This window comes from Thermobia domestica, chromosome 7 (genome assembly GCF_964235325.1).
Source record: "Thermobia domestica chromosome 7, izTheDome1.hap1.1, whole genome shotgun sequence".
Lineage (NCBI taxonomy): Eukaryota > Metazoa > Arthropoda > Insecta > Zygentoma > Lepismatidae > Thermobia > Thermobia domestica.
Window position 1 is genome coordinate 244,728,956 of NC_137460.1, and position 72,089 is coordinate 244,801,044.

Consider the following 72,089-nt stretch of genomic DNA (forward strand, 5'->3'; position numbering starts at 1 on the left):
GTTACACCCTGTTTGATGTCTGTTCGCAGACCGGTAGATCAAACGGTAAACCCTTACACCTTCCTTGTTTGATGTCAGTTCGCAGACCGGTAGATCAAACGGTAACCTTAATTCCTTCTGGTAACCAACTTTGTTTGATGTCTGCTTAGCAAGTGTACTATGTCACCTAAAGGTTATTAGTATTCTCATATTTAATTAAATTGTCCTATGTATACTAATAATCAAAATCAAAATAAATACTCATACATATAAATATTCATATATCTATATAACATTATAATTAATTGTAGTAATACATTAATTAATTTTAAAATAATGTAACTCAATGTACACCAGAGTGCAAACTCAGTAAAGGATGTCAGTATTGCTAACCACCTAACTTAAAATTTTTGGGTAAAATTTTTACAGTGTTCCCAACTTCAAACAGGAAACAGTAACAAATTGTTACAGGGTTGCCAAACTTTCCAAAAATTTTGGTTGCCTTAATATCTAGCAAAAAATCTTAGATTTGACAAATCAAACTATTTTTTTTCTTAAGGGGCGTCGACTGTAGCGTGGCGCCAGCCAATTAATTTTTTTTTAAATTTTGTCGCCACACTCCACGAATAATTAAATAGTTTGCTAAAATTATTCGAAATGAAAGTGTGAATTATTTTGTATTTTTTTTAAATTCTTAAAATGAGAAATCATTTCACGAGATGAGAATCATCTTTTGCTTTCCTCAAAAGCTTCTTCTCCCTCTTTCTCTCTCTTGTTGTATTTTTGTGCGTCTAGCTTCCCCAGTTAGTCATCACACAGCTGCGTGAAACCAACCCTCTATCTTAAGTAAATAAAGGTTGTGATCTTTCAGTTCCAGAGAAATATAATAAGTTCTTGTAGGAAAAAGAAAGTAAATCTATCTGTCAGTACTGAAAACATTTAGATAAACATAAAAACGCTAGAGTATCAATTAAATTGTATCCTCTGTCTAAAAACGTACGAGAGGTTATTTTCTTAGTTCTCAAACATCTTTGGTAATGACATTAATGTATTTTATTGTAGATTTCGTCTATAAAAGTGCTTTCATAATTTAGAAAATAGCTATGATTTTGGACATTTACAATGTTAGACTGTCAGTGAAGTAAAGAGATATTACTTCTCATGTTACAGCTGCTAATATGAACTTTTCAACTTTCTAAACTTTGGTCAATCTCAATGGTTCCTATGAGCATCTGTAGTAATCAAAATGGTCTTAGTAAATTTATTTTTATGTATTTCTGTGCTCATATTGTTAGTGCAAGGTCGAAGGTTATCTAAAATTTAAATGAAATGATGCAATGTTAAAAGAAAGTCTTTAAGGGCGTATCCGAACACCTCATTACGCAGCGCGAAAAGTAAACTTTGGATTTTTTCAATAAGCCGGATCCAATCCGAAAAGATTCTCTTTTCTTCTTGGACTGTCCCCCATTTCCACACGTAACTATCAGTGCAGTGTAAACAAGATAAGCGTAGAACAAATGTCCTCTGCAGGTTCGCCCCGAGAGTGATTCTGGAGTTATTTCAGGATAGTTATTCGGGTTACTCTACGAGAAGATGTGGGCCTTCGCCCATCGCCCTTCGGGGTAAACAGTCTCTTCTACCGTCGGTGTTGGACTTGTAATTTTTTTTTCAAGACCGTTCCTCGCACGGGAGAACTTAACTTTTCTCTTACGGCTGAGACCCCCGGACTCTGTTAACCACAGGTCTCTTGTCATCATCCGAGGCTTACAGTCCAACCACAATACCGGCCTTTACATCTTGTCGGTAGTCACTTCATAAACATGACACTACCGTAGAATATTAACCATCACCACGTGCAGACGACTAAGCTAGTTTGTTCTTAATAGTTTTTCATCGTGACGACTCCTCGTCACTCACACAACTCTCTACAGCATAATTTTACAACAGCATTGTGTGTTTGTTAAATCTGCAATCGCAAGATTTACATTAAAAGAGTTACACTCCGTATAAGTAAGTATAACGCCAACTTCATTATCATTATTACTAACTAAACTTACTTTCCCTTCGTTGGATTTTCGTCATCCATAGTTAAGTAACTCTTAACGGCTTTCTTGCCTACACAACTCTGTATTTCAATATCAATCTGCAAAGTGATACAAACCTTGCACCTGTAAACTGTGTTGTACTAAGTCTCCGAACTACATGAGTCACTAATAAAATCTCCACTTACCCAAACCTGAGTTACGTCATTTAAAACTACTCACATCAACCTCACCAATTATTTGTTTCAATTCGCCTACTTTGTTCTTACGAACTTGAACTACGTTCTAACTACTAATCGTTGTATAATTTCACTTCTCCAACCCATTTCTAAAGTTTAATCAGCCTCCATCCTTGGTGAAGCATCTTGTGGTCTACAGGAAGCCCAGAATCCCATTGGAACGTCCTTCTTCGAAGCCCGCGCTCAATTAGATCTGAGTTACCTTTCGGCACTGCCAACGATTCTCAACAACCTTCCCAACAGTGGCCCGGCGTGTGCGATGTCTCCACATCCAAAAAAGCCTAATCTAGTACGCAGCCCATAAAAACCTCTTTTCGTACGGCCAACTGGGAGCATTTTCCATCTCCTCCTCTTAGCGTCTCTGCCGCTCGAGACACTAGTAAGTATTTACATCTTAAGTGTTGTCCCTTGTAAATAGTAATTTTGCTACCAGGCGTGTTTTACAAAATGTCCACAGGAACACCAAGCTAACCCCTTCCCATTGGATTATCGTCATCTCTAATCCAAAACTTCTAAATGTAAAAACCAAATCTCAGGTGGGTTATTATTGTCATTTTATTTTAGTTTATTCAATAATCACTAGCATTCCCAACATAAACTTTCTGCTTAACTGTAAAAGGGAAATCACCTCCCAAGGAACTTTGACCTTTTACTTATTATGTTATTATTTAGTAATTACCTGTCTTATAAAGGAAAGACCTCTGAAGCTAATTTAATTTTAATGTTCAATTTATCTTATTCTTGTTTAATAAACCAATTATTGTTTATTAGCGCATAGTAATGGTATTCCAATCACTCCGCCTATGTTAATATTTTTAAAATCATTAATTAAAGCATCTTACGTGATTTGTAATATTAGTTAAGTATAGTGTATCGGCCCGTAGTGGTAGTATTCTAATCACTTGCCGTGCTTTACTGTTTATTGTGTTAAAAATATAAAACTTACCCTTTTGCCTAAAACTTAATCTATAAAACAACTCTTCCTCTGTGTACCAACCAGCTCGTCTCATTCTCATTCGACCGCCTAATTTAGTTCTTTAATTGTGTCGGGACCTCCACTGTTCCCCATAACAAGTGTATTACCCAATAGTCTATTGTAAAGATAAACTCAGCGCCTCTGCGCCCCAAAGTCGCTTAATTATAATTTAATTGTTGTTTCGCTAATAGAGCTTCGCAGCTTGCCCTGGTGTTAAACTCAAATCAGTCCCTATAATAAAACAGCCCTTTTGAGGGCTACCCAATGCGTTAGTTGTGTCTTATTATCTATATAAACCACCATCACAAAGTGGTTATTATTAGCAACAAACTAATACATACAATCCTTCAAATAACTAACACCTGCGGTGAAAATCTAATCCAATCCTACCCTTTTCTCTTGCCACTACCACAATCTGGTGGCTTGTTTAAAATACAATCCCAAATTGGTAACAAACTGGTAATCTATAGTAAATTATACTCGTTATTGTCATTCATTAGTGACCATTAAAATAAGCTAGTAACTAAAATTGTTTTCCCCACCATCTCTCCGAGTGGTGGCTTTATACAAAAGCATTATATTATATAATTTGGTAATAATCACCCTACGGTCATATAATTATTAATTAATTGGCTATCGTTCTTTTTCAGTATAACATCACCTTGTTAGTACCATCATAAATCAATTAAACTGTTCATTTCTTTACATACTTATACATTTCAATTTATTCTCGTAGTCTAATTAATCTACTTGGGAGCGTAAAAGTTATTGGCTACCATCCAAAACCTAAATGCCAGTGGTCTAATCTATATTTTGGTACTTTTAAACCATTCTAAATTCCTACGAGGAGTCGCCCCAGCCACTCTTTCCTCCCCGAAAAGTTTAGCTGGCTCCGCGACACCACAACGTCAACACGGCACACGAGCTAAACTAAACTAAGGTCTAATTTAAAATTCTTCCACCAGGTGTCATACAAATACAGTTCCTATTATAGTTGATTTTGTATTAAAGTAATGAAAAAAATTATAATTTCTTAGGAAAACAAAATGTTTGAAGACAATTATATAAGGATTAGTACGGGGTTACTCGATGAAAGAAAGAAAAAAATAAGTATAGAAGAAATGTAATAGTACTGTTTTAATATGGTTATTGAAAACACACACAATCTTATTTCTGTTTATTGTTGAAAGAATATTTATATGTTTAAATGATATAGAAATGCATAAGAAAACCGATATACATTTCGCTTGTTCATTTATGACCGATTCAAGGCTTGAACTAAAGACATTACTCATATGAAGCGAACGCATTTTTACTTTTAATAAATCACTTTTTTTGAGTTTGTCCGGGTGGAAATTTGAACTAAAGACACTACTCATATGAAGCGAACGCATTTTTACTTTTAATAATTCACTTTGTTTGTTTGAGTTTGTCCGCGTGGAAATTTGATTTATATACAGTGAAAAAAAATAATTTGTTTAGCCCGTCAGATTTTGAGGGTTAAGTATACTTTTTGGGAAATGGAATGAAAGATATATTCAAGTAGTACAGAATACATTTGAACGTTGGGAAAATCTTTACTTGAATATCGTATAGCTAATTTGGACTGGACTGACATTGAATAAAACCCGAGATTAAATATGATGCTTATCATTGAAAATTAATTTCCGAGCCTTTGCAGCGTTGCTGGTGTAGGGCATTTAAGGTGGGTTTGCTTATACGTGTAAGGGCACCCGGGATTTGAACCCGCACGCCAGTGTTAGGTCCACGCGGGAATTAAATCCGCGTTTCGGTGTTAAGGTGAGTTTGTTTACACGCGTATGCCCGCCCGGGATTTGAACCTGCACGCCTTAGCACGAAAGGCAACAACATTTAAAAAATTATGACATTCGACATTTGTAGTTGAGATCGCAAATATGTTTGCAGTAAAGATGATAGTTTTAGTGAATACGTTAGGTGGTAACATGGTTTTGTTTGCACCAAAGGCAGAAGCATTAGAGGTTAGAACATGTCGGACCATTGGAAATTAAATTGTGATTCACTTTAACAAAATGCGTCAGCCTTAACGTGGAACTTTTAAGATACAACCGGAAATTGAATTCGTGTTCGTTAGCACCAATTATTAAAATATACGGACATATTGTAAGATTTATTAATAGTAGCTTAATTTCAGTTAACCAAAGCGTTCAGCAGCATTGCTATATGAGACATAAACCTATTAACTAACAATTATTGGAAAATGAACTTGAAAGCTTTGGGACGTAGGTTATCGCTTAAGTTGAATTGATTTTAAGTTTGTTGTTCCGTCCAGTAGTGTGGGTATATGAGACGTATACCTACATAAAGTTTAACTTAGACATATGAAGAAATATTTTTTTTCTCATTTGATACAAGTACAAACAAATCAAACAAAATAAAGTAGCACCCCCTTAGATTTGGTATTGCAAGCTAGGAATATATTCTGTATATTAAAAAACAAATATAATTTGTACTAATTAGTTTTTATTTTATTTTATTTTAGAAAGATGGCACAACAATCATTTGAAGAGCAACTTGCGAACATTTTCAAAAAACCAAAATTAAAATGTGATATATTCGAGGAATATGACTTTATTCATTATTATGATGATCAGAAGTACGGCAGTGGGGAGCCCACATCATTTGATTATTTTTCACATGAGTGCCCTAAAAACCCAACGCTGGAAAGATGGCACGTATGCAGTCAATGTGTGAACTTAGACTTGACAAGTTTGATGGAATGACGGTGGAGAGAAGAGAGAGCAATGGTGAAGGAAATACTAGGGACACCGTGGGACTTAGAGGGACGGGTGAGGGATATTAGGGAAAAAGAAAGGAAGACGCAGAGAAGGACGTGATGGAGAAGGAAGAAGATATGGTAGAGGAAGAGGGATGGGAGGGAGGGGAGATAATTTTGGGCTTGTAAATTTTGTAAATAGTTGTAATATATATATATATATATATATATATATATATATATATATATATATATATAATAAAATATGTTTTCTGGGTGAAGGGTAAATTTGAGTTTCCTTTCCTCTGAATTTTTAAATCTGCCTAACAAATGTCATAAAATGTTTAACTTTTTTTTTCTTTTCGGGTCATTTTGAACTTATATTGCTGAATATTGTATAATGAAACATATAGATACATTTTATTAACAGTAACGTTTGAAGTATGAAAAATATATTTTCAGAATAAGATTTGTTGTTAGATTTTTTTTAAAGCAGGAAAAAATCTTTATGCTTTTCAGTACGCTGCACTATTTAGTTAAGTGTTACTACTGAAGATTTTTTTCAATTTTGCTGTAGTGTCTATCATAACTAATATGATTTCCCTCCAGTTTCAAATTTCACTTGAGTTTTCAGGATAATTAGTTTGTTTTCCTTTTATTTTTTTAACCAATATACATAGTTGTAGGGTGAAACAAACTTAATGAGATATTTGCTGGTGTCCATATTTCATAAATAAGAATTAAAACAACATTTTCGTTTACTAATTAGTTGTTGCTATTAATTGATAGTATACTGAAAGAAAAGTCTGAATTTTACTTTTTGATTAAATCCGTTTAAGATGACTGAATAAATAAAATACAGGTAGTGAAAACTGGGTGGAAACGGGTGAATTTCGAGAAATTTTATGCAGGCAAGTTAAAAGAATTTGAAAACTTTCTTCTGTGAACACTAAAATGTACTTGGTAGCAGGAACATACATTGAAATCAGTCTTTTTATTCCTTGAATAATTAACTAGGTATTTCTTTTGGGTTTGAAGATGTGGATTTGCGACCCACAGCATTTTATATGAAATTTAGTGCAAAAACACGATAATGTCCAGCTATCTAAGGTAAAATATGGATGAAGGGATTCAGTGTAGAATGACAAACTATAACCTGTATATTAATTCAGACATCATTTATCCACTTGGATTAAAGAAAAATGAAATGGAGTCCCCCTACACTTAGGCTATGGTGATTTGTTGTATAAAAGCTCTTAGAAACTTTATAAAAAGCGACCCTAAGAAACATAGGCACATAGTGTTTACTCACCATAAAATTCAAAACTTGATACATGTCATGAAAATGTTCAAATAATTGGAGTAAGCTAGGAGCGAATCAGTAACCCCAAAAGACCAAAGGTGAGCGCTTTACCACTGACCCATCGCAATCCCCAAAGAAGAAGAACTTCAGTTCAGTTTAGATACTTAATGATGCCATCAGAATATTTTCTTTGTGTAGCAAGGAATCGAACTCTCAATATTTGTGAAGATTAAATAGCAAATTGTCTCTTAGAAATAAAAAAATTACTTACTTACTTACTTACTATGGTATCTGTGTACGCTTAACTATGAAATTATCTTGAATAATAAATGAAATGAAATCTTTGAGTCCCACGATTATGTCGGTTGGTGTAAAGAGACGGTAAGTATAAGTAATGAATCTTTTATATTGATTTGCTTTACAAAGCTGTTGAAAAATATATAGAAAGTGGGACGAGAATCCCGAAAGAAACTAACGAGCACGGTGTTTGTTCACCACAATTTATAAAAAACAAATCCAAACTTAATGTTTGTCATGAAAATGTCGAAATAACTGATGCAAGCGGGGATCGAATCAGGAACCCCAAGCAGTGAAAATGAATGCTTTACCACTGAGCCATTATGATCCCACAATGACAAATGAATATCTAATGAAAAAAGTCTAACTGTAGGAAGCCTATTCTAACGACATAAAAACCTATTTGAATAAGTAAATGATCTTTGAATATATGTCATATAGACATGAAAAAGAATACAGATAAATAGGAAATAAATCATGGATTACTTGTACAAATAAATTCTAGTTTCATGAAACTTCAGACATAAGAAGGAGTTTGTGAAACAGTTTACTAAAAAACTGTTACGAATTGGATATTTTCTTTCCTAAGCTTTTAGCATATAGCCTACCTAATGAAAATTTACAGGAATTCCTAGCACTGATCAAATACATGATGCAGGTTTCAGTTCTAACATATATTCACAACTTACTACATGGATTGTCTACAATAATAATATGATCCTTAACACTTAGCGAGTTTTCGATAGCATTTGTTCCTCCCTATTGTACGTGGTACTTTATCTGTGCACATATTTTAGCGAAAGTTCAATAGCTATTGTGTCATGATAACAACTGTAATAAATTTTTCAAGTGAGGAGTATTCTGTAGTTAGGATAGTTCCACTCGTTAATAGACATTGTTAAAATCTCTCCTTTAACTTTTTTAAAGCATTATTTATTTATCGATCAAGTCAAATTGCCACGATGCGTTGGAATCCAACAGTTTAATTAAGACAAGCAAATGCAAAGGATCTATTGGGGTTAAGGTATCGTGATTTCTAATTATTGCTTTCAATGTCAGTATATAGAAATTCAAGCAAGCGCAGTAAACGGCATGGGTGACTTTGTCTGTTGTAAAAACTATTGCAAAGATGAAATATTCAAGTTAATTTGAATATAAGAATCACTTCATAATCATAAAAGAATAGCATCTAAAACTAATAGTGGGGTGGAAACTATGAGTTTCAGGTCTACCTTAAACTTGTTCAAACCTGTTTTCATTGGTTAATTCAAACATGACAATACATCCCACGGTAAAAAGTATAAATACCACAATTGAAAAAGATACATAAGAATAATCTTGTGCTGGTTGTAGTCGATGAAAAGATTTCTTCTTCGTATGGTGGCCAATGAAAATATTTGTGCTTAGTGTTTTAAAAAAATACATAGCAAAACAATATTTTCAAAACTCTTTGAATAGTCTTCGTTTACTTTGTAACTATTGAAGATTCGAACTGAAAAAACTGTCTAATGCTGAAAACGTATGGGTCTTTTTCTGCGATAATATTCACATAACCATTCAGTGCTTAATAAATGCGTTTCAAATGTGGGAATCTAAAAGAAGAAGTATGCTTCTTTGCAGTGGATGTGCACGTGGATTAAAAGACGCAATAAACCATGACTGTATTCTGTTACATAAAAATATATTGAAAACAAAAATACTAAGTGTTATTGCGGACATGGATATACAGGATGAAATCTCGTATGCGTTTCAAAAAATGCACAACAATACTTTTAATAAATTAGAACAGTTTTTTCATATATATGATGATGCCATTCATAATGATACATTTGTTAATCAACTGATAGAAATATTCTTGCAGAAAGATTTTAAGAATACGTAAGCTGGGGGTCATCCACTGTGTCCCTGAAGGACCAGGGAAGGGTCATGGGGACTAGAGGTCATTCAACTACCACCAGGAAAAAAAGTAACTCAATTTCATCAGCCTCTTGTCAGCTTCCTGGTTGTGAAACATACCACGTATCAACCTTATCCACAGTAGATATATTATCATAAGTAAACAACTGTCGGTCCCTCTTACGACCTGACTTAATCAATACTACTTAAGGGTGGGGGGAAATGATTGTTTTTTTAAATGATGGAAAAGACGATGTGGTTGCAAAAGCGTATGAGAAATTGGACACACTCGAAAAAATCAAAATTTTGAGAGAAAAATTAATAAACAACATTCGAAAATATTTGTAAATATGTTTTGCATATAATGTAAAATAAATGTGTTTTGGTGACGGGTCCGGGGAAATAACTGTTTTTTTTTTAATTTTATACCTCTTTTTAAATCCCAAGATTATACAAATATTCAGGTTTTATTATTAACTACTTAACAGTAATAAGGTATTTTGATAATAGTGTAATGAATTATACAGACGTCTTTCATTGACTGTAAAGTGTACTTTTACTTGAAAATTATGGTATTTTGAGCTTATTCAGCAACGAGGGTCTATGAGAAATGCCCACGTAGGCTAATGTTAAATCAGAACCACATGATTCCCACTTGGGAACCGAACCCTTAACGACTGTGAACAATAGAAAATGGTATTGGAAAACTAGTGTTTCATACAAATAGAAATTACATACCAAAGGCTGGTGCACTATTTAGTTAGCAATGAAAGAGTTTTAATTGGTGCTTACACGTTTTCACAGTAGAAATCATATTATGATTTTTTAAGAAATCGAGGTTATATGAGACATGGTCAGATATTTAATCACGGATCCAAACCACATAAGCTTTTAGTTGAATTTCTATAGCAATGGGGTTAGATTCATAATGGAACATTATTAGAAATGTCCCATCTTTCACGGTTCGCTTCCTATGGAAGCGATTAAGATCAGCTACGATGTGTTAGTTTAACCTCCCACATATTCCAGTTTTAGACTATTTCATCACTTTTGAGATTAATAATTAATGAAAAACTGATTGACCACATATTTTTTGAATAAGAATTCAAACATTTCGATTACTAATTATTTTCTCTTGTACTACCACTATTATTAGTAGTAGTAGTAAAAATATTTAGTGTTTAGCTATTAATAACAATTTAACTTTTTTTGTAGAATGTTTACTATACAGAGTATTTGGTATATCTGAAAAAAATGATTTCTAATTCAGTATACTTAAAAGAAAAGTGAAATGAAATCTTTGAATTTTACGTCCTGGTTAGGCTAAAGGAGACAGTGATTATGAGAAATAAATGAGTTATTTTATGTTGTTTCGTTTTATAAAAAGAAAGCTCTGAATTATTTACAGGTTCACAGCGTAGCTGTTCTATGGCGGAATGAGAAAGTGGGAGGAAAACTCACGGACACGATGATCACTACAATTTATAAAAGAATCCAAACTTAATGTTTGTCATGAAAATGTACAAATAATTAGCGGGACCACACGCGCCAGAGCGCTCTACCCCTGAGCCACCGCACCCCCATTGCGTTAAATATTCATAATACGGAGAAGCTGTTCTTTATGTACGCGGAAAAAGTACGGCACGTCGCTGGTGGAACGATCATATGACATGATTGAGGTTATCGTCCATTTTCAGAACAAAGGCTATACGAAACTTGGCCGTATAGTTTACGTTCAAATCTCAATGCTCACTTAGTGGAAGTCAAACCCGGGACCATCATATAATCTGAAATAGACTGATCAATCTGTATTTACGCCCTCAGTGGGGCTATATAAGGCAAGAGCTAGTTTTTTTAAGTAGAAACTGAGGCGGGTTCAATATAGTGATTTTTTGAATATATGAAATGAAATCTGAGTTTAACGTCCCACAATTATGTCCTTTAAGCTATTTTGTATCACATCACTTTAAAAAGTTCGCTTTTAACGTGAGAGAAATGGCGGAATGAGAAAGTGGGAGGAAAACGCATGGGCACGATGTTCACTGCAATTTATAAAAGAATTCAAATCTGATGTTTGTCATGAAAATGTTCAAATAATTGGTGCGTGATGGGATCGAACGAGACCCTACGCACCACAGGTAAGCGCTCTACCATTGAACCCCACCCCTTCTTTTCAACGTAAGTACGAGCGCTAATCTGAAGACTAAAAATTAATGGAAGTTGCACGAATTACACAGCAGGGATCTTGGGACATTTTGATTAACTGATCGTTATTCTTTTATCATTCCATTCTCAATTTGAGATTGAGTCGTCATTACCCGTATATCCTATTTTGTTCTATGCAAGACAGCAAAGACTACATAACAAATGAGCAACAGTAAGCCACACTGCCGGGGAACGCTGGTCCCCCATATAGGTTAGTAACCGAGTTAGTACCCTTTTTGTACTATAGCTCAATACTTAATTCACACAGTATTCCCGAACAAGTGACAGCGAGTGAAGGTTGGTACTACTCTTCTAGAACCCTGTCCAGTATGCCTACCATTTAGAAAAAATAACAGGGCACTAAGCATATCAGTTTTCATAAGGATATTGATATGTATTAATGGAATTAATGCTTGTGACACTATATGTGTGTGTGTGTGTGTGTGTGTGTGTGTGTGAACAAATAAATTTCATTGGTACATGAAGTTCATGGCTTAGTATAACGGAAGTTTAAGCTGAATTTTTCGTTTTGTCCTTTTATTTAGCAGCATTTTATTTATTGCGCTCTTGTCTTTTAACCTGTTTCTCTTTACATCTTTTAGTCCAGAGCAACCGTGTTAATCGTGACGGGGACATATAGCCTTGATGCTGACGTTCCCATTGTTCCCCCCTAATCAATCAATCAAAGCATATTGTGCAAGTGGAATTTACCAATTACATATTTTTTTCTAATGGTCCAATTAATGCACAAAGTCTATGCCAATTAATGATTTATCTCGTGCCGATTATAATAGAAACAAGTTTAAAGCTAAGGGCAATAATATGTGATCAGAGTTCATTAAATAGAAGTGCCTTGAAGCTTCTCGGAATGACTGAAGACAACTCAACCATTACAGTCAACGAAACTAGAATTTTCGTTATTTTTGATATCCCACATCTAGTCAAATCTATTCGCAATAATATTAAAAGCCTTTATAATAGGAAATATTATAATTTTTTGGAAAGATGTTAGAGATTTGTTTTATTTGGAAGTCAATAAACTTACGAAAGCAACACTAAAATTAACAGAGAAAAACACAAACCCAAATTCCTTTCAAAAAATGAAAGTCAGTCTTGCAACCCAAGTCTTCAGTCATTCCGTCAGTTCAGTTATGATGACTGCTGTGAGTACTGGAGAATCAGCAAATTCAACTGCTGTGGGAAAAGCTAATTTTTTGTTAATAGTAAACGACTTGTTTGATGCCTGCAACAGTCGTGCGTTGTTCTATGCTTCTGTACACAAATGCACTCTGTCATCAAAATTCTCCAAAATAGAGCAGTTTTTAGAGGAGTCTTTGGAGTGGGTTTCAACCTGGAAGGTATTAGGAAGCAAGAAAATACCACCATGCTTTACTGGTATTCAAATCTCAATTAAAAGCATTCTGAAATTTTGAGACGCCTTAAACGCAGAGAAATGTTACGTTCTTACTAACATCGAGACTAAACCAGGATCCCCTTGAAAATGTTTTCAACAGTTAGAGGAAGAGGCGGGTACTGCCAAAATCCATCAGCTGAAGCTTTTAGGAGAAATCTTCCGTACGTAATGACGATGAAGCTAGTGTGTCTTCTTCAAACCTCAAACTGTGAATTTGTAGAAGAAATAATGGAAATACCAGGTCCATCAAACATCCACAAAAATGAACGATAAGGAACAGAGCAAAAAAGATGAAGATGTATCGCAGGGTATTACCGAAACGCATACAACAGAGACTTCAGATATTCTAAATACAAATCTTAGGACATGTTCTATAGCGTACGTTGCAGGCTATGTTGCATCGAAAGTAATAGCGAAAACCAAATGCACTGATTGCTAAATGAAAGTAATCAAAGCCAATCGAAACCTTGAGGAAGACCATGAGTTATTAATTTTGTGGAAAGCGTACAAAAGCAACAATAAGGAAAAACTAGGAAACCTGCACCCACCCACGAAAGAATTTTCAAAGATAGTGCAGAAGTAATCCAAGGCATTTGAAACACATTATCCTCACATCAGGTACAAGAAGGGGATCATGGCATACATGATAATAGTATTAATAAATGAATCCCAACAGGAGGACCCAGAATTGTTTACAGGCAACTGTGCAAAGCATAAGCACGAGATGTTGAAGAGATTTCTGAAAATTAAAATCATAAATAATGTAAAATGGATGTCTAACAGAATGAAAGACACAATGCACACAATTACAACACTGAAAACAAAAGGAAGAACGACAAATAATGAGAAATTAAAGCGGACTAAGGTTACATAGACACGAAGTAATTATGAATGACTTATTTTGTAAAAATGAAGACGATCAGTGATAGCGTGCACTTATGAGATAACAATCAGAAAGATATTGATAATTTAGATAAAAGACTCAGAATTTTGGAGAGAATACGTTCTTCGGCGGTTTGTAAGGGACGCTCCCCTGTGAGTGTCCAAATGCCAACCTCACTTCCTCGTAATGCACCCTGGACACTGCATTATGAATGCAGGCTAACGAGGCTCTGGCGACTGGTGGCACCAGGATAAACGTGTTAAAATAGAAGGGGGTGAAGACTATTAAGCAAAGATTATGGAAATGAAATACAACAAGGAAAAAAGGGAAGGGACAAATGGTCGGAAAATTAGAAAAGCATAGATAATGACGGGTGCAAAAAGAACTTTGCAGTATACTGCGCCCAATCACAATATCTTACAATTATATTCGGCGTGAGATTGTACGGTACAAATAATCTTACGTCTTCTGTCAACTTAAAACAATAGCAGCCTTGCAGATGGTGGAGACGTTAAAGTCGTTGCGAAGGTTTAAATCAACACCAATCTGTACGATTATAAAATATTTAGCTTCATATTCATTTAAAAATAGCAATATGTATTAAATTCATACAAAAATTGATTCTATAGTTTATTACTTTTAAATTAGTTTACAATGCCCGTGGATGATGCAATTGAATCGCTTGCATCCACCCCTTCCAAGTAGCGCACCGTCATCGTCGGGGAGGGGGTGGAGCTGAGAGGGCAGCTTTATCATTCGTTCATTCCTTTATCACCCCTCATCTTCGCATCGTTGCATGCCCTCTCAGCCACGAATACCGCTACCGGACTTCCGGGTGGTTGGTGGGAGTTGGGAAGCGGAAGGTCTAATAGATGTCTTCCCCCATTTGGGGAGGACGTACACCCACCCGGCCTGCTTTTGTTTGTCTAGTGTTTGTGTTGTCCGGTGTGTTGTCTTTGGAAAAAAAAATTTAAAAAATTAAAAATTACAATTTAAAAGTTAAAAAAATGAACAAAAATTCAAAAATACAAAAATCCGCACCTTTTTTTGTTTTGTTTTGTTTTGTTTTTCTGGGCTAGTGGCGGTCTATCTTTTAGTTGGCCAGATTCTTTCTTTTCGTTTCACTTCTTCCTTTTCCGGGGCCACGCGTTTATGTCGACGAGAATGGCTTGTTGCACTCCCATTTTCCTTGACCGCGTCGGCCCCACGCTGATCCTAAGGTTGTGGGCATGCTGAAGGGATTGCCAAAAGGTAGCGTTAGTTCTCCCCGTTAACGACTCGGTGTGACGTCACACCATTTTTTCTTCTTATACATGTTTCACAAATAAAACTTTTTAAGGGTACAAAAACAAATAAAACAGGTCCGGGCTCGCCCTCTACTAAAAAGCCCAAACTTACCGAGAGCGAGATAGACACTCCTGTAAGAGAGAATGTGGAAAAGACAAGTATCCCGACACCTGTGGTCCGATATCTTGTAATTAAAGATAAAGTAAATTATGGTGCCGATGATACAGATAACCGTCCGAGTGCTCTAAAGGGCTTGTCACCTTTTATTATTAATAAAGTTATATAACTTATAACGCTGGACAGGTTAAAGATATTAAGAAATTGCGGAATGGCACCTCATTGGTGGAAACACTCGACGAGCGGCAAACAGCGAAACTCATGAAGTTAACTCTTACTGGCCCAGTGAACGTGTCAGTAAAACCCCATCGTCTACTGAACGTTTCCCGAGGGGTGATCTATTGTTGGAATCTCCTTAATGCCACCGAGGAGGAGATAAAATCAGAGTTAGCGGACCAACACGTTGTAGACGTAGCTCGCACCAAAAGTAAGAACTCAGGTGAACTCGTACCGTAGCTACCCAGTCACTGATTCTTACTTTCAGTTTGCCAACGCTTCCGGATTACGTCAAGGCTGGTTTCTATCGTCTCAAAGTTTGGCCTTATATACCTAGTCCCTTGCGCTGCTATAAATGTCAACATTTTGGTCACACCATCACGTCGTGTGATTCGAGTGTTGCTCTTTGTGTAAGCTACATCAATGTAAGCAGAACCATGAGTAGGAATGGCTGCTGCACGTAGGCGGAACCTGTGGCTAGAACTGCAGGACGTTATAGGGCCCGCAAGAAAATTCCCGAAATTTATACGTACCGCGTTTTGGATTAGCAACGTGAACTACAGGGATCGAATGGTGCTTGCAACCTTCGGGTACATAAACGGTGTTCATCCGGATTTTCTGACTGACGTACTGCGGGAACTAGGACCGCTCAGAAGGAACCCTGCTGCTGAAAGGAAAATACGAGCTCTGTATCAGTACTGGGACGACGAGACGAAAGGGAAAACAAGGAGAAGTAAATACTTCTCCTTTGATCTAACAATTGGTTGTGTCACCGACCTCAATGGCATACCGAAGAGACGACCAGAGAACTCTAAATTTAATAAGTAAAAAGAAATATTCTTTCTCTTCTTCCTATATTGACTGGTAAAGAAAGGAAACAAGCTGCTAAAGACAAAAGAGAGATGGAAACAGAAAGATTGCAAGTTTTAGCCGACACAAGAAAAAGGGCAGCTGAATTAGATGAAAGAACAATGGAATTGGCAAGAAATGGAAATATTAATTAACTTCCTTTTGAAGACCAGCTATTGAAAACGTACTTTCAGATAATGTTACAGTGATATTTTTTTTATTATTGTTTTTAAAAAGACTACTTTTGTACATCGTAAACTTGGCTAACTATAATAGGCCTATCAGAACTTTCAACGAAATGTCTGTGAATAATATAAATGGAAGTTCAACCTAAAAGTAAATAGATTGTGGATGTTTAATAGTAATGAGTGTAATTTTACTATCCTATGAAGATAGAGAACTTTAGTTATACAACAACCTATAGAAAATTATACTGAACTACATTTAAAACGTTTTATAGGTTTAAGAAGAAGCACTCAGTTCAAGACGTTTGTTAGTATTTGTTTTTCATTTTTTACAAGTTTATGCTCTTATAATAATCTGAAATTGCATTTTTAATGTCTGTGTAATTCGATATCTTACACCACAGGATATAACAAGTTAGTACACATGATAAAAATAGGAAAGACTTTTTTTCCCCTCGTTTGTATATGTAGTTTACAATTATTATACTGCAAAGATTCATTCCCGTTCTGCCTTTCTGCTTAAAGACCTCCAGCACCTTGAAGAAAATACTTTCAATGGTCTTATCTTTAGGCAGAACGGGAATTCCTGCTCTGCCTAATCTTTGGAGACAGGAATTTTATGCGGGGAAGGGTGTACATATTTTTTAAAAGGAAATGCAGCACCGAGTTGCTGGACTCCTAGCATGTTTTTATGCGAATGGAAACTCATGTATATAATGGCTGTACTAACGAGGGCGGACAAAATCCAAGAGACCAAAATCTAAGGAAAATTCTGACGAGACAGACAATTCAAGGGACAGAATCATAGGAGTATATATTGGATGTACCAGTGCACACCCTATATTTTTTTTCTTCTTCTTTCAATTGCCATATATCCGAAAATGTTAACTGTAACTTTTCAATTTACTAAATTAACTTTCAAAAAAAATGAAGCGTATATTTCAGCAGCCTTACACCTTACATTGGACTTATATGGGGCAATTTTTCCGTTCGTATTTTGTTTATTGACTAACAAAAAAGAGGAGGACTATCGTAGAATGCTGCTGCTTATTAAGGATGCGGTTACTTCAAATTGTTTCAACTTCAACCCTACTACAATAATTGTGGACTTCAAAAGAGCGGTAATCAATGCCGTTGTTAAATGTTCTTCAGGATGCAGCCGTTCGTATATGTTTCTTTCATTATACCCAATGTTTGTGGGGAAAAAATGCAGTCGCTGGGATTGCCTACGTTTTATCAGGAAGACAAAGAGGTCAGGAAGTGAATAAGACGTGCTGCTGCACTACCACTTGTGCCAATGGAGCAAGTGAGTAATATGTTCCTGTACCTTCAACAAATGTTCCCAAAACCCGGGTTCGATACCCACGGGGGACACTGTCGGAAAAGTGTGAAAGTTCAGGTCAGCCATCTTGAGCGAGGTTTTCTGGTTTGACCGGGATGTTAGGCAATTGCCGGGATGTTACCTAACATACAAGTCCCAGGCCGCTTCCCTTTCCTCGGATAGTGTGATCGCCGAGGGACGTCATCCCTCACACGTGACGGGTTAACGTGGCCATAGATGCCGAAAGCCCATAAATCTAACTCCTAATCCTAAAATGCTCCAAAAGAACCAAATACAGGAAAGTTTCATGATTGTTTAATGGAAGCCCGGCTAGACGATGCAGACATCGACTTCACAAAGTGCAATATAGTAGTTAGCTTATTTTCTACACTATTTACTATCCGTTTCTCATTTGAAATGCTTTTGCCAAATATAATGCGCTTTCGTTTCGAGTGTGAAATCTACATTACCAGTGATTAGCATTTCATTCAGTCTTTTTAGTCCTTTATTTAGTATTAGGTACGTTTTCCATTAGTTTCGTTTGGAATTTTTGTATTGCTTAATGTGTTATATAATTGTGAGAAAATCGTAAGTTTCTGGGTAGGAAATGGTAGATAGTGTCTTTAATGGAATGTGAGAAGCGTAATCATTATTCTTATTCCATAACCATTCATTTTAGAGATCAGTATGACAATAAGAAATTTCAACCTTCTTATACCAGAGATCTGAAATTAATCCCATACTAGTGAATTGTGATTACAAAACTGAATACTTATAAATTTAACAAGTTACTAACCAACCATTGACACTATACTTAGTGAAACATCCAATCACTGCTGGATGCCTTTTGTCAAGCTTTGATTTGTTTTATGCAATTAATGTTTCTCTCTTTTCCAGTGATATATGGAGCCATTATGACAATGTTGAGAAAAGAACAACTAATGTTGTCGAAGGGTTGCACTCTAAATTAAACAGAAAACTGACAAAAAAATCCAAATATTTTTTTAGATTTGTGCAACTTTTACAACAAGAACAAAGTGAAAATGAAGCTTCTATATTAATGTTAGAGGTAGAAAATAGCTCAAAGAACCAAAGCTTAAGTATAGGTGAGTTGAACAGAAAATCAAATCATTGAGAAAATGGCTGAATCACATGTAATCGACTTGGTTGCTTACGTAGATTCCCTTGCACACTGTTTACATTTAAAACAGTGATGATATCTATAACATTAAAGGATAACTCATTTATTATTAGTTAATTTCTTTTTTTTCTTTTTTTTTTCTAACTTTCTAAGTAAACCTCGTACAAAGGCAGCTCTGAGAAATTTCTCTTCGCAAACAGAAAAAAAAAGTGTATATGTATGTGTGCGTCTTTGCGACGCGGAAACTCCTTTCGCTTCTACAAATATGGTTATAAAATTTACTCCCTCTGCATTCTTAGCCACAGTGCTTCATGGTTATTTTTAACGATTACGTTATCTATTGTGTTGTGTTGGTGGTGGGAGCACCATGGTGAGAAGGCGCTGGCAACAGTACATTCATTGGACAAAAGGATGTAGAACGGACAAGTTCGGAAATTATTCAGTGCCACGAATCACGAAATTTGTTAATAAGAAAACTACTAATAAGTTTAAATACGAAGATTATATTTAAAGAGAAACGTTTTAAAGAAGAAAAAATATTTGGAACGATGCGACCTGGTGAAAAGAAGATAGAACAAACTTTCTCACATAGATAAGTAGAGATGCAAGGGCTCGGAAAAAAAACGGCTTTTTTGGAAAAAAAACTCGGTTTTTTCTGCTTTGCTTTTTTGCTTCGGAAATTTTGGGCTTTTTTGAAAATACTGCTTTAAATTGATAAAACAGACTTTGTATCGCTTCTCTATAACACAAAAAATAATTTAATTACTGGTTGATGCTGATAATAATATAAAACATCGAAAATAAACTATGAATTTCGAAAAAATATTTCAAACAATTTTTCTTCAACATATTTACATTATGAATTCCACAGGATTAACCAATGTATATAATAAGAATTTTTTAACCTCCTATATACAAAAGTAAGCAGAGTTGGCAAGAACCGTGGTTGTTTTTGAAAATGCCAAAAACCCGTTTTTTGGGGGATGTTTAAACCAGGCTTTTTTGGTTTAAACCAGGCTTTTTTGACTTAGATTTTTTGCTTTATGTATTTATATTACATATTCACAGAAATAGCCTAAGTTTGTTTCGCCTTGATGTTATTATGCAACAGCGGGGTTATGCCGGAAGAACTCCCATAAGCTTAAAGAAGTGCGGTCAGTAAATTTCTTAAGTTGAGAATCTCCCGCCCTAGCCATTGGGAAAATCCCGTCATTACTTGAAATGTAAGACAATAACGGGAAAATTCTGTTATTGCTTTGCATGTAAAATTTAAAGGTCAACGTACCATAATCAGTACGCTAAAACTGAGGTATTAAATTACAAATTTAGTACCGGTACGTAGATATCATTGAAAGTCCAATTCAAGCTAATGTTGGAAGCTACGTAGGCAATCGATAAATTTTGCCAATTTCTATCAATATATTTAAGCAATATTGGCTTCTATATAAAACAACACGCATTTAGACATGTAGAAATATACAATTTGGTTTGTTTCGTATATTTAGGCTTAACATCCTTACGAAATACCGAGGTTATCAAGGAGAAGACTTTCGCTTAAACTGACATCCGAACCGCTACTTGGGTTACGCATGAAAGAAGGATTGTGGTTCGACCGAGAATTGAACATGGGACACCTTGATTAAAAGGTGAAAGGGAAATAAAACTATTGCAGGTAGTTTGATATCTGGAAACGTTACCATGAAGTTCACACGATTCGCATTTTTCATTCTTTTTATTTTTGTGGTTTAAACCAGTTATTAAAAAAAAAAAAAAGTTGGTGTAAATCAGCCAACCCTAAAAGTAAACACTTTTTTTTAAAGAATACACAAATAACTAGCAAAATAGTATGTAGTATTTTTACTTCAAAATATTCCATACCCTCTTTTTGAAACAAAATAAAATTAAAATAAAACATAAGAGAAATACTTAGATTTATATGATACACTTAAAGGCTGCACATCTAGAGCTTTTGGTTCTGTATATTCTTGAAATTCTACAGTTAAGTTTTATAGAACTACCATCACAGTTTACCCAATCCTCAAGTTTTCTGAATTTTTAACAAGAGGGATTCAACATATCATTACGGAACTCCCCCCCCCCCCTTCCCAAAAAAAAAAGACTACGGAATATATTTAAGTTAAGCTAAATACAACTGCACAACAAACATGACTGAGTGATTAGCTTTTGCGCTTCTATCGGGAAGTCCGGGATTCAACCAGCATTCGACCATTCTGACAAAGCTTTTCTTCATTCCATCTGTGAATGTAGAAATAGTGCGTGTACTGTGAGTTGGGCGACTTCCTTTTTTATTGTTTTTAAATCGTTATTATTACTAATTACCAGCAGTGACGGTTTTGCGAAGGTTAGGGGAGCGGTCTTTCAGACTGAAGCCCGTTCCCCAAAGTTACGGAATGTCTGCAACAAACGAAATATCTATTATTTATGCCTTTACTCATAAACTTTAAGCTCCCGTCAAATAAAAATTACGAATGTTTAAAAAAAACTAAACATTAATAAGAAACCCTTCCCAAAATACTTTTCTAAATCCGCCACTGATTCTCAGTATAAAATGATTTTTAAAGTTCTATCCGGAAGATTATTGCTAAACATATAAACGAAACGAAATATTAGTTATGCCTGTACTCATAAACTTCAAGCACTTCCCAAATAAAATTAGGACTTTTTAGGAAACGAAACAATCAGAAAAAACCCTCCTAAAGTACTTTTCTAAATCCGCTACTGATTATTTGTATAAATTGGTATTCAAGGTTGTGTCCGGAAAATTATTGCTAAATCACTTCACAGCTACAGTATAACAGAAATGTGGAAGTACGGTTTGACGGATACATAGCAAAACGGGCAAGTTTAACTTTTGCGCTAGAAGCTAGAGTACTAAAAGCTCTTAGAAATGAAACACGGATGACAAACTAGAGAAGAAAAAAGATGTCGATAACTCAAAAGTTAAAATAAAGTTAAATAGCCTCTAAAATTACCCTCAAATACTACATTCTTCATGTTAGCTTTAATTCGTAAAACATGTGCTCCATCCATCTTGATGGTGAATTTCAGAGCGAAATATCACATTCAGGTCATGGAATTTTTATCCAACTATAGAATATACTATAAGAAAGCTATTTAGATAGAAAAATCATGAAGTTGAAAAAAGCCAAAATTTCCAAAATTCTCGTTTTTTTTTCCAAAAAAGCCGGCTTTTTATGTGAAAAAAACCATCGATTCAAAAAAGCCGGCTTTTTTGCATCTCTACAGATAAGTCAGAACTTAAAAGGTTTTTCCCTCTAAGAAGATGCTTACGTGAACGTGAATCGCGAATCATATAGGGCCTTAGTTAAAGATAAAATCGTACGATTAGAATACAAATAATTACCATAAGTGTTTAACGATGTCTACTTGAATTATATATATAAATTTCTAGATATGCATGGTATCTTTGAGTTTCTTTGATTCCCTGTATGCATGAAAATGAAGCGTTTTAAGTAAACTAGTAACTCCATGTTCCGTTCATAAGTGTAATTAAGTACTTAGTGTTAACGTTGTAAATACAGCTTAATATTGTGCCCTTACACTGGGTTACACGAGCACATTCGGGTCTCCGAATTCTGGGTTAAGTAGGTTGGAAGTGATGGTTGTGACAGGTTAACTTTGTGGGTGCCACTAGGTGTATCTGTGCGCGGGTCCGGTATGCAATAAAGACGGTACTATTCATGGTGGATCCGGGCGGGGTGTAACTGGGGGAACCCGCAAAGTAAACAATAGTGCAAGGCTATTATGACGGTAATGTTCCTAACCACTGAAGTCAAAATCAGTACCGAAACAAAAGCACTGTATTATCCCTCACCCACCCGCCTACATTTTAATAGTAAAGTAACGGAATGCATCAGTGCGTAATAATCGAAATACCGCCACGTATCTTGACAATATGTGGTACTTAGTATTGCTAGTCAAGTACTTACATTAACAATGTAAGTATACATAATATTGCATGTAGTATAGAATCATGTATAAAAGACAAATCAGCTGATAGGTGATGCCGAAAAAGGAGATGTAGAAGACAAAGGCTCTTTTTCTTTAAAAAGCGCCTTATGCTCCCATGCATCCTCTTGCATTGTCTGTTTAACACCTTCCTCTACGATTTATTTTCTGAATTCTGATAATTGAAGTTACTAAAGTGTATTATAGATGGATTATCATTATATAACTTTCAAAAGATCAATATATTAACCCTACGTAATGCTACAATAGTTTAAATTTTATGACGAGTGTGACTAGTTATTGAGAGATTTGGTACCGGATGGCCATGACGAGCTAGACACATTTCAGTGCAAGGGGTTAATATATGTCCGAAAGTCCTGAGGATGTGAACTGTGGACATTTAAGTATTGCAAGCCTTGGTATATTAAACTCGAAACCCAAATAAAATTTTGTTGTGAAATGACTTGATATTATATCGAAGTATGTATGTTTCGTGTTCGTTTCAGTTGCGATGTTAAGCTGAGACAATATATTCAAGAAAGAAGATGTAATGTAGAAGACAAAGACTCTTTTTAAGGGCCGTCTTATGGATCCTTTCCCATTGCTAGTTTAATATATGGCCGGCCAAACGTATCTTCAGGATTTGAACTGTGGCACATTTTATGTACTGCGAGTCTTAGCATGTTGGAGATGAACCTCTAAAAAACTAAATAAAATTTTGTTGTGAAATGTTGATATTAGACCGAAGTAAGTTTGTTTTGTGTTCGTTTCAGTTACAATGTCAAATAGCTTTCTTGCAACTGAGTCAATCAATTTACCATTCCTGCAGGTATTTTTTTTAAATCACATTCATTTCTACTAAAGTAGATGTGAATAGCAGTGCTAATAACAGAACTAGGATGACATCTGAAGTTTATGACGGAACTTAGGATATAGTTATTCTTCTTACAGAGCATGTTAGAATTACTAAAGAAAAAATTCATAGAAAAAAATCCCTCGATGCACAGAATTCCCCGTCTCGAAAGATTAGGCAGAACGGGATCCCGTTCTGCTGAAAGATCATTTAAAATATTTTCTACGAATTAGTGTAGGGCCTTTAGGCAGAACGGGAAGACACCAGTGTAAAGTATCAACCATTCCGCAGTGCCGTGCCTTGGGAGAACTCCACCCCCCCACCGTAAAAAAGACGTGAATTTCGTTCTTCAATTTGAGTGGGAAGCCTGTGCCATCTTCGTGCAGCATGCTCACATTATTTCGTGAAGATTCTTCATCACTGGCCGTAGTAAAGCATGTTATGGATATATTGTTTAAAAAAAAAAAAAATTAAATGGGATCCTCCAGCATTACCAGGGATCAGCCTTTCTTTGCACAAGCAAAGCTTATACAGTGGTACTGGCTGGGGGAATATAAAGATGGGAGTGTTGTTGTCATGTTCGGGGCACTTCACATACAGGAAGCTTGCCTACGAGTGATTGTACAGTGGATCAAAGGCACTCTCTACTTTACTTTTCTGTTTCAGTGGATGTTTGCTTGAAAGTTGTGCATGTTATTAAAGTATGAAGACCTCACCAATTCATAGTACCTACACTGTTTCAAATATTCCAAGGCGGCAATGAAGAATATGGCGGGAACCTCGATGTTCGATAATGGGCGCACTGCATGCGAAAAACCCCATGTTCCAATATTGGGAAAATGTCTACAACTTGAAAATCCTTCAACTTCTAATTTGTACGATCCGTCCGAGAGGATAACTACGTACGATACCGTGAAATATTTTTTTTTTTTTCCTAGATCATTATTATGCAAAATTGTTACCCATTCACTCAAAAAGATTTGATAGAAGCAGAATCCAAGCTTCCTCGTACACACGAAATAATAGTGTCTAGAAAATTGGTAATCCACAAAAGTAACAGTTTATTTTCTGCTATCAGCATAGGTCAAGCCCACAAGCAGTTGTAAAAGATGAGAAGCAGTGGGATTCACAGAAACACCAGAAACTCCACGATGATAGATAAGTGGTCCAGAAGTCCAGCGCCTTCAAAATTTTGATAAATCGAGTGAAGTACTTTTTAAGGGATCGAATCAACAACATGAATATCCGGCACTCCAGGCGAAATTCAGAAAGAAAGTACTAGCTGTGAAAAACAGTTTTAAGGAATTCGGAAACTCATTCTTAGACTGTGGTAAAGATTTGATAGCAAAGTTATTGTTGACCAAAAATGGTTCATACCATTACAACTGCAGAGGGTAGAGGATAATGTTTTTATAAGCTTTTGTTAAAAGTCGTGTAATGAGGATTCTCAATCACATACTCAAAATCACCTCTTTCCAGTACAACAATTAATTCTAACTCAGAAAAGGCACTCTCTCTAGCAGAACATCACTGAAGTGCTAAAAGCAAATGTGCAATTGTTCTCACCCCTCCTCCTCCTCAGTCGAACTCGAAGCATCAATCATTTCGGACTTTTCACTCCCTCCATCTTTTTCCACTAATAGAGAAATTCACCAACTAAACACATCAAAAATAGTGTCACTTCTGAAAAAGATCTTAAACAGTGACGAATCTAGTTTTCCTGAGAATCCAAACGCAATTCTGTATGATGCTTCCTTTCTTCCTAATATGATCAAACCATGTGAATCAGACACATTTAAAGATTACTATCACCGATTTTCTGGCCTGCCTTTCGCACATGGATTATTAGAAAGGTCAACGAATTGACCTGATATGGGATAGATATATTTCATCAAGTCTAAAACTTTTGCTCGTAAAAAACGAGGTGGTGGGACACGAAGCAAGTTCAACCAAATGGCCCTATTTAGAAGAAATGGCAAGATTTTCTAAGGGGTTCCGAAAATAAAGAGCTCTAACTTCTCGCCTCCATTACAATATGCCACTCAGTGCAAGCAGTGTCTACTGTGCTTGGTTCTGTTGTAGACAATCGTCTCTGATTGGAGAAACTAGCAAATTCCAAAAGGAAGCGGACAGCAGAATAATTTTTCACCCGAACCATTGTGAAAGCTGAATTGCAAAATGTAACTATTCGCACTGTTGCCAGTGTTGGAGTTTTTAAAGTTGGCATTCGAAGATTTTGGATCTTATTTGGAATAGGACATAACAGAAGATTTACTTCAGCACACGGCACTGTCAAATAGATTGGTAAAAACTAAGGCACTTCATGATTTCATGCCTACACTGGATGTGAGAGTTGCCATGTTCACCGGCAAAGGAAAAAAAAAAATACGAACGGAGCATGGAATCAGGACACTGTAGTAACCCTGGCGTTTGCGTCACTGTCTATTCCACAACAATCACTATAACCACTTGCACTGGCTTCTGTGGTAGAAACAATGTTGTTATAACACAAGGTGTTAACTGGAGTATATTTCCTATTACACGACCTCCATTTTTTCAGCAGGGATTCCTGACATTCAAACCGCTCCAGGAAGTCACTGCAGCCCCTCTACAAGTGGCTTTACTTACTCTGATCGTTGTATATCTATATAGAATTACTGTGCAAAAGGAATGCTTGTTTTCATCAAGTGAAGTTTTTGGGCCATTATTGATAGACAGAGCCCCAACTAAAACGAATAACTGAAACCCTAAGAAACAAAAATAGCGAATGATTCAAATCACACAGACAGACAGAAACTGCTTGCAAATAAAATATCAAATAACATCAATATGTTCATGTTTGGTACAGAAACGTACCCAAGAAATAAAAATCAAGATTATTGTCCCCACCCGCTTCTCATTATAACATGTTTATCCTGGTGTCACCAGTCGCCAGAGCCTCGTTAGCCTGCATTACAATGAATGCAGTTTCCAGGGTGCACTACGAGGAAGTGAGGTTGGCATTTGAGCACACACTAGGGAGCGCTCCTTACACCCCATTTTCATTCAAACAAGAATGTAATTGATTTCTTTTCACAAGCCGTAAAATTCAAATGCTATCTTGACTGTTTTTAATTAATAACTTGTAATAACAATAAACAATATATGTATAGGATGCAGTTACGAAGAAGAGATTTTGTTGAAGTATAAAACAGCTCTCCCAAAGGAGAGAAATGTTTTAAAATTTCCATGTTGCCCACCAACTTTTGGTTGACGTAAACAAGAAGAAAGAAGATGCATATTCGTTTACACGTGCATAAAATGTATGATACGTGTGAAGTAAGGAGTATGACCAAAACTACAAACGAGAATGAATAAGAGAGTCGCTACTCCTTGATGAGAAGAGAAAGACAGAAGAAAAAAAAATTCCATCAAACCAGAGTTTATGCAAATCCTTTGCATTAAAAAAAAAAAAAAAAAAAAATCCAATGTTTCAAGCTCTGAGAACATTTTCTTAGTACACACTACAGCCTTCATGCACTATCTTGTGGTGTTTCAACTTATCTTTAAATAAAATTGAAAAATTCGAATACCAGTGGGAACACTCGTTCGAAAACGTGTTAACAGTTTCTCCAGGCCAGCTATTCTGAGTGGTTTTCCTTGGATTTTCCTCACACCAGATAAATGAAAGGATGGTCCAAAACATGCAGGTCCAAAGCATGCCGCTTCCTTCCCTGACAGTCTGCTCGCCGACGGATGTCAACCCTCATATGTGACAAGCGTAAGGCCATAGATGTCGGTAACACCTAGATATACGAATAAATAAATAAATAAATAAAAAGAAAAGGCGAACTGTTATCTTTTACTATTTTACTAACAGCAACAAAAAAATAGTTCAACGAAAACAAATTCACAAGCAAAAGTGGTTACTAATTTTGAAAAATTAATCTTCCTTTGCTCTACGTTTGGTACTCAACGGAAACCACTTTACCCTGAAATAATTTGCTACAGGAAGAATCCGAAGTAATATTAGTATTACCTTGTTATTTATATCTTGAAGCTCATATAAAATTTCTGTATTAAATCACTTCGATTCACACAAAAGAAATACTTTTATTTTCCTTCTTCACCTCAAAATAGGTAATAGACAATTTAAAGGTTGATAATAACTTAACCCTTAGTATAACAAGCGGGGTCCTCTAGAGACCCCACTGAATGTTTTTTAATTATTTTGCAGCAACTATAAGAACAAATTTATTCTTGATTTTTATGTGTCCTTTATACCTTAAAGACTTTTACTATATAATTAAACATACATTGTTTTCATTCTGAAAAAAGATAAAAAATAAAAATTGAACTGGGGTCCTGGCAGGACCCCGCTTGGTAAACTATGTTCCATATTTTAATTACTTTATTTCTTGATTTTTACAGATTGTGAATGTTGAAGTTTTTTTGGAAATGGCTCGTAGGCGGATCTCAGATGATGATATTGCTTATATGCTTAACGAATGTAATCTCAGTGACCCAGAAGATGTCCTGAGTGAATCTGATGAGGACTTCATTCCACAAGAAGGTGTCAGAGTCAGAAGACAACCTTGAAGTCATTTCTGCAATGCAATAACATTGCTAGTGAACCATCAGATTGTGATAGTGATGAAGAGGAATTCATTGCAAAGACAGGACGAAAATGGACTAGTGCAGTGCCCACAGTGACTCGCCGTCGTCAACATAATATTGTGAAAGCGCCTCCCGGCCCAACACAACCAGCTACGTTTGCAACCACAATGTCTGCAGTTTTCAATATGTTCCTTGATGTCCAAATTGTAGATACAATTTGCACCCACACTAATGCTGAAGCATCACGTGTTATTCAGGGTTCCAATGCAAAAAATCCTCCAAACGAAATGAAAGTGTGGACCAATTTAGATTCTGTCGAAATGAGAGCATTTTTTGGTGTGCTACTGATCGCTGGAGCTCTTTGCTGCCGGAAGGAACGAATTTCTGAAATGTGGACGACAGATGAAAGTATTCGTCGTGCAATTTTTATTGCTGCCATGACACGGAACAGATTTGCACATATCCTACAGTTTATCAGGTTTGATGAAGCAACCAGTGCTGAAAGAAAGGAAAAAGATAAATTTGCAGCTATAAATGAAATTTGGGATTCGTTTGTAAAAAATTGTAATAAGTTATTTGAAACTTTTAAGGAAATTACAGTAGATGAGCAGTTAGTCCCATTTCGGGGCAAATGTTCAATGAAACAATACATGAAATCGAAACCAGGAAAATATGAGATCAAGGTCTGGGCAGCTGCAGACGTGACGATGTCATATTTGTTCAACATGCAAGTCTATATTCGGAAGCTTCCAGGAGGGGCACGAGAGAAAAATTTGGGACACCGTGCAGTATGTGAAATGATGGAACCACTGTTTGGGTCTGGAAGAGAGGTAACTAGAGACAATTTCTTTACATCTGTGTAAACAGCTGAATTTTTACTGAAGAACAATATTACCATGACAGGAACTTTAAGAACAAACAAACAACAACAAAAAAAAAAAAAAAAAAAAACTGATATTCCCGCAATGATGGAAACCGCAAAAGGAAGAGATCTGGGTTCATCAAAATTCATATTTTCAGACAATATAGCAGTGGTGAGCTATGTACCAAAGAAAAACAAAACAGTCTGTGTACTTTCCAGTCAGTTTGTAGATGATTCAGTTTCTAAGAAAGTCACAAGAAACCAACATGATACTCGAATATAACCGTACAAAAGGTGGGGTGGTTGGTGCAGATAAGTTGATCAGAAAATACTCTTGTGCCAGACGTACATCAAGATGGCCTCTGAGACTTTTCATGAACATGCTTGATATTGGAGCTGTGAATTCTTTGATAATTTGGATTTCAATAAACAAAGACTGGAAGTGTAGGCAGACAGATCGTAGGTATCAATTTCTGTTGGAGTTAGACAACGAATTAATCAAACCCAACAAATGGTCTCCATCTTTCTACTATCAGAGCAATTGAATCCTTTGGAATTCTGGTTGCACCAAAAGCTGTGGCTCAAAGCACAACATCAAAAGACCAAAAGATACAAAAGAGGGGACGATGCACATACTGTCCGAGACGCACAGACAGGAAAGTGAACACTATCTGCTCTGAATGCACGTTTTGTCTGTGATTCACGCAGGAAGACCAGCACAGTAGTGACGTGTGCTGAAGATTGTAGTGACGGCAACAAATGAACCTTTATTATTTGATTTTGTCAAATTACGTAAATACCAAACCACTGTATATTAAAACATACTTGCACTGTTTCACATTATCTATATATGTACATATTGTATTACATATCTTAACAAAAATATATTATTGTTGAACTTTATTTGGGCGAATTAGATGCTTTCACTTTAAGATAGACAACATTCAACATAAGACCTTTATAAAGTTCTGAATAAACTGAATGAATGAATAAAAAACTTCCCTTAGCTTGAGATAATTATAGAACAAATTAATGTGTGGATTATGCTTATAGCCTATTTGAAGTAAAATAAGCAATTCTATATTTTAGAGAAGTACTTTCCGTGAATAGTGTGCTTGCTGACTCGGCGCCGCCGAGAGACGTTATCCCTCATACGTTGACGGGTTTAAGGTCATAGGTGCCGGTACTAACAGTAAATATGTAAATACATTAGTAAACCTCTTAGTATTATTTCTTACCTTTGGTGGTAACAAAAGTATTCAGTAAAATTTGGTTTTCCAACAACAGTCATTTGTTACTACCCTTCAAATAAGCATTCTGTAGAATCAACACCAGCAATAGCATAAAAATTCTTGTCAAAATTAAGAAGCTTAATGCTCGAAGCTCCCAAGACTACGTAACGCTTACTATTTCAAGTGCTGAATTCAAACTTCAGTGTTAATTGAAGTTTCGATGTACAGTAAAGCAAGCTGCATTTTCAGTGAAAACCTGTCGTGAAAGAAGTGTTCGGGAAATTCCCGCAATTGAATGCGCAAAGCATCGGAAGTGAATACTTCAACAATAAAACTATTTATTTTACGCTGGAAGATATTTAATTTCGTTTATTACATTTTGAAACATTTACTTTATAAAATATGAATTATAGGCCTATCTTTGTAATTGTTTTAAATTAATTTTCAGAAAAGAATAGGGTTGGTTATTCACCGGCCTGGCCGGAAATATTGCTGTTATTTTGATTAAAGCCGGTGACCGGTGCAAACTTCTTACCAGCCCATTTATGACCGGTTTTTTCAAACTTGTATCTAGTTCAAAGTATAGATTTAAAAAGTAACTTTCATTCTGTAAATCCAAAACTCACCTTTCACCATCTATCAACGATTAATATATTTTGTTCATCTGCTTACATAATTTTGAAGAGATGGCAGGGACTGTATCACGGAAAAATATAAATTTATTTGTAAGGAACTTTATACATTTATTGAGAGTAAAAAAAGGACTTCTTAAAGCAATTTCCTGTAGTTGAAGTGTAAGTTTAAAGAATAAATTTCATTTTCCAAATCCAAAATTGTCAAGTAAAGATTAATTTATTCATTTGTTTCGATAATTTTAAATAAGTGGTGATAAAAACAAAAAAAATGATCAATGCCGATTTCAGCTTCTCATTTATAGTAAGGATGGCCAATCCTGGAATTGGGAAAAATTTCTGAACTCTGGAATTTTTCGAAATCCGGAAAGTGAAATTTCCGGAATCCGGAAAATTTTGGCCATTCCTAATTTATAGCATTAAGCTTATTATTGAATGTACCAAGGATATGCAGAATACAGGTGCTAAAGAACTTTTGTTCACGATAGTATTTTCCTCCCCATGGGGGAGGGGGTCCGAACAGAGATACGTTACACTTAGACCTATATTATAGGGAATTTTGCGGGCGGGCGGTTTTTCTACTTTCCATAGTTGGCAAACACTAGAAAAGAACCGTCTTGCAACAAGTGCTCGGGAAATTCCCGTAATTGAACGCACAAAGCATCGAAAGTGAACTTCAACAATAAAACCATTTATTTTACGTTGAAAAATATTTATTTCATATAAGACATTTTGATGAATTACGTCTGTTTCAAATTAATACAACTATTTGGTATTCATATTTGCCGAACGTCACTCAGGCTCCTGGGATGATCTACATTTGTTCGTTTGTCTGCCTGTACTACACAATGTCCAACTTTCGGTACAAACTGAAGACACACTAAATCTTTTGCATAGATTTTGGCGGCATACGAACGTAAAATTACAAAATGGCTCTTACAAAAAAATAGCTGATATCCACGCTACAAAGAGCAGTTTTCGGTCTTTCAAGTTGAAATTTTCAGAGTAAAAGCACGAGAGACTAAATTAGCTGTATATATTTTGGCGGCATAAAATTTCAAAATGGCGGCCATTATTCAAAATAGCATGTATCCATGCTACAGGGTACAATTTTCGGACTTTTTAAGTTCAAATTTTGAGGGTAGAAGCACGAGACATTCTAAATTTGCTATATAGATTTTTTCGGCTATCCAATAAAAAATTTCAATATGGCGGACATTTTTTCAAAACAGCAGAGAATAGAAAAATGTTGCAAGTTGTGACAATGACAATCTTGAAATGTAAATCATTTTTAAACATTTTTACCCCAAAGACATTGAAATATTTCGAAAAAAAAAACAATTAAGCCCGATAAAACCCAATTAAACTTGAAAAAACCCACATGGGCCCAGGTGGGTTGGGTTTTTTCGAAAATACCCGGGTCTTTTCAAACCCTGGACTCCAAGCACCGGAGGTGGGATCTTGCAGAAAAAGGAATACAAAGTAGAAATGGATCTAGCTGGCTAAGGATAGAAGTGAGTGGAGAGCTTTTGTGAACGCGTCATTGAACCTCCGGGTTCCACAGGCCACATAGAGTCAGTCAGTCAGTTAGTTAGAGGACCAGTGGCTGACTGTATTTCCGAAGAACTGTGCGATGGGGGCGCCACATTCCAATGTCGGATAAATATAAGAAAGACTGGGAAGTAGAATTCCTAAGTAAACATTCAATAAAGGAGAAAAATACTTCCAAGAAAATGAAAAACAAAAAAAATCAAAAGAAAGTTACAAAAGGTCTGTGATTATATATATATAACGTGCATATATATATTCAAAACTGGCAATGACAGGAGAAATGGGTTGGAATAGCTTTGATGAAACAGGATCTTACATACTTAGAAAGACTAAAAGCTCATGGAAGAAACAATAACAGCAGAAAATATTGAGGCTAGACAATATATGAAAAAAAAATACGAATATACGAAGCGGCTGAGAAAAGTAAAAGAGAAACGAAATATGATGAAACCATGCGTTGCCATAGACAAGAAAACTACAGATAATGGGAAAAAACAGAAAAAATAATTAGAGAAAAATATGAAGACACCGGTATGAAGAGCTACCAAAAGATAGTCTGAAAAGAACACACACAACCGAAAGCCCTAAGAGTAAAATGAAATCTTTAAGTTTTACGTCCCACGATTATGCCGGCTAGGCTAAAGGAGGCGGTGATGATGAAAAATGAATGAAATGTTTGAATGAAGAAAATGGGAGGAAACGGGAGAACCCAGAGAAAACCCACGCACACGGTGTTTGTCCACCACAAAGCTAACTTGGTGCGAGCTGGGATCGAACCAAGGACCACATCCACCAGAGCTGAGCGCTCTACCACTGAGCCACGGCAGCTCCCAAGTGCTATAAATGAGTTATAAATACTCGGGTGTTCTAAAAATGACGTCCATGGACAACAAAGCGCTATTCTTAAGGTCAAAATAATAAAGTGAAAATGCTATCTAATGGCATATCTTCCGGGACCTCCTTCAGCCGCTTTGCGGAATCAAACTTTCACTACCTGGCTACGTTGTAGATTAATTTTGAACCATCAGCATTGCTCTATGCATTTATTAAGTACTTATATCGATTCATAAGCTAATTACTGAGGCTATTGTCAGCGTATATCGAATTTAACTGCTGTTATCTGGAAAGAATCGATGTAACTATTTGATAGATTGGTGAATCTTTTCCGAGGCACGTTGCCACATTGTGCGCTTCGCGTCTCCAGACGAGGATCCGAATTTTATACAATTATGTATATTTTCGCTTAATTTCAACCTGTAGAATAGTACTCTGTTATCTGTGGGCGCCATTTTTAGAACACCCGATATATACATATATATATATATATATGGCAACAATATTCGTAGCAGTCTACTATTCTAAGGCAGGAGGAAGCCTTAGAACAAGCTAAAGATAGAATAAAGAAGTGAACCGAAAATGTAATTTCTGTCCAGAAGAGAATGAAACAATAGAACACTTAATTCTAAAATATGAAGAAACGTTGAAGCTAAAGATAACGTACACCTGGCAGAAAAATGCAGAAGAGGAGAACAGATTGAAGTTGGCATGGAAACTACGTTTGAAGTAAAGATAAGAAATTAAGTGAAAAAGAAACGAAAATTTTGGTAGAGTAAAAACGGAGGAGAGCATTTGACAATACATTTATTTTAAGATCTCATAAGTAACACTTGCGAAGGGGAAAAATACCTTTATTCTCGAAGCTCTTCTGCAGAATATCTCAATGTCTCCGTATTGATATTTGATGAAATTTCAGTTTTTGGTTTAATAATTTAAAAGTTACAAGGGGATACCAAGACAGATGGTCTATTCTACATATCTCCAATGCTACCTTTTTTACATCAGTTCACGTAAGAACCAGCCTGGACATTGCATTTATTCACTGGTAATTACTTCTTGGCCTTTGTTGTTTTTTCCAGCTTTCCTGTAGTCAAATTTTCCCATTAGTTTAATGGAAGCCTGTAACGTATATACTTCTGCCCAGTATACTTATGTCCTGAGTATTAATATATCAGAACAACGTTTAAACTTAGCAAGCACGGAGTTGCAGTTCGAAGATTTATAGTTTGTTACGTGGAATAACCATGGTTGGAGTACAGATACATGCAGTATATCTTGTCTGTCTTGCCACAAACTTAAGCCAAATACAGTACAGATGTAAGGGACCTTGTCCAAGTGGTTCATCATATCAAGTGTTGCAAATGAGATGGAATCTTTAATTTTTACATCCCACGATTATACCGGCTAGAATAAGAATAATGGTGATGAAGTGAATGAAATGGTGGAATGAACAAAGTAGGAGAAAACGGGAGAACCTCGAGAAAACTCACGCACAAGATGTTTACCAACCACAAAGCTCACATAACGCGAGCTGGGATCGAACCAAGGATCCGATGCGCCAGAAGTGGACGATTACCACTGAGCCACTGTGGTCCTCCTCCCCCCCCCCCCATATCAAGTGATGTGGCATTTATGTATTTGCTGGATGCACAACAAGCTTCCCTAAAGTGACACGAAAATCTGAGTAAAGGTAGAAAAACTACATGATTTTAAGAAGTGCCTACCAATGATTCGAAGGAATATTTACACCGATGTCCCGCATTAAGTGAAGTAGTATAGAGGAACTATTTACAGGTATATTTTACTTGAGAATTCTAATGGCAGTAATTGAAGATCCATTATCATTATTTGTTCATTGGAGGAAACTACTCACAACATATACTTTTACAAGCAGCGTATTTTCTTAAGGAACGCGCACAGGGGATGGTAATTGTTCGTTGAAATATGTATAAACAAAGAGCTTGCTTTTACAGGGTGTATCAGAAAGGACTTTACAACTATGAAAACTCATATTCATTTATTTATTTAGCTTACAGACATGGTTTTGGTGTCATTTTGTAGCAAAATACTTCAAGTTTTTTTAATCTTATACCTAAAGAGGTTCAATGCGCACTCCACCGGTGATGCGGCACACATCCCATCTGAAGTCTTACTTGCTCTACAACGTCTTCAGACGTACAGGGACAATCTAAAGATTTGTTACATCTTACCGAACATCCAGTTTCAATAAAACATTTATGCCACTGACAAATAGTAGGCCTACTGGGATGATCTTTACTAAACTTTGTAGGACAATTACGTTGTACAGTTGTCGCACACTTGGATTCTTCAAACCAAAACACACAGCTAGCACGCTTGGGATCAGTAAAGAATCATCTTTGCTGCAACTGTCGCTAGTCCTTGCGGTGGCTTGTTTCTGAACTAGTATACTACGTGAGTTAAAACTTGATGTATTTTGCTACAAAATGACATCAAAACCAGGTCTGTAAGATAAAAGAATCAATCAATATGAGTTTTCAAAGTTGTAAAGTTCTTTTTGATACACCCTGCACATATGAGAACTACGGCTTGGCTTATTCCCATCGTTCTACAGGTGTTACGTAAAGTAACTGGCACAGAACTCTCTTTCACCTGCTTATTAAATATACCTTTCTGCATCTATGCCATATAAGACGTGCACATACAGCTAAACGTGGAATTACAAAGGCATGAGCTCTCACCGGAAATTGAACCTGGTCCTCCTACGCCAATGTTGCACACGTTAACCAAACAATCGCAAGTAAAAAGTAGTCATTACGTTAGAGATGAGTATGTTGTGATCTATAATAGTTATTGCCTTTAATATACACACACACACATATATATATATTATTTTTTGTAAGTTCGCAATTTTCGAATGAAACAAAGAAGAGTTAACATAGTTATGTTTTACTTATCAAACAAAAACAGTGTTGACTGCTTTCATCGTTTCTCAACACAATTTGCTATTCAAGCATGAAATGATTATGGGCACTGAGTTTGGCATAAGAGTGAATTTTTTTTTTTCCAACCAAATATGATTTCCCACAACACTGAATAACTCTCGTCTCCGATGCAATGGAAAAAATGAAATGAAATCTTTGAGTTTTACGTCCCACGGTTATGCCGGTTAGGCTAAAGGAGACGGTGATGATGAGTAATGAATGAAATGGTGGAATGAAGAAAGTGGGAGGAAACGGGAGAACCCCGAGAAAACCCACGCACGCGGTGTTTGTCCACCACAAAGTTCACTTGGCGGGGGCTGGGACTCCGATGCAATGGCTAGCGCATGTCTGGTGCACGTGGCATCTGGTTCGATTCCCCATTATTGAAATCCAAAACCTCGGAAAAGATGCTGGGAAAGATGCAAGAGCTCAAAACAAATCTCAGTTTTTTCTACTTCGCTTTTTTGCTTGGGAAATTTTGGGCGTTTTTTTTTTTTTTCCTTCAAAATTTTGCTTTAAATTGATAAAGAAGACTTTGTTTCGCTTCCCTACAGCACAAAAACTCATTAAATTAGTGGTTGATGTAGATAATAATATAAAACCTAAAATAAACCATGAATTTCGAAAAGATTTTTTAAAAATTCTTAACATATTTGCATTATGAATTTCTAAGGATTAACCAATAGATGTAATTTTTTTTTAACCTGTTATACACAAAAGTAAGTACTTTTATTTTAAAAAATGATCCATAAATACTGTTTACCCATTCGGCCGAGACCTCTAGTTGGCGGAGTGCCAAGGAGAGTCTATCTTAATGAAAGGAATGGGCTGTAAAAGAAAAAGAAAAGGAAGGAAAGCGTTGGTTATTCGGGTCGCCGGTAAAGGTATTGTTTGCAGTGTTACCAACCCGGCGCAGTAAATCTATACTGATAAGACTTTATAAATAATAATATAACAATGAAATCAAAGTGGGCCTACAGCACTTAAAGCACGATAACCAGGGCATGATTGGGGATCTACGGGGCCAGATTAAAAAAAAAAAAAAAAAAAAAAAAAATTAGAGGAATCCAAAATTTGGAGGAGGGGATAAGCACAACACTTTGGCTTCACTGGTTGACGGTATTGGCTCCATCATAATAAAATAAAACGAAGCGCGTACACACACACGCTCACGCAAGCATAACCACGAAACAGGTAAGAAAAAGAACTAGAAAAATACAGTAAACTGTACACGCACAAGCGTATGTATACTGTAGAGAAAGACAATATAATAACTGAAGTTCTCCCGCGGGTTGTTGGCGCGATCAACCGAATGTCGAAGCCCCTAAAACACAATGCTAGGCTGCATTTAAATTGCGCGCGCTCTGTTCACTGCGTGACATCATCACCTGACCAGAATGTATTCCTGACCTGGGACAATTTACGTACGCTGGCAACTATGTTTAAACTTCCAACCTTCTTTCTCTCGCTCCCAGAGGAGAAAACGAACACATGTTGTCCGTACATACACATACCCATTTTTCGTAATGGACTCTTCTACTTCTGTCATGCGCAGAAGTGTCGAGGGACCTAATGTCCAAGGGTAAACAGTAACTAGCAAAATTGTATGTAGTATTTTTACTTCAAAATATCACATTCTCTTTTTGAAACAAAATAAAATAAAACATGAGAGAAATACATTTATATGATAATCTTAAAGGCTGCACATGAAGAGCTTGATTTCGGGTGGTTCTACACATTCTTGAAATCTTTAACTTTCATATACATTGTATGGATATTTCGAACAAATTTTTCATTCATTGATCACATACGTAATAATCTGTTACCACCTATTAGGTGCTTCGGATCTGCAAAATCGGTAAAATTCCGAATTCTATAATGCACTGACTGTTCCTTAAGCTTGTTTAGAACCGGGAAAGTACCGAATTTTCTGTTCATGGATCATATGCGTAATAGACCGTTCATCTGATCGTGCGGTTTCCTAGGCTTATAACCACCATCACGGTTTACCCAGTCCTGAAGGTTTCTGAATTTTTAACGACAGGAATTCAACTTTTTTGTTAAAAAAAAAAAAAAAAAACTATGGAATACATTTAAGAAGACTGAAAAGAATCAATCACAGTTTCAATTTACAAGAAAGGCGACAAAAACTTATTGTAATAATTAGCGAGGCATTTCTCTTAACATTATATTAACAAGATCGATTCCATACGCAGATGAAATTATTGGAGATTACCAGTGTAGATTTAGGGAAATCGATCAACTATCGACCAGATATTTACTATTCGATAAATACTCAAAAAGAAATGGGAATATATTACCCAGTACGTCAGCTGTTTACTGATTTTAAAATGGTTTAGGACTCGGATAGGAGGGAAGTATTGTACAATTCTTACATAATTCGGAATACCGAAAAAGCTAGTTAGATTAATTAAAAATGTGTTTAAATGAATCCCATCCGAGTAAGGTCCGAATAGAAAAATTCTTGTCCATGAGCTTCAACGTCGAGAATGGGCTGAAACAAGATGCGTTATCGCCATTATTATTCAGCATTGTTTCGGAGTACGCTATAAGGAAAATTAAAGATAGCAACCAGGCCCTAGAGCTGAATGGTATTCACCAGGTTATGGCGTATGTAAATTTAATAGGTGATGATAGGAGAACAATAGAAAGAAATGCACAGGCCTTACTAAACGCTTGCAGCAACATTGGTTTAGAAGTAAATGCAGAGAAAACTAAATAAATGGAAGTTCACCGGGATCGTAATACGGCAAATTGTGGATGCGTTAAAATACCAAATAATAGTTTCAACAAAGTGGATACTTTCAATTATCTACGATCAATATTACCAGATCAAAATCATATCCACAAAAAAATTAAATGTCAACTGAAATCAGAAAATTCGTGTTATTATTCAGTTCAAAATATTTTGTCGTCGCGAATTCTGTCGAGGAATTTAAAGCTTAAAATATATAAAACGATAATCATGCCTGTTGTTCTGTATGGTTGTGAAACATGGTCGTTTGCGATGAAAGAAGAACGCAGACTGAAAGTATTTGAAAATAAAATCCTGAGACGAATATTCGGACACAAGAGGAACGGGAATGAGGGAAACTTCATAATGAAGAACTGCATAATTTATACGGTTTACTAAACATCGTTGCGATCATCAAGTCCAGGAGGTTCAGGTGGGCAGGTCATGCAGCCAGAATGGAAGAAGATAAGAACGCTTTCAAAGTTTTAACTGGAAATCCAATCGGAAAACGTCCACTAGGAAAATCTAGGGCAGATGACAGGACAATATTAAGAAGGATCTCGCAGAAATAGAAATACAAAGTAAAAACTGGATACAGTTGGCTAAGGATAGAAGTCAGTGGAAAGCTTTTGTGAACGCGGCACTGAACCTTCAGATTCCATAAGCCATAGAGAGAGAATATATTTAAGTTAAGCACAACTGCACAACAACCATGAGGAGTGGTTAGTTTTTACACTTCTATCGGGGCGTCCTGGATTCAACTCCGAATTCGAGCATTTTGACTAAAGTTTTTCTTAATTCCATCTGTGAATGTAGAGATAGTGCGTATACTGTGAATCCTGGCCGACTTCCTTTATCGTTTTTAAATCGTTGTTATTACTAATTACCAGCAGTGACGGATTTGCGAAGGGGGATAGGGTGGGGATGTTTTACAGATTGAAGCCTGCATCCCGAAACTACGGAATTTCTAAAACAATCGAAATATGTGTTATGCCTTTACTCATAAACTCCAAGTTCTCCTTAAATAAAAGTTAGGTATTTTTAGAAAAACTAAACATTAATATGGTAAAACCCTCCCAAAATACTTTTCTAAATCCGCCAGTTAAATATCCTCTACAATTGCCCTCAAATACTACGTACTGTATTTTTACTTTAGTTCGTAAAACCTGTCCTCCATCCATCATGATGGTGAATTCCAGAGCGAAATATGGTATTTAGGTCATGAAATCTTATTTAACTTTAGAGTATACTATAAGAAAGCTATTCCAATAGAAAAATCATGAAAATGAAAAAAGCCAAAATTTCCAAAATTCTCGGTTTTTTCCCTAAAACAGCTGGCTTTTAATGAGCAAAAAACCATCGATTCAAAAAAGCCGGCTTTCTTTGCATCTCTACTGAAAGCATTCCGGTGATTCAATTCCACCTAAAATTACACGTCTACGTTCCATATACTCTCGATGCTCAAAACGGACCAACAAAACGCTTAACACCAAAGCAGCATGGAATTCAACCACAATAATAGAAAGCATGGGAACAGAAAACTGATGTAAATTACGATAATCATACACAAATCACATTCAAATAGAACTGCTCCAAAGAAACTTAGAGAATCCCGAAAAGCTCAATTACACTCCCCCCCCCCCTCCTCGCCAAAAAATATTAAATCCACAACATGGTAATTTTCTTTTTAAGTTTTCAAACCTTACTTGAAACATTCGAGTGAAAACGTAAACGTATTATTTAAATCATCATCATTAGTAGAATAAAAGCAATGGGACTTCATAATCAGGAATTAAAAGGTCAACTAACAAAACTTTAGTAAATATAATTTGATACGAAAATATTAGCAAGAAAAAACTTTGATAACTACATGACTCACATCTCCTTTTTAATTAAGATATGGTAACACTGAAGACTATGGAAAGAAAGCATGTAAGGCAATCAAAGTAAGTAATCATAGTGTAAAAACTTTTTTAAAAAACGCGAAACTTATGATTCTTTAGCATCCTTATCATTATCGTTGTGATACCAAAATAACATTTTATAGGCGGAGTTAGAAAGACATAAAATGGAATAGGACAAGGAGTATTTACCAAAACTTCTAGAAACAGCTAACAAAATTTGAGCAACTTTCGTACATAAAAAACTACTGAGGAAACAATACGATTATACCAATAAATGTAACAAAGTTTACTTGTACTTATAGCTTTAGCATGAATGTAAACATGAGAATAAATACGTATTTAAGGAAATTACTTAAGTAATTGTTGATATTTAAGTTGTATGATGTTATCAACGTAGAACCTCTGAAATGTTCCCTTATTACTAATTAAAAATACTTCAAGAAGAACGAAGAAACACATACAAGTAACTTGCAACATCTATAAGGTGTGTGTGTTTAGACTGCGCACAGGTCAAGATGCAAATCATGTATCAACATAGATGCAGCATTAAAATGTGTTCAAAACTCAGTTGTCCTGATATCGAATGGGAATTGAGAAAAAAATAGTAACAATGTTCCGTTAGTGAGTCACTCTTTACTATTACTAAAACGCTCTCTAATATCAGTCATTTTTCAATCATTTTTATATTTCTCCGGCCTCCTCCTCCGCATGTTTTGTGACTGAATTTGGATTTAAACGACATCAGAAGTGTCACTGTTCATTACAGCGACCCCGAAAACTATAGATTCGGCACTAATATCGGTCATTTTCAATAATTCTGTATAACTTCCTCCTCCCCCCATGTTGCGGGGCACGGCAACGGAGGTCTCAATGCTCATTTCTGTGACCTCAAAAACTTCAATACTAATATTGGTCATTTTTATGTATCTCCGCCTCCCCCTCTTCCAAGCCTTGGGGCTGAATCTGGATTTAAATAGCATCGAAGTGACAATGTTCATCTTAGCGACACCGGAAACAACAGGTTCGACACTAACTTCACTTTCGTTCATTTTTAAATGCCTCTCCCCCTCCTCAAGTTACACCTTCAAAGTGATATGACAAAACCCATCTCAGGTCCGAACCTCATCTATGTTGAAAATTTGATAAGACACCGGTAATGAAGTTACTTTCATTTTTATTATATATATTACATATAATAATAAAAATGAAAGTTAACTTCATCACTCTTGAACCACCCGACCGATGTCTATCAAATTTTCAGTCAAAGTAAAATGATAAAAATCGTCCCAGACCCAAACCTAATTTATGTTGAAAATTTGATTGAGATCGATCTGGTGGTTCAAGAGATTAAGAGTCACAAACAGTCACTTTCAGTTATCGCCAGTTGGCTGCACAGTCCATACCACTTCAAGTATGGAGTCGCCTTGATAGTCCCAGATGTTCTTGAATTTAGCAGATGTTAAAATTCAGGACAAAGAAATCCTTTCTTTTCTCTCTCTCTCTTCATTTAAAAAAAAAAAAAAGCCCGAGATGCAGGGCACCATTTCTCACGTATGATTTTAGGCTAAATACTTTGTTGCATTTTGTTTTATTTGGAAAAGAACAATTTACTAATTAAAATAATGTTTTCCGTTTGAAATTGTGTCGAAGTTTTTGTGCTATGAACTTTTCTGCCTTCTGATTCTTTCTTATTTATTTTGTCAATCCGAAAACTTTAATTATGGATCGGTACTGATCAGTACTACTTTCCCTGAAAAGGAGAACTTCCACTTTTGAGTTTAACAAGTTTTATGAACAATGTTCATGTTTCAACTTGCTTGGCTAATTCTTTAATTGCCGTTCTTTTTTTATTATTATTATTATTATTTTAGTGTCTCAGAAACACCAATCCCAGAAATCCTGCTAAAAGTACTAGATATCCTGAAAAGAACACGTCATTTTGGTTCCGAAATTTTACATAATAGTTTCATAAAAAATCGCCCTTGGACCACTGTATTATGGAGAAGAATTCTTGAGGACCGGCCCAGCAGACACCTTCCGTTCGTTCCTCGAGTGCTAGTAATGTTGCCAACTCATACGTTAAGAAAGTCACAACTGTAGTTGCGTGATAGGCCTATTGCAACATCTACATTTTGTGCCACGATTACATCAACTACTGTCATACAGCATTTTTCACATTTTGTTTTTGTTACTATTACAAAATAAGTGTTTTGTATAATGGTAGGCTTTTTGGTTCCCAGATGCCTTTTCCTGAGGAGGCACCACACCTCACATATGCTTCTCAGCTGTGAGGAAGTAATACTTTTAGGTAAATTTCACTGACCCTGTTTGTTTCTCCTTTCTTTGTGCTTCAGTTTCAACATTCGACGAACAATTAACAAAAAATTAGTAGAATCAAATTGCTCCTTACCAATAACAACGATCACACGAAGGCCTTCAACTGGAAATATCTTTTCACATTATTCCGAGAGAAATGCTTGTCACTACAAAGTGTATATTGAATAGTAATCAGTAGAGCAACCCACATTATGCTTTATTTTTTTCAAAATTATGCTTTATTACGCTTTATTGTTAATTTCAATCATAGTTTTAAATTAATCGTGTATAATGTATAGTATTTACTATACATTACACATTCTAAATATCTTGATCTATTTATTAGCATTTTATACAGTTTCTTGCACATTTAATGAACTTTGTACTTAATGCACTGTAAAGAGATGCTTTACTCGAGTTAAAAAGAAAACAAAAAAACTAGAATGTATCAAAGGATAAAAGAAATATCCCAGTTTCAACTGCAGGATCCCAGACGAGGTCCAACTAAAAAGTTTTAAGTTCCAAGGGGGTAAAGAAGCACATCATATGAAAGTTCGTGATAAATGATACAGAATTGGACATTGGACAAGTCTCGACTGTCGATAAGCATTGTATAATGGCACGAGTCATTTCCTTTGATACATTCTAGTTTTTATTTTGTTTTGTTTTTACACCTGTCTCATCGTTTCAAATTAATAGGAGTGGCAATAGACTTTTTCATCAAGAGTCAAACCTTGTTTTCTCTTCTTTCACTTAACATAAGCTTTCATACAATACTCAACTTGAACCCCTTTCCCATTTCAACATGTTGAGTTCGACCCCATCTGAGACCCTGGAACCTTTTTTTTTTTTTTTTTTTTTTTTCACTTTGAATCATTATACTTTTGAAATAATGACATATCCGTGTTTTTGTTTCTACACCTATTCCACTGTTTCAGATTCATACGAGTGGCCATAGACTTTGCAATAAAGATTTTGTTGATGTTTTGAACCACCACTATTTTGCACAGGCTTTTCGTAGAGAATCGCGACTTATCTTCTTTTATTTAGCACCAAATTTCATACAATATGCAAGTTGACCCCCCTTTCCATTTAAACGTTTTGAGGTGGACCCCGTCTGGGACAATTTATTTTTACTTTTATACGTTGTACTTTTGAAATAATGAAAGACATATTTGTCCCACCGTTTCCGATTTTTTAGGGTTGCAACGGACTTCATGGACACGCTTAAAGATGTTAATAAAAATGAGTAACGTGCTGCCCTCAAGCGGAACGCTTGAGACCTCCCCAATTTTTGTAACCGGTTTTGATCTTACCTTGACCCAAGCTTTCAGGAAATATATACATCACCCCCACTTTGTGGGTTCAGGTTCAAGTACATTCCGTGTTAGATGAACACTCAGTCTGCGGTGAGTAATAAGCTCTACTTATATTAGTATTTAAATCATTATTCGTTAAAAGTCAAAGCCATTTTTCATTTATAGTCAGGAGGCAGAATCTGGAAAAGTGTTCAAAATAAGGAGTTGGATCAACCCGAGAGAATAAAAGCAACCGGTGGTCCTAAATCATCTAGACCGCCGGTCGCTTGATGCGAGCGGAAGTTTCCCCCTGTACACCCCCACCCACCTCTACTAAAGCTAAAAAAATGAGTTCCTAATAAAAGGCCATATCTCCGAAGCTAATCACGATATTAATGAACTTCTTTTTCTGGTTTTATCTGTAAGGTGTGATTTACGATTTTGCCTATTCATGTTTTAGATAGACCCAACGGGTGTTTGGGAAATTCAACATGAACATTAAAAATTACATATTTTGTCCTTAATATTTTCTTATTTGCTCTGTATCTCCCCAATGAGTTAAGATATGGAAAGAATATCTCTAAATTTGTAGAGTATTAAATTATTTTTCCAATGGTACCAATATTGTTAGGTATACTTCCAGAAGTAGTCGTACAGCGAGGTAAGTTTCAAGGCAAGTGCGCTTTGATTCGAATGGTGGTACTCCAAATGGCACTACTGAACTTCAACTCACGTCAGTAATAAAGATTTCGTTTCCGAGATAAAAGCTGATTTTTTTTTTTTTTTTTCAATATTTGAAGAACAATTCTCACCCTTCTCCCTTAAGCTCTTCTGCACGGTCATGATCATTTCTAAATCTCCAATCACTTGATACTTAAGCACGAAATTTTGAGATAACTAGAGACGTCTTTTATAGTATCAACTCTAGGATGTCCAAGAATTTTTTTTGTCTCAAGTAGGTCCAAGGAAGGGGGGGGGGGGGTCCTCGAACCCACAGTATAACATACAGTAACTTACATAACGCCATCTAACAAGAAATTAATACAGAATAAGCATTCAGAACTTACTCGTGGCTGATATGCTGTTTCCCAACATAACACAATCCTTTTTAAATACAAACGAAAAAAAATCTAACTTCAGGAAATATACTTGTAAAAAGTAAGTCACATGGAAGTCCAAGGAGGGGGTTCGATGAGCCCACTACTTTGAAATAATTTTTAACTTACAAGTTACTAAATAGAAATGCACATTAATGATGTGGATTTATCAAAGAAGTAATAATTGACAATATATAAAATTCTCAATATTTTAATCAAGACATACCACGGGGTTTTATCAAGAAATACAAACGAGTGGGTTCGAGAAGCCCCACCCTTGGACTTCCTAGGGTTAAAATACATTTCCAGTTGATATTCAGAATGTTTCTGAGTTTTCAACTCTATTTGTGTGCGGTATTTTCACCGGTCGTTGAAAATAATTCCTTATTTCTTTAACACAAATGTTTATCGTATCGTAATGAAAAAAGCATAAAATATAAATAATATAAGAACATATAAAGACGTCGTAAGTGAGGGCAAACACCATTTACAAGTGATATATAGGGTGATCGAGAACATCGTTGTAAACCAAAGGGTATTTCTAAAATAAAGAATGGGTCTGTATTTTCTCAATGGTCACTTCAGAAAATGTCTTTACAGAAACCTCAATAACTATATTTGTATGTAGTTTATGAAAATATTACGTCGAACTTCATTAAATACTTACTAATTACTGGAAACAAGCAGAACTATAATAATAATATACATTATCATATTAAATCTGCGCCAAATATTTGCAAAATTACATATTTCCTTAGTCTTTTGAGTCCTCATCAGATGAATAATTTCCTGATACATAAGTGTTTATAAGTAAGTTATACTTGGTACCATTACAGCTACCATTAAATCCCGCACACACCTGCAATTGTTTTGTGTCTCACATATGTTTATGTATACAAGACTAAGTCTGTTCAACTTTTACGCGTATATTTCTGAGTGGTCCAATTGGGCACTAATTTTCTATTCGTAATTTGCCAACCAAAATATTCGGGTTGAATTAAGTCAATATTCGAGTCGCTGGCGTGCCGCCAAATGTATGTTTGGAGATGTGCTCGTTTGATGTGAAGCATTAGAGCGGTGGAAGACAGCCTGCTTTTCTGCAACCAACTAAATCAGCAGACAGCACTGATCGAAGATTTTTGTGAATCGTGTAGATTCAAAACAAATTCTTCTGCACATGCTATCGTCTCATCATCTACATTACCAATCCTAATTTACCTAGCAAGTATGATTTTAAAAATACACATTCCATGCTTTCTTTTTTCCAATTTCTGCTAACTGACTGGTGGTTATTTGGCGCATATTTTTGTAAAATGCGTGCTGAACTTTCTAAACAGGACATGCTCACGAATTGATGGTTTATTCTGCCATTACAATCCATGTTTTATTAAAAGAGAGACAAGATTTAGGCGAACAGCAAGTACTCACTGATTGATTCGGAGAAGTATTAAAGGTCGATACTGTCTTCTACCTCAGCAGTGGAAGAGTTTTATTGATTTGCCTGAAAACAAATCTGACCTCGCAACGTTTCTTTCTTTTGAGATGATTACGTTGTGTAGGTAAACACTGAAAAGATGGAAGAGTTAGTTACCCCATCGGGGTGGATTTACCGACTTACTTCACGTGGAGTCATCACAAGGAGAAGACCTACCATTTCTGAAATCTAATCATGAATAGGCTATATACGAGGATAATACTTTACGCATACCACGCTTCAAGCTGTGGTTATAAGCAGCTGCTCATTAATTGAAAAGACACCGATGTTCTTGTTATTATACAATGCTTTATAACAATTAATGCAGAAGAAATATGGATGTCTCGTAGAACATCAATAAAATTACAATTTACTTCAATCCACACAATTGTGAATGAGCTCAACAATGAATTATGCCATTCCTTGCCAGCATTCCATGTACTTACTGGAAACGACACCACCAGTCAGCTAGCAGAAATTAGAAAAAAGAAAGCATGAAATGTATACTTTTAAAATCATACTTGCTAGGAAAATTAGGATCTGGTAATATGGATGATGAGACGATAGCACGTGCTGAAGAATTTGTGGTGAATCTCCACACCGATTCACAAGAATCTTTGATTAGTGCTGTCTGTGCTGATTTGGTTGGTTACAGAAGAGCAGACCGTCTTCCACCAACGAAGGATTCTCTAATACTTCACATCAAGCGAGCACACTTTCAAACATACATTTGGCGGCGCGCCAGCGACTCGAATATTGGCTTAATTCAACCCGAATATTTTGGTTGACAAACTACGAATAGAAAATTAGTGCCAATTGGACCACTCAGAAATATATGCGTAAAAGTTGAACAGAGTTAAAGTCTTGTATACATAAACATATGTGAGACACGAACAATTGCAAGTGTGTGCGGGCTTCAATGGTAGCTGTAATGGTACCAAGTATAACTTACTTATAAACACTTTTGTACCAGGAAATTATTCATCTGATGAGGACTCAAAAGACTAAAGAAATATGTAATTTTGCAAATATTTGGCGCAGATTTAATATGATAATGTATATTATTATTATAGTTCTCCTTGTTTCCAGTAATTAGTAAGTATTTAATGAAGTTCGACGTAATATTTTCATAAACTACATACAAATATAGTTATTGAGGTTTCTGTAAAGACATTTTCTGAAGTGACCATTGAGAAAATACAGACCCATTCTTGATTTTAGAAATACCCTTTGGTTTACAACGATGTTCTCAATCACCCTGTATATCACTTGTAAATGGTGTTTGCCTTCACTTATGACATCTTTATATGTTACATTCTTTATATTTCTTGCTTTTTCATTACGGTACGATAAACATTTGTGTTAAAGAAATAAGGAATTATTTTCAACGACTGGTGAAAATACCGCACACAAATAGAGTTGAAGAGTCCGAAACATTCTGAATATCAACCGTAAATGTAATTTAATACTATAAAAGACATCTCTACTTATCTCAAAATTTCGTGATCCTTAAGTGATCGGAGATTTAGAAATGATCATGACCGTGCAGGAAAGCTCAAGGGAGAAGGGTGAGAATTGTTCTTCAAATATTGGGAAAAAATCAGCTTTCATCTCGGAAACAAAACATTTATTGACTGACGTGAGTTGAAATTCAGTGGTGCCAATTGGAGCACCACCACTCGAAATGAAATGAAATCTTTGAGTTTTACGTCACACGGTTATGCCGGTTAGGCTAAAGGAGACGGTGATGATGAGTAATGAATGAAAATGGTGGAATGAAGAAAGTGGGAGGAAACGGGAGAACCCCGAGAAAACCCACGCACACGGTGTTTGTCCACCACAAAGTTCACTTGGCGGGGGCTGGGAACACCACCACTCGAATCAAAGCGCACTTGCCTTCAAACTTACCTCGTTGTACGACTACTTCTGGAAGTATACCTAACAATATTGGTACCGTTCGAAAGATAATTTAATGCTCTACAAATTTAATTAGAGACGTTCTTTCCAAGCTCAACTCATTGGAGAGATACAGAGCAAATAAGAAAATATCAAAAACAAAATATGTAAGTTTTTACTGTTTATGTTAAATTTCTCAAAAACCTGTTGGGTCTATCAAAAGCATGAATAGGCAAAATCGTAAAGAACAACTTACAGATAAAACTGGAAAAAGAAATTCATCAATATCGTGATTAGTTTCGGAGATATGGCCTAAACGCTCATTTTTTGCTTTAGTAGAGATGCGAGGGGGGTGTACGGGGGAGAACTTCCGCTCGCATCAAGCGACCGGCGGTCTAGAAATGATCAGGATAGTGGTCTTGATGATTTAGGACCACCGGTTGCTTTTACTTTTTTGGATTGAACGAAATCTTACAACCAGGTGTTCTGCGTGCCGACTATTATAACTTACTGTACCACGCGTAAGTGATACCTCCATATAGTGTATTTGCCCGAATTACAGTAATGATCTAGCAAGTACCTTCACTCATGTGTTTCAAATATTTTAAGTGCTACATTTCATTAGAAAAAAGAAGTGTTTTAATTTCTCGAAAGGAATTGGAACTTTCTTTCTTAAAAACTGCAATAGTTTATTAAAACTTTCACTTTTTCGCCCGTCATTCATATGGTAACTTTAATAATAATACGTAATATTTGTTTGTTTCGTACATACTATGCAGTTATTAAGAGTAAAGAACATTTAGTTGGCACTTTAAAATGTTGATATATAAAATTCGGTGTTAATTGTCACTCCGAGCAACTACGGTAATAAAATGTATAACCCGTTCTAATCAATGCTTCCATTGAATAAAATAATCTAATATAATTAGTATTTAAGACTACTTAGAAAATGCGTTACCAATCGGCGAGTGAGTACCGGGTATGTATCTTTGGAAAGAAATTAGCTAGTCCAGGAAGTTTTTTTCGTACTTTTTCAACCCCCTCATTTTCCAAATATTTTTGTGAGTAAACAGGGATAGTTCATTTCTTTCTTTGCAGTTACTTGCAATCTGAAATGTACCGAAGGAAAAGATTTTACTTGGTTATCTAACACCAAACATTTAATTCAAAACTTTAGTAGTTGTAGCCTATTTTTATTTTCGTCAATGGTCCACACACTTTCTGGTTGGGTTATTTCTTTAAAGATCAGAGTGGACGGTTGCAGTTCTATCAATTTCCCCGCAAATTCTGTAATTTTGTGTGTCACCTGCGGAGCTTATTCCCATCTCATTTAACACGAACAGTACGGAGTATGTATTCACTAAGAACAAAACACTCACAGAAAATAGGAGCAGCAAGTGAAACAGTGGAAACTGATGACAAGGTAATACAGGACTTAATATAAGGTAAGTAATTCATATATTGAGGAGAGGCAAAGCCCCTAAGCCCCATTAACATTACTATTATAATAAATATTTGACTATGTTTAACCAATCAAAAATAACGGAGCACACCGTTATCAAACTAGTTTAATTCCGCTTCAGAATACGAACTAAAGAACTAGACCCAAAATAAATATCCTACACAATTCTCTTTCATATACACACACTCATTTTAACAGTACAATTACCATTTTATGACGGAATATTCTGCACTAGTACACTTTTTTTATACCAATTATACATGCAAATCAATTACTGAATGAAATGCACGGCATAATATAATTAATACACAGTAGCATTCAACTTTTAGTCTAGAAGTGATTAATCCCTGTAATCACGCAAAACTTGGCACTGAGGTAACCCCCCCCCCCCTAACCGAACACAGATTCATTATAACATTAATGGTGTTACAGGTATTAACCTGTTTAACAAACTAAAATTGCAAACTTGACACACCTAAGTTACGGAACTACTTTCGTAGCGTTCCGCCAAAGTATGTCAACTAAAAATCTAGAATCTGATTTCACTTAAGCGCACACCCTGTCACTAATGCGCCAGTATTTTACGGACACTTCCCTGCAAGAGCACAAGATCTTTTCCTTTACCTGAATCGAAGCATGTGCAAAGTACATTAATTTCCAGCATTCAAATGGTAGTTGCATGTGACACTTTAATTAATGGGTTTTATAGCAATTTATGTTAGTGAACGAAAAAAAAAAAAAAAAGTTATGCGGGGCAACGATTAAAACTGAGCAGGAAGTGTAGCAAATGTAGGAAGGCATTGAAAATAAAGAAATGGAAGAGTAGTTCCATTTTCAAATATGAACATCGTGTTGATGGTGTGAAATGTTATTGGCTGAAGTCGGCAGTGGAAGGAACTTACTTCAAAAACACAAAATTGTCGGTAGAGAAGATAACTAACCTAGCGTTTCTAGCGACATCCTTGTTCACATAAGCACTATCGCCAACGGGCCTGTTCCCTACGGACGCAGCCTCACGCAAACGGTTTGGTCTTCCTCCTGCGCTCCTGCCCTGATTCGGTTAGATGGGATTCGTGCTTCTTAGTGGTCACTTAACACAGGATTGATTCTTTTTTACACTGTAGTTTCTACTGCATATTTCCGGATACAGTTTTTAAACGCAATACACCAGTCTTCTTAAAATGAATATGCACCAAGGAATTATTGAACATTTTTTAAGATAATGACAATGAATCTCCTGGTAAATCACAAAAATTGCATATTTTTCAGGCTGAAAATACTGGACCTACTTTGCGGTACAAGGCTGTTTTCGTATAATCAACCCAGTTTCCTCGTCAATATTACAATTTTGTGGGCCAACCTCCGGAAATTAACGGGAATATATTTTAGTTTAACGTCCCACAATTATGTCCTTTAGACTAAACAAGACGGATTATTAATGAAAAACTGAATGATCGTGAAACTTAATTGTGCTAGAAACTACGTGTACCAATGGCACACACACTGTCCGCTAGACCAACAAAGAGGGCAACGCCGAACCATCCAGCAACTACAAGTACAAAGGTATTTCTTAATATTATACAGTCGGGAACAATATTAATTATAAGTTGGAGGTATAAAAAATGACCTATACTTAATATTGTTTGACAGTACCACTCCCTAGTTATTTAACGAAGATTTGGACAATGTTTAGCAGAAGGGGTCCAGCTATTTTTTCTATTTAAAAAAAAAAAAAAAAAAAATACGATTTCGGAGTTTCTGTTCACGTTAGGTTAGGCTAGGTAGTGTTAGTGAAAGTCGAAATGATAAAATTTTGCTTATTTCTATTATTAGGGTAGTTGAGATTAGCTCAGGTTAGTTTAAGGGTTAAGTGTTGTATCGTCGGGCAAATTTTGGAAATTTACCGGGTCAATCGGGAAATTTATTTAAGTTTGGGATTGAGTATAGCCCGCTCCCCCCAGTGATTTTTAACGAATCATAATGATTCTAACGATTCATACTAGTTCATAATGAATCGGAACCGCATGTTATAAAGATTTAAGATGTAAATTCTGTGGTAAGGAAGTTTTAGTATAAATAGTAGTAGTAGTAGTAGTAGTAGTAGTAGCGGTAGTAGTAGTAGTAGTAGTAGTAGTAGTAGTAGTGGTAGTTAGTAGCAATAGTAGTAGTAGTAGTAGTAGTAGTAGGAACGGGTTAGAAGCCCCGCAGGGGTTGGTTGGGTTCTGTTCTCAATATAAGTAGTAGTAGTGACTCTTCCAGGTCCGGTGACAAAGAACTGGGGGGAGCGGGCTATACACAAGCCTAAGTTTGTAAGGAAAAATGAATGGGTCAGATAAGGGGAATACTAAGTTAGGAAAGTGGTTGTATTTGTTGGTTGTTTTTGATGTAAGCGTCACTGAATGTGAAGGCGGACGGACTATTTCGCGAAGACAGATCCATAGATTCTAAAATATACAGAAAAATTTCGGCAACTCTTTTTATTTCGCCCATTTCATGTCGAGAACAGAACCCAACCAACCCCTACGGGACTTCTAACCGTCCATACTACAACTACCCCTACTCATACTATGGATCCGTATAGTAATACTGCACGCCTAATACAACAATCTAAGGGTTAAATTCCAAAGTTGGGCGTCCGTTTCCAGCGAAATTTTTAAAATTTACAGGAAATATATAAATAATTTGATCGTTTATGTGCGTGATAATATATAAGAGTCTCGAAAAATCTGTTTATTTGTTATATATAAGCGGTTATAAACATGGGACTATATGGCGAGCGGAGGGAACTACTTGGCGCAAGGTAACCGAACAGTTGCATTGTGGGAAAGAAACGAGCATTTATGTTACCAATATGGCGAATGTACAAGGGCAATGAACTAGCAGTTTTAACATTTGTGAAGGAATACATTGATAACGAGCAAAATCTTTTAAAAGTTTGTGAAGAGCACGGATTAATGAACCTAATAACAAATTGCAGAAAGTGTGGAAAGGAGATAACAGCGAAAAACCTTGACGAAAGCGGACGCCCAAATTCGGAATATATGCCCAATCTAACGTAACTTAAGGTAATCCAACCAAACATAACCGAATGGAGTATTCGGTTTTCGATTTTCAAATTGGTCCGGCGATACAGCACTAATAAATAGTTTAGTTTAGATTTGGTTAGGTCTAAGTACTTGCGTCTTCTATTTCTCCCGTAAGATTTGTATTTTTTTACGTACTTCTAGCCTCCTTCTGCGAAACATTTACCGAAGATTTAATTCGCCGAAAGAAAAGCTAAGATGTGTGGTTACTGAGCACAAAAACATGTCCACCCACGAACATCAAACTCCTGTTAAACATACAAAATTAACATTAAATACTACTCAATATTATACTACAAAAAGAAAAAGAAAAAATACATCAGTAACAATTTCACCTCAAACCTTATATGAACCATTCTGTCAATTGCAACTATTCTGAAACGAATCACTCAAAACGCTGTCATATTCTTCTTCACCAGTTTAATATCGAAAGCTAGAAACACCGCTGGGCAATTACTAAATATCTTAAAGCCTGGGGTTTCTCGTCCATCCCTAAACGGGAAGTACGGCTGCTTAAGTATTGCCAATTATAATAAGCGTTTCACGCAGTAAAATATTAAAAGCATACAGTGAACGTATAGAATAAAAGTTTTCACCTCCCACATGTTCCTCCTAGTACGCTATGAAACGCCATCTTTTACTGTGTGAGTCATTGATGCCAGGTACGAGGTACATAGTCTACTGATGCCAGGTACGATAACCGAGTGGACTAGTTACACAAACGTCTCCAAGTTATGGGGCGTTTACACTTAGTCGATTTAGTCGCACGACTAAATCGACTCGCTGCATTTGCCACTAAATCGAAGCAACTAGGCCGAATCAGATCGATGGATGTGTTCAATTATTTCAACCACAGAAAATAGAACGTCTTTTAATTCAGTTGCCAGTCGATTAGTCGCCTTCGATCAACAAGCTATTAAGTTGAAGTCTCGTTTACACGGTCGATTAAGTTGAAAGTGACGTCAATTCAACTGAATCGAACGCAAATCGACTAAGTGTAAACGCCCCATTACTCAGATACGTCCGGTGAATCAGTTAACTTAAAGAAAAGAAAAAAAAGTGTCTAAGCCATTTGTTTGTAAATTTTAAAGAACTCTTAAAGGTTACTTCCAATCCCACCAATGCAACATTTTTCTTTTACCTGTTCTCGAAGTTTCTCTTTGTATTTCTATCGGATTCGATTAAATAGCACTTCGAATAGAGATCACGTTGAATTCATTTATTGACTAAGCCTGAAATTCTGATAAAGATATAGCTATGATATTATTATTATTATTATTATTATTATTATTATTATTATTATTATTATTATTATTATTATTATTATTACTATTATTATTATTATTATTATTATTATTATTATTATTATTATTATTATTATTATTATTATTATTATTATTATTATTATTTAAAGTACGAAGTTTCAAATCGGGCGATGCAGTATTTACGTAAACTAAATGATAATTTATTTGATATTATTCACTAGTCGACTATACATTTGCGAGGTTTTGCTTTGGGAAATGAAGTGTAAACAACATTGAATAGTAAAAGTATTACAATAAAATATATTATTAAAAATATTGATTAAGTAATTGGAGTTAAACATGCTTTCCAGAGGATTTACTTTAAAGTGCGATGCAAACGAATATTCGAGTTTTAATCCGATCAGAGATCGATAACTTACACAAGAATATTTATTTCATGGTTATATAAATCATTATGCTTATCGTATTATAATTCTTTTTGAAAATATGATTTTCCATTTCAAACGTAGAACGAGAAATAAATGAAATATTCTATTTGTTAGAGAAACCTTTCAAACAGTGATGATTTCAGGCCATGACCTGTGGGAGAATTTGAGATCCTGTCGACAAAAATTTCCCCCTTCGTGGACATAAGTTATCTTCGATCATGCTCAAAGTGGACTAATAATGTTTTATCAGTTTTCTCTCATTCATATATTGACCATCCGGGGAGAATCTTCTGAAATCGTCAATGCTTATAATTAGTTTTTCATTATAAATCAAAGGATAATAATGAAATATTGAACATACTTAATATTTTGTTCTCAGCTGTAGATTTTAGGTTTGCAATTCATATAATGTTCCCTTCTAATCGAATTTGAGAGAAAAGTAGTTGCCAAAGATTTATTCAAAGAAATGTTCTTAGTCCTTTGATGAAAATAGGAACACTTTTAAGAAAACAAAACAAAACGAATACTTCCTACAGGGTTTGAACAAATAAGCTTCTGTTTGATAGACTAGTTCGTATGTCTTCACTAAGCCTCATGTCCTGTAGGTGCACTTCTGTCCAGAATTTCTGTCGCATGTCTTTAGAAATTACATAAATGAGAATAACTCTCTTTCTTATGATCAAAATTATCACATGTTTTCTTGGAAATATGTTTTCTTGTGTAAAGTGGTTTCTTGTTCCACTCTTTTTGTTTATGTAGATATGACTATAAGTTTGTGGTGAAGATTTGGACGTTACAGGTCTTGCAGTGCATAAAAGTCTTTTTGGCACAAATTACATTCAATTTTACGTCCTAATAACTTATATACAACAGGTTGAATGTGTAAAATGATTGGGGTTGGAGTGATCGTAAATATTTTCATAGTTAGAAGTCTGGATATGCAAACCCGCTTAATATGGGGATTTACTTCTGTGAAATTTGGTACCTTTGTTTCCTTCTAAAAAGAAGTCTAGCCAGTCACGTAATAAAGCACGTCCATCTGATTGCGTTTTCACACCGTATGTGTCCGCTTTCGCCTTGACATAAACAGAATACATTCACATGCCGTCAAATGGGGTGAACAGAAACATGGGGGTGAATAGAAACAAAACTCCCAGATTAGTTTTGGATTTTTCTGGACGATAAATTAATCAACAAAACTGAAATTTCTTAACATTGTCTTATATGGCTAAAGTGTTCACAGCAGAGATAAAATGTTTTAGTGAGTTGGGAACACTGCAATAGACGGCAGCAGCGTTAATATGTTACTGAAATCCTATATGGTATTTTAGCACTCCTCAAACTTTCTTGATAAGTACGACATTTTCATATTTGTTGCATTTGAACATATGCCTATTTTGTAGTTTGTTGTTTCATTTACTGACGTTCATAGTAAAAGTTTTCCTTTTGTAAATTATTTTTAATCAAAATTTAACTTTACTGGGTTATTGTTATGATTTTTAATTAGTGGGGTGAATAGAAACACTTCTTGAAAAGTGGAAAATTCTTGAGAAGCGGAGAAAAGGACAGGAATGAATCAACAATCTCTAAGAACAAATTTCCAAGTCTTCTGAAAAATAAAAAAAAAATGTGTGACAAACTGAAGGAGAAAAATATCAGGGCTGGATTTCAAAAGTGTGGAATTTTTTCCCTTTGTCGAGACCAAATACTGAGGATGCTGCCAAAAAGAGACAATGAACGAGAAGGAACAGAACAACAAAAGACATCTCAGACTGTAAACCGTCCCCTTATGGATCTTCTCAAGAGCAAGAGAGAAGATGAAAAAATTAAACAAGGAAAGAAGAGAGTACGAATAGATGTTTCTGGTAAGAGTTTTGGTTTGTTTTCTGAAAATGATACATTTTCATCAAAATCACAACGAAACTCAACCTATCCTTGTATTGTCGGAAGAGGAGAAAGACAACATTCCAGACGATCACGAACTAGATGATGGTTTTCTAAAGCTGGTGATTTTGCTGTGGTAAAGGTTTATGAGAAGCTAAAGCTCGATGATACTATTCACTACCCAAGTACGAAAATGTGAACATGATGGATAAGTGGGAGTGTTTTATAAGAGAGCACATAAACAATGAAATTTTCAGAAAATTCTGAAGAATCGTTCTTACTACATGAGGATATTGTTACGAAACTGTTGGGTTTTATTAGGAGTTCGTCAGCACGCTTTAAGTATATGATAAGTTTCGGGCTCCTTCGTGACTAAGCGGTTAGCGTACGCGCCTTTGGCGTGGGAGACCCGGGTTCGATTCGCGGCGGGAACTCATGTGGTTCTGATTCCACGTTAATCAGTAGGTCCACGTCTCATGTAGCCTCGCTGCTGAACGGGACGTTAACCTCAAAATTAACTCAACTCATGATAAGTTTCCCTGGTGATTTCAGTGGTTTAAATCTTATTCAAATATCATCAAAACTGTATGGTCGTTTGTACCTATATTGTGCATTGTATCGTTTTGTAAGTTTGTAACTTATGTAATACTGGTCTTATTGAACTTATATCTTGCAGGTATCAAATAAATAGTTCGTTTGAACAAATACGCTGTTTCTTTTTACCTTTCCAACAGCATAAAAAAAAACAACAATGAAAATAAAGTCATTGTTTCTATTCACCCCTATCCATGGGGTCAATAGAAACATTAAGAAAAATCAAGGCGAAGAAAAGTGGAGTTGATAAATTACTATGACGTTTACTGAAGTTCATTAGCATATTAAGACCTGTTTTTTGGAATAATCTGATACGCGAAATCTTTAACATCACCAGACTTATATACTCATATAGCCAAAAATGTGTTTCTATTCACCCCATTTGACGGTGTATACTCCTCCCTTATCAACGTTGAGTTGATTTTGAGTTTAACGTCCCTTTCAGTAGCGAGGCTATATGAGACGGAACCTACTTATTACTGTGGAATCCGAAACACATGAACTCACGCCGGGAATCGAACGCGGGTCTCCCACGCAAAAGGCATGTACGCTCACCGCTTAGCTACTATGGAGCTCCTCCTATTAACATACTCGTCTCCAAAATATGGTTTCTAAATTTCCACGTGTGTGTAGTCAAGTGCTCCGGTAACATTCGAAAATGTTATATACCCTATTGTTCTTGCCACTCTGTCTTTGCTGCTTGCAAATTACGCACACTTGCCGGGAACAATCCCGTTTTCACATTTCCCAATGATCGCATCTATTGCACTTGTAATATCATAGACAGTACTTTGAGCCCCACCAGAATCTTCTGACACTCCGACCTGGAATCCCGGATCACTTACGCAACGCAAGAAAACCACCATCTTTTTGTTATTATGTAGTGTGCCACCCCGACTTTCGGTTGATTCTCCTAAAAAAAAAAAGTGTACTAACCACTCTACATTTTCTTTCATGAACCTAAAATATTTTTTGTAATCACCATTCGCAACATTTCTACGCAGCTTTTAATTTTTTCTACGCTGCAAAACACTAATAAACACTGCCATATTTCACACGGAGTCACCTATTGAACTTGCTTCATAAATTTGGAGAAGTTACTAGCATCACAGAAGAGTCTTTGATTTTTGTTGATATCAAACGCGGGGTAGTTACTCGGCTAAAGAATAGAGGTGTTTTTACTTCAAATTGGTTTGGGCATTCTCCGAGGTCAGCCGAGACGAGTAGTGCTCAGTTCTCATTTTATTGATACCAATGCGAGTAACTACTTCAAAATTGGGAATAATGAGTAACTTCTCCGTTTTATTAATATTAAAAATCTCAACTACACACAATATCTTTTTTAACCTCTTTATTCTATATTTATGCCCACACTTTAATCTCAATTCCTTAAATCAATCGTGTTTCGTAAACCCACTATCTTTACTTACATCATAATATAAATCTTATTGAACATTCATAACCTTCCTCTAATCTTGTCTTAACATAACTCGAAACTATCTTTTTTGTTTGAACATATTACTCTCTTAATTACATAACGGTCTAGTATCATCTTTGTAAGCACTTTGTGCCATTCTCCATTATTCAATATCCAACAGTTCTCCCCCTTTTACAAAATCAGAACCTACCAAAAGAGACAAAATATTTTAACGAATATTACATCAAACTCAAGGATTCCAAATCTTATTTGTTTTCTTGTAATTCTGCCGACTTTTTCCTTTTCTTTCGCTCATACCCTATGACCCTCAGAAAATTGATCTGCGCCTGCATGGTGTTTTGTTTTTCAATGATTCCAGCAATAATTTTATCTCGCTCCTCCTGTTCAACTGACATTACTTTGGTCTTTGGCTCAGAATATCGGTTTTCCTCGAACTGTTTCGGACTTGAATCATTCGTGGCATTCCCTCGCCGTTCACTTCCTCTCCTTCTGTTGCCAAGCCATTTTGCGATTACCTGTGATTACTACTGTTATAGATTACGAATAAGTTTGAAGATAAATTATTATTATTAAGCTAGTAACATTAGCCAAATTATTTCTTTCGCATTTTATAAAGCAACAATTAATATCACCCTCTTTTAATTATAACTTGCTTATTTCTTAATTTTGTATTGAAATATTTTTTGAAAATATAAGTTTCCTTGTTCTGCATATTTCCAAGAAAACACGTGAGCATTGATCATAAGAAAGAGATTTATTCTCATTTATGTAATTTCTAAAGACATGCGACAGAATTTCTAAAGACATGCGACATTGTTTAAATTTATAACCGAGGGACACTGTTATGTGCAGATCTAATTCTCTCTTTCTCTATCTCTCTCTTATGTTTAAAAATATCATATGTTTCGGACACTTTTGAATATTAGCTACGCACTATGTCTGATCATTTGGCAGTAGTTTTTAGCAGACGGTTCTTCCAAATAAAACTTAACTAATACAGTAGTCACCAAAGTTTTGTTTACTAATTTTCTAGGAGGAAGAACTTAGACTTGGCAACTTAAGAATTACAGCCCCCCTCCTCCTGGGTGAGAGGTGACTATCCCTCCAAGTGCTTGGGCGGAATCTTTCACATTTATCATTGTCCTCCAGTAGTGAATAATTCACTTGGAAAGGATCTGATCTTTGACCTTTAGACCTGGCCTGGGAAAGTACCTATGGGACCTAAACAGGCCGTAAACCGGCCTAAACTAGTATGTTGCTATGTTAGAATAAGGAAGTTTTTTTTTTTGGCTCAGGCCCGTCTTTCAGATCCGGCATCTGAAACTTTTGACCGGAACGGGTTATCATCATTGCCATTTATTTATTTTCTTATCTTTATTGGGTATCCATGTTTGAAAGAAAAAAGGAAAAGGGAAAAAGGATAAAACAAACCGAATTTTACGGTCATAAAAGAAATGAATACATATCAGGGAAATCCAGGCTGGGTCGCCAATTAAAACAAACCGAATTTTACGGTCATAAAAGAAATGAATACATATCAGGCAAATCTTGGATTGGATCGTCAATTATAACAAATCTACAGTTTGCACAATTAATTAAACTCAATGTTTAGGTTATGTTAGTTTTGATTTAGTACTACACATTTCTTTCACTGCAAGGAGGAGAAGAGGTAATTAATCCTGACTGGTGTAGCCACTTATAACATTCCTACTTTCCAGGAATGAGAATATCTTGAAAATGAATCAAAATTCTGGATGGTATCGCTAATTTATAACAACCCAAATAGTACGGTCATTGAAAAAAAAACAATTCAAACATGCGCAACAAATTTATCAAAAGATTTCAGATTCTTGTTGAGTGGCTAATCGAAATGAAAGACGACTCGACGTCTTTAACTTAAACTGAATGGAAAAAAAATAAGATCATACTTACATATACCTAACTCTATGAGCAGTATTCGAAATTAGAGAATTGAAATTTTGTCGTGATTGTTTATTTGTGCCAATCAGTGAACAGTTACATTGTAACAATTATCAGGAGCAACAGAATAATGTTTGTCAAATATTTGCCTACATCGCAGTATGTTCAATCACTTACGATATTATGTTATTACATTGACTTAATATAAACATTGTATCAATTCTCAAATTTTGATATCTTTATGATACATATTCAGTTCGTGATCACTCAAGAACTAATGGTCCATACGCTCTAGTCACTCATTTAACAACATGACATTATTATTACTAAGATTGTTACTCAATAGACGTTCACTATTTATAGCCCTACATGACTGCTACTACATTCTCATTGTACTTTAGGACAAGTAAGTAGCATATATCAACCGTACATAATACATCTACAACAAAAAAAACTCTACTATTAATGAGATGAGATATTTACAAATGGAAAAAAATAAATGCTCTACTTCTACTTCTCTACGCCAGGGTTTACATATCTTATGAGAGATTAGAACGTCATTATCAACATTATTATCACTTTAACTTCATAATATAATGTCATTAATTCTCAAGAGCAATGAACACATGATAAATTTCAAATTGTGTTTAAGAACGACAAATTGAATAAGCGTAAGTACGTATATGTTTATAAATAAAGTTGAACATCGATCAGCTATATTAACTCCCGATGAGGCAAATATGTACTCATAACGCGTTAATGGCACCCTTAAACTAAATATGTGCCCAAAACAGAGTCTTGCACGAAAGCATATTCGAATAATATATTTAAAAAAACTACAACTTAAGGTTAGCTGAAATCTGCACAGACCGAGTATGCACTCGCATAGCATGAGACCACATCAATGGAAAGCGGCACATTTACTATCCTTTAACATTAAAATAAAAAAAATACAAGTTACATAGACGAAATCACATTCAGAATTGAATTTCCTAACCTATATAAAGCCCTAACCTACGCAATAGGACATTATTTAACAGCAAGCACACAAGTTCAATTTACCTAACCTAAACAAGCAAGATAGATGTATGTTATGGGATACGTTCAACTTAAATCTTACCTAATCTAAGCAACCTAAACACATTATTTAATGAGGCACACGTTCAAAATGACATCTTTACTTAATCTGACAATATATAAAAAACGTATCAATTCTCACATGGAAAATTATTAGAGGCACGTCAATATCAAACGGTGCGCTCAAAGTAAAGCTCACCAACAATTTTCAATGTTAATCACATATGCTTATGATATCTTTTAATTGAGTGGAAACGAGATGAGCTGTCTAAACGCGTAACGCCTTTCGTTTAACTATACATATTTATTTCGAAGCACTCCATTTGGTGAATTCGTGATTCTGTTTATAATCGAAACAAGAAGAAAATAAAATAAAATGGATAGAGATTACCAAATTAATGGAGGTTCCTACAAATAGTCCTCTCGGTCCTTGTCACCTGGATCTTTGGCTTCACAGGACAGAATAGGTTAGCAAACCTATGTATTTACACGTCGAAACTGATCTCCTCGGGTATTAGTCCCACGTCCTATTAAATATGGGGCCTTGGTTCCATTATCCGACGAGATGAACTTCAACAAATATACTCCCTGCCCATTGCTTCATATCACTCGTAATGGCGGAAGTAACACTCGATGGCTTTTGGCCAAGACGTGTTTTGATGAATATTTACTTCGGTCAGACTCCTCAGTGTTTCCTTTCTTCCAAAATAAGTCAGGTTATTCCAATTAATAATTTATACTAGGTTAACTTCCAAAATTCTACACTTTTGGTTACGAAATTTCTAAGTTTTGAGGAGCCGACCTAAGCCATCGTCTTTTTACAATGTAAAAACGGCGTTGCACTGCGTCATCATACTCGCGTCACCAGACCTTAATAATAGCGGTTTTAATATTGCATAGTCGACTACGAACAAAAACAAATTTATATTCCTTCTATTATTATACAAAACCCAAGATAAATAAGCAGTCGTTTTACCTATTAAATAACATCTCCTGAGTATTGGAAATAATCATGTAATGAAGTTTTTAAAACTCACCTAGTTAGTTCTTGCAATTATTTACTATCGCTATAGTAACCATCGTTCCCGCTATGTGAGAGAATCGCCATTTTGACGATGTTAGTTTCACGTATAGCGATTCAAATGCCCTCTTGCGGTCGTAACCGAAATGATCGCTATGTTCTTAACAAAAGAACGACGTAAAGCAACGGGGCGAAATAGCATGAGAAGTTAAATTTTCTTACAAATGTAGTTCTGGATCGATATTTCTATGAGGTAAAGTAAATTGAGGTAGAGTAAAAGTGTAAATTAAATTTCACTATATGAAGCTATAACATGAGTGGAATTATTACAGTAACGCGAAACAATTATAGGAAGAAACAGTTCGAAATTTTCGGGGTAAATTATTGGTGTGTTTGCGTATCTCATATAAAATTAATCACATTTGTGCCATTTATTTTATTGGCAACGGAAATAAATTAACATTAGAACAAATCTTAAAAAAAAAAAAACACTAGGGTGCAGTATTACAATACAAGAACCAACTTTAACGCAACATAACAACCGGTAAACATTACAATACGGGAGCCAACCTAAACAGAATGTAAATAGCCGTTAGACGGTGGGTTACAAGGAAAGAACAAAAGAACCACAGCACAAGAACAAAACAAACAAAGAACAACAAGAATAAACTAAGAGAAAAAATAACAACAATTTTCTTGCAAAGTGCTACTCAGCTTAAATCTATTTGCACCTATCCTGAACTATACTACTTAGTATTTCAATTCCTGATCCAACAACTGTAATAGTATGGAATACGATATAAAGTACTTAAATAATACATTCTATTGTTATTAATTCTTATCTACTTATCTATCTATATTATCTAACTAATCTACTCTTCTATTTTGCTGTTATTTGTTTATTTTTATATTTTATTTCCCTGTAGTTCTTAACCATTTAATTCCTACTGATTGATTTCTTTTCTTAATTATTAAGATTTTTTTAAAAGATTATAGTCTTATTATGTTTTTAGTTACCTAGTTTCTAATTTTAATTTTTTTTAAATTGCAATTTTGGTTTCCTATTCTTGTTTAATGGTTTATTATATTATTTATTATCATGTATTAATACATTTATTAGTTAGGTTACTATTTATCCTTTTTTCCCTCTTGTTATTCCACATGAGTGTTTAATGATATTGTTTAATTAATTTTATATTTCTTTATTAATTATTTAAATTGTTATATTATTTAGTTAAGTTTTATTTAAATAATAAGTTTTATTTAATAATCAAACTGCACTCCCCTTCACTTTTCACAGCAAAACAGATCACTAGAATAAGGAAGTATACTCTTGGACAGCTATCAGCTATAGAAACAAGATAAAACATACCTTTTTCGTGTTCTTGTCGTGTATTGGCTAGTTATTTGAACCCCCGTCCCCGCTCCTCCTGGGAAGCTAAGAACTGAAGCTTCTCATAGCATTGGGTTGCTATTTGGACCCACTCCAATTCTCTGATATTCAGTGATCGAAGCTTTCCAATTGATTGGTCTTCGTCTTCTCGTCTTGTATTAGATAGCTATTTTGGACCCCTTAGCCCCCCTCTGGCGAATAGTATACTTATATATATTGATTGGCGTTGGGTGACCCTGTAGTATAGCATATGATATTTCCCTCTTGCAAAACTAAGAACTGAAGCTTCTCATAGCATTGGATAGCTATTTTGGACCCCTCCCTTCAGACCCCGACCTTCGTGCGAATAGCATAACCGATTTAGCCCTTGGTCCTATTCCCACGAAACGCCTGTAGGTTATGAACTGTAGGTGTGATATTCAAATGAAAGCTTCTCATCAGATTGTATGAAATTGGTCTTAGTTGCTAAGGTGAATATTGTATTTCATGAGAAACGATATATGACTCTCATAGCGAAACGTATTCCCATACAAAATCCTGAAACATGCTATTGCTGTGTTAGGACCACGTGTGGGAAAATTTTCGCGTTCTGGAGACGTTCCCTGGGTTGCTAAGATGAATATGATTGTTTTAAAACGTATTGGATTGCATTGATTGAACATAGTCTAATAACGGAAGCTTCTCATATCATTTGATAATGTTTTCACTACGCAGGATGAAAAAGTGTGTATAATGTGTATGATAAGGAGGCCTATATTTCAGAATACCCCTCGGCTGGACCCAAGAGCTATGGGTTACGTATTTTTGATCCCAGTACGAAGAAGGAGTTTCAAGTATGCAAGATACGGTTCTTTTCATTAAACTATGAATCATGTAAACACCTAAATTTTGATGTAATGAAAAAAATGATAGTAGATAATGAAGAGGAACCCCTCCAAACCTTTGATCACAAAATATCAAAAGTGCTTGTAATAGCATGTCGGATGTGTGTAAAGGACATGGAGAATTGCAACGAAATTTTGTGTATGGACAATATGCAAAATATAAACGAATACCGTTTTTTATTTTCTGAGGAAAACCGGTTTTAGGGGGCAAAAGCCACAATCCAAAATTTCGAAAATTGACTCTCAAAAGGCAAAAAGAAGTGAACCGAAGAAAATGATATTGTGCACAGATATTGTAGGCATAAAATGATGGGGTACGGGTTGAGTATATTCCTGGAAAATAGGGATGGGCACGAGTGAGTTCGAGCGAGTTTTCTTTGAAACTTGACTCGACTCGAAACAGACATCTTTGACTCGACTCGAGAACTCGGCTCGAAAACTTTTCCTCCAACTCGACTTGAAACTCGACTCGAGTCGATCCAAAACGAGCCAAATCGAGCCGAATCGTGTGTTTAGTTCAAGTATTCTCTTCAAGTATCATATATACACAATACAATTATTATCAATGACACTACTACTACTACTACTACAACTTATTATTATAGGAGCCGCCGTGGCTCATTGGTAGAGCGTTCACCTCTGTTGCATGGGGTCCCGGGTTCCATCTCCGCTCCCGCCAAGTGAACCTTGTGGTGGACGAACACCGTGTGCATGGGTTTCCTCCTGACTCGCCCATTTCCTCCCACTTTCTTCATTCCACCATTTCATTCATTTCTCATAATCCCATCTCCTTTAGCCTAGCCGACATAAGAATGGAACGTAAAACTCAAAGATTTATTGTAATTACAGCGTTTTTTGCTTCCCAATCGGAAGGTCCCATGCTCGAATCTACAACGAGATACTTTGTATCGTTTAATAATTACCTGTACCTTGGGCAGAAAGTGCTCATACTCAAGCACTATACTTGATATAATGTTAATTTAAAAATAACAAAAGAAGAATGTTTTTTAATATATGTAAAGAAATATACATTATTGTATAATTCGTTGCTATGTAGTTGTTTATAGATACCTAGTCAACATGTATGTTTGCAAGACAGTTTGAGTGAAAATACGTTAAAAGAGTATCAACTAATAAACCATTTAATACCGATCATCGACTTGTAATTTCGATAGAAAAGGTGAGAATAATAGTGTATATAATTATTGAAGATATTTTTATGTGTAAACAATTACTACCACTCAAGATTTACTTATATCATTAGCCGAACCAGGTTGACGACTACCTTTGGTGAGTCGTTGTAAAATTTTTGGTTTACTTCACCCGGGAACTTTGTAAATTCATATCCTGAAGTATAAAGTAAGGGTGAATTTACTTCTGTAATAAGGTTCATGACTACGAACTTTACTATACTTCGAAGTGGTAAAATAATCACAAGAAAAATGATGATCGGTGAGGCAATGGAAAAAGAAACTGGTGACAGTGGTAACGAAGAACAAAATACAGCTCCTGTTGTATCCGAAATGTTAACGTTAGAAGACAAAATCTTAATGGCTTTACAGAGACAAGAACAACGATTGGAACAAAGTTTAGCCCAGATGTCGGAAAATTTAAAGCAGACTTCCAGTAAACAGTATGAAGAATTAAAGCAGACTTCCAGTAAACAGTATGAAGAATTAAAGCAGACTTCCAGTAAACAGTACGAGGAATTAAGTAAACGATTGGAGCAGACATCCGGAGAGACGAAACAATCTATTATCCAGGCGGTGAGTGACATTACATCACAGTTCGATGAAAAGCTAAGAAGAGTATCTGAAGATTGCCAGGATAATTACAACCATACAATTCAAGAAGTCAACTGTGTAAAAAAGGATTTGGAAGTAATAGAATCTTCTATACGGCAACAAAAGATTCAGGTCACGGATAATTCTACCAAAATACGTGCGAATACTCAGTTGATATCTGCATTACAAGAGGAAATCAGGATGCTACACATTAAGGACAACGCATACCACAACAACATGGTTAATGATCATCTGGAGTTCCCTTGTTCACAGGAGATGACCTCGCGTTCACCCGTAGCAAATCAACGTGGACCTCACATTATCTCACCTTCAAGTAACCCATCCGATGAGGACATTATTTTGGAAGAAATTCATCCAAGGAATACTGATGGGCGTAAAAGAGATGGTGGAACTACACATCAGGCAGTAGGTAGGAATTGTCACTCAACACGAACACGGAAATGTGAAAGAAAGGAAAAGTTAAGTGTAAAGATGAGTGAAATACGTGCTATGAGTAAGTTCAGTGGTAAATGTAACGAAAATGCTACTTCTTTCCTAGAAAAAATTCAGGATGAGTGCAATATAATGTGTATAGATAAATCGCAATATATGAAACTAATCCCTCATTTATTACTCCCACCATGTTCTTTATGGTTTAAAGCAGTACGAGATCACGTCAATACATATGATGAATTTAAAGCTGCGCTGATTGCAAATTACGAAAATGACTTTTTGCTTGCAAACAGAGATGCCACGATTAGAAATCAACCTTTCAATCCTCGTTTGCACAAATCTGTTGCTGATTTTGTTGTAAATACATATAACGAATTAAAAGTCGTAAATCCGTTGCAATCGGAATCTAGAGTAATTGCATCAATTCGAAATTTGCTACCGTTTAAACTACAACAGATCCTGTTTTCTACCCAGTGTATGAGTTTTAATCATTTGTTAATGCTTGTACAATGTTATGAAACTCAATACCACGCTCAGAATCATCAAGCGGGAGTAGGTAAAATTAAAAGTAATTCAGATCACTTTGTACCTGTTCGTAATCTAAATATCCGTAATGCGAACGATACAGAACACAACCTAAATCGAGTGAATTTAAGCAATCCGAACGAGCAAAATAGGCAAAGATATGTTGGAAATCCACCTAACCTAATTAATCGTGGCAATCCTTATGTTAGACCATATAAGCAAAATAGATTCAAAAATAGACGTAATACATGGCGAAATTCTAGAAATGTTATAAATCCTATGTATAGACATAATCGTAGTTCAAGAGATGTCACTTTGTATCAAAAACAAAATCATGACACAATTCATGTACAAAATAATGCGGAACCTAATCACGATTGTGCAGTACAATGTACTTTATTAGAATCATATGCAAGTACGAATGTAAACTGACTGCAGTTGATGAAGTAAGAGTTAAACCCATATCAGCTACTGATTCTTATGAATATGTTTGTGTAAAAATAGATTTATTTTCTTCCTTTTGTTCGTCCGAACATAGGATACGTTTAATTTCTGATTTTTACTTAATTTAATTTTCTTTAATTCTCATTAACCAATGATAATTTTCAAATGATTTTAATTTTCTCTTGTTAATGTGAAGAATTATAATTCGATTTTATAATTGATTAAAGGCAAAGGTTATTTATATTATATGGATTTGTGTTGAGAATTTGTTGTCAAAGATTATGTTAAGAATAAGGTTCATTCTATTAAGCCATTTATCCGACGACTGTCTTTATGCGCTACTTTATATATTACCCGAATAAGATTCTTCTATATTCTGATGCCTTATGGATACAATGTATATTTTAAAACATCATCTAACGTAGTTATCATATAATGCGCCCTGGAAAGATCAAATACTATTTTTCTTAACATCACCGTTTTAATAATGATTGAAAATGCTAATCATTGTGATTCATGTTTTTAAAAGGTAATTTGCCTCTTACGATTTTGACTGCGCACCCTTCAGTAATTATATTATTAAGCGACGACGTTTTTGTAATAAAAGATAAATGATAATGGAATAAAAGATTTATTATAAATGTATTTATATATATGAAGCTTAATGAAGATATATATATACGAGGGGCGATCAAAATGTAAAGGACATAAGTAATGTAACATCATTATTGTAAACGGACCAGTGGTTCTTAAATATAAAAGCTAAGCTCGCTTGTAACTTTTATATTCAGTCCCATCGTCGGGCGACATTTTTATACAACGAGATACTTTGTATCGTTTAATAATTACCTGTACCTTGGGCAGAAAGTGCTCATACTCAAGCACTATACTTGATATAATGTTAATTTAAAAATAACAAAAGAAGAATGTTTTTTAATATATGTAAAGAAATATACATTATTGTATAATTCGTTGCTATGTAGTTGTTTATAGATACCTAGTCAACATGTATGTTTGCAAGACAGTTTGAGTGAAAATACGTTAAAAGAGTATCAACTAATAAACCATTTAATACCGATCATCGACTTGTAATTTCGATAGAAAAGGTGAGAATAATAGTGTATATAATTATTGAAGATATTTTTATGTGTAAACAATTACTACCACTCAAGATTTACTTATATCATTAGCCGAACCAGGTTGACGACTACCTTTGGTGAGTCGTTGTAAATCCAGAGTTCAGTATCCTGACTGAGGTTTTCCAGGGTTTTCCTCAGTTACACCAGGTCAATGTTGAGATGGTACCTTAAAATACAGACCCTGGCGATCATCCTTCCACTCCCTTTCCCAAGGTTGTTATTATTGCTGATTTGTTGAGTGCTCAAGTGTAAAATGGCCCCTGAGATTGTATTTGGTAGCTTAGTAATATATAAATAAATATATCTCTCGTTCACTTAATTCTGCAAAAGATGGGTGATGGTAGGCATGAAGTCATACGTTTCCAGGTACATATACACTTTCTAAGAGACCACCAATTTTACGATACCTTTTCGATACGAGACAGACACAAACTTTGTCTCCTAGACTATTGACCTGGTCTGTATATGAGTAACTTAAGACACAATCTATGCTAAATTCGCGAAGTGTTCTCTCGGGACTCGTGTAAAATTGATTCAAATACAAAGTTCTCCGCGACCCAATGCATATTGCACTAATTTTAACGGCCCGTATGTAATTTGCATATTTATGGGCCTTCATATATGCGGAATTCAATCATACACTACTATAGCGCTCGGGAACAAAATTGTTTTTACACTAGTTCCTTTAGATGGAACTGGACATGAATTTGGGTATATAGAAAACAAATTGGATCAAGTATTGGATCAAAGAATTGTTGTGAATGAATATTAGTCTCGTAGTACTTTACTGAGTAAATAGGCAGAATGATATGGAGGAGAGATTTGAATCGGATAAGCACAACAGTGGCTTGTGATTGAAGAAGACAAAATTATGTTTGTAACACTGCTCTCAGAAATAAGATAAAGTATGAATAATTATAATGTATTGAAGATATTCACTATTATTATTATTATTATTATTATTATTATTATTATTATTATTATTATTATTATTATTATTATTATTATTATTATTATTATTATTATTAATTTCAGCACGCAAAGTGCTACACATGCAAATATTTCGTGAAAACAGAGAAATGAACTGGTTTTCCCATTGCCTTTGTAAATAGCTGTGGGATCCTTCCTGTTATTTGAGGAGTGTCTGCAAATTTTGACTACCATAGCTTTGCTCAAATAAATGACACACTGCCGCAGAAAAGTAATATTGTTCTTCTCCTATTTTTATTGCCTACTATAAAAAGGAAAGAGCTTAAAATTATTGAGTAAAGAAAAATCTGAACCTCTGTAGGGACCTCTGAATACAGATTCCGTTTGGTGGTAACTTGTTTACTTGCAGAGTTGCAGGGTTGTTGAACAATAAACCACACGTGTTCAGTTGCAGTCTAGTCTAAATCTGTAAGAACGTTTGCCTCCAATGAATAAGATAAAAGAGAATTTCCGGCCATACAAAGTATTAAGAAGCGAAGTCAGCACTTTATTTATTATGATATGTGGGGGCGCAGTAGCTCAGTGGTAGAGGGTTCACCTCTGGTGCTTCGGGTCCCTGGTTCGATCCCAGCTCGCGCCGTATGGACTTTGTGGTGGACAAACACCGTGCTCGTGGGTTTTCTCGGGGTTCTCCCGTTTCCTACCACTTTCTTCATTTCACTCATCTCTCATCATCACCGTCTCCTTTAGCCTAACCGGCATAACCGTGGGATATAAAACTTAAAGATTTCATTTCATTTTTACCATGATATGAGAGGATTTAGCGAACATCATGATAATTGTAACTTCTGGTAAAATTAAGTTTTTAGGTGGACTGGATTGGTGTTAAACCACAAGGGAAACTTGTTTGGTATGTGTCATTGTATCGAATTGCATAGAAATATGAATATTTACTCGAAAGTCACAAAATGTGACATACAATTATGTTTCCACAAGTTTCCCAT

The 72,089-nt window shown here is 35.5% G+C and overlaps 1 long non-coding RNA gene across 1 annotated transcript; it reads right to left on the reverse strand.

The window, feature by feature from the left end:
* Positions 1–26,986: 26,986 nt before the first annotated feature.
* Positions 26,987–54,616, reverse strand: LOC145689036 (uncharacterized). The gene is made up of 2 exons (XR_014132067.1): positions 54,503–54,616; positions 26,987–27,733 (listed from the first exon to the last, which is right to left on the reverse strand). It is a non-coding gene; the product is annotated as an uncharacterized LOC145689036 (long non-coding RNA).
* Positions 54,617–72,089: the final 17,473 nt, after the last annotated feature.